At 45.2% G+C, this 72,089-nt stretch overlaps 1 protein-coding gene across 1 annotated transcript; it reads left to right on the top strand.

The window, feature by feature from the left end:
- Positions 1 to 24,570: 24,570 nt before the first annotated feature.
- CCDC28B (coiled-coil domain containing 28B) lies at positions 24,571 to 71,678 on the top strand. Its single transcript, XM_075334140.1, has 6 exons — positions 24,571 to 24,729; positions 49,290 to 49,460; positions 53,896 to 54,059; positions 60,661 to 60,806; positions 64,968 to 64,990; positions 71,250 to 71,678. The coding sequence occupies exons 2-6, from the start codon at positions 49,300 to 49,302 to the stop codon at positions 71,323 to 71,325; spliced, it is 570 nt and encodes a 189-aa protein (XP_075190255.1). The 5' UTR covers positions 24,571 to 24,729; positions 49,290 to 49,299; the 3' UTR covers positions 71,326 to 71,678.
- The last annotated feature ends 411 nt before the right edge of the window (positions 71,679 to 72,089 follow it).

Here is a 72,089-nt window from a genome sequence, read left to right as displayed (position 1 = left end):
GTATGGAGAAGGGGTGGCATGGAGGGGGCTCAGTTAGGTGGGAGTGCTCGGTATGCAGAATGTGAAGTATAAGGCTCATTATAGAGTGGGGACAACATGAGAGGGACAGTGAAGAGGGGCTGCATGGAGCGATGGGGACAGTGGAGATCATAGTTCATAAGTGAGGAAGGTCTGGAGGGTACAATTCATAGGGTGGAGGATAGTGTGGGGGTTTTCATTTGAGGGGGCAGTATGGCTGTCATATTTAACTAGGAACAGTGTAGTGGGAATATGTTATAGGAGAGAATAATGTGGAGGCTGGATACTATAAGTGAGACAGTGTGGGGTCATTTTTTGTGCAGGGAGGACAGTGATGGGCGCTAGGGTCACGAAATTCGTGACGCACATCCAGCCTCGTTAGCAACGTCGTTGCGTGTGACACTTACGAGCGATTGCTAACGATCCCAAATACCCACAAAATTGTTGATTGTTGACACGTTGTTCATTTTCCAAATATCGTGGCTCGTTCTGGACACAGGTTGTTCGTCGTTCCTGAGGTAGCACACATCACTACGTGTGACACCCCGGGAACGACGAACGACAGCATTCCTGCATCCTCCGGCAACGAGGTGGGAGTGACGTTCATGCGGCTGCTCTCCGCCCCTCCGCTTCTATTGGTGGCCTGCTATGTGATGTCTCTGTGACACCGCACGAACCGCCTCCTTAAAAAAAGAGGTTGTTCGCCGGCCACAGCGACATTGTTAAGAAGGTAAGTTCGTGTGACACGTACCTGCGATATTGTTCACCACGGGCAGCGATTTGCCCGTGACGCACGAACGATGGGGCGGGTGCTATTGTTAGCGACATCGCTAGTGATGTAGCTGCGTGTAAAGCAGCCTTTAGGGTGGTTGCTCTTTAGTGAGGAGCATTACATTGACACTGTTTGTCTTAAAAGGAATCTGTCACAAGGTTTTTGCCACCTAATCTGAGAGAAACATAATGTAGGGGCAGAGACCCTGATTCCACTGATGTGTCACTTACTGGGCTGCTTATTGTAGTTTTGATAAACTCACTGTGTACTCAGCAGTAAATTATCATTACAGGACTACTTGGCGTACTGCAGGTAGTCCAACATATTTATAAGCTCTGTATAACTGCTAGATCTGCAGCAGAGAAAACATTGATTTTATCAAAATTACAGCAAGCAGCTCAGTAAGTGACACAACGCTGGAATCAGGATCTCTGCCCCTACATTATGCTGCTCTCAGATTAGGTGGCAAAAACCTTGTGACAGATACCTTTTAAGACAAACAGTGTCAATGTAATGCTCCATCACACAATGTTTTGTAGTTGTCTGTGAACCCCCTGAATTATTCAGACAGAAGACGCTTCAGGTCACAGTCGTCATTTTTTTTCTTTTGTAAATTCTTTATTTAGAATGTTTCTCAGTATTACAAAAATGGAATAATAACAGTAATCATGAATAAAACATATATTTTTAACAAGTACAAGGAAAGGAAGAAGAAGAAAAGAGAAGACGGAGAGGGGGGCGGAGAGGTGGAATTAGAAAGAGTAAAGGTATGATGAAAGATAGGGTAGAGGGGAGATATGAGAGGGGATAAAGGATTCCCACCCATTGTTGAATGAAAAAAAAACAAAAAATATATTATATACTAAGAGTTAGCACATCAAAGGTGTAAAAGGGTTTTATTTTTTTAGGTGAGCATTAACAATATGCTTGTCTTATTTATTTATCTAATCGGTTTTGGAGCAAAGGTAATTTCTTAATGTGTATAGGGTTATCTTGAGATTTTGGCTAGCACTTGGTATCTGGCCCATTTGTCCCTGTATTCCCACAGTTTTGCGTTTTTCTTGGGATAATGTAATCGGGTTTTTTCTTGTATGTTTATAAGGTTCAATTCATTGAACCATTCAGTTATACTCGGAGGTTGACTCTCTTTCCAATGTCTGGCTATTAAAAGGTTTGCTGCACAGTTGTCATTTTATCCTGAAGCAAATTTATTTTTTGATGTTGCTTCTTGGTTGTTTTTTTTCCAACATCCTTAGCTATTGTTTTTTATTTAATTTTTTAATAAACAAGTATGCGGCATCCAAGCAGCAGCCGCCCATATAATGGACCGGTCACGTTTAGCCGCTTCATGTCTGAGGAAACATGACAGGTTAAAAAACCCCTCAAAAGACTGAACACATGAACAGCAAGTTGCTTTTACATGGCAGTATATGAGTTCATTCCTTTTAGAATTTATTGACTTTTTTGGGCGGGTTACAGAGTGGATCTATCTGCTGCGTGCACATAACCTTAAGGCCACTTTATACGCTGCGACATCGCTAGCATCGGCTAGCGATATCGCGTGCGATTGCACCCGCCCCCGTCGGTGGCACGATATGTGGTGATCGCTGCCGTAGCGAACATTATCACTACGGCAGCGTCACATGCACATACCTGTGCAGCGACGTCGCTGTGACCGGCGAACCGCCTCCTTTCTAAGGGGGCGGTTCGTTTAGCGTCACAGCGACGTCACAGCAGCGTCACTGAACCGCCGCCCAATAGAAAAGGAGGGGAGGAGATGAGCGGCCAAAACATGCCACCCACCTCCTTCCTTCTTCCTTTTCTGGTGGACGCAGGTAAGGAGATGTTTGTCGTTCCAGCGGCGTCACACAGGAACGACGAACAACATTGTTACTGCAGCAGCAACAATAATTGGGAAGAGGAGGGAATGTCACCGATGAGCGATTTTGAACGTTTTTGCGACGATTCAAAATCGCGCAAAGGTGTCACACGCAAAGACATCGCTAAAGCGGCCTGATGTGCGTCACAAATTCCATGACTTCAACGAGATCGCTTTAGCGATATCATAGCGTGTAAAGCCACCTTTAGTCTGACTGATCAGAAGGGGGCACCACCACTGAAAATGCCTAGGGTAGCCTGAACTACAAATGCGGCCCTGCTCCACCTGTGGGGAGCTGTACCATCATTGCTGTATCACCATCTGCCCCAGTGGTCCCATCCAGCAGCGTCGGCCATACGTTGCCGAATACCACAGGTCGCGTCACGACTAATCCCCTGTAAATATCCCTCATTTAAACGACACCACCAGGGTCACAGAGTCGGGCCCTGCCGCTGTGACCTCCCAACAGAACCGGCCCGGTTACGAGTGCCCCACGGCCCTGGTGGGCGTGTCATAATCTCTTTTGTTTCCAGTGGTTTGCACATTAATGGCTGTGTGTTCAGTTATTTAGAGGACACACCAAATTTACACCGTTATACAAGCTGTACACTGACTACTTTATATTGTGTCAAAGTGTCACATCTTCAGTGTTGTCCCATGAAAAAATATATTAAAAAATTTACAAAAATGTGAGAGGTGTACTGATTTTTGTGATAAACTGTATTTTATTAGTAAGTGCCACAAAATCTTGTGTCACATTTGTTAAGGTAAAGATTAGGGGTGGGCGAACCTGAACTGTAAAGTTTGGGGTCCGTACCGAACACATGGTGTTCGTGCACATGATCCCGAGCACAAGCTTTCTGGGACGTTCGTGTTACAGTTCGGGTCCAGGGGCTGTTAAAAATATAAGCACGTTATGGAAAAAACATTATTATCATACTTACAGGTCCCGCTACGCGTCCTGTAGACTCTATCTCCCAGCGCTTCTGCTTCCGCGTCCGTCCGATCATTGATGTTCCCCCCGGTAAGCACCTCTGGCTAGAAGGACCTGCCGTGACCTTGACGTCATACCCATGTGACCCAATCATACCCATGTGACCAGTCACGTGTCCACAGTGGTGTAGCAGACCTGACATGGCTTTCTGTGCTTCTCACTATGTTTAGACACTGTTTGTACACAGTGATGTAGCACAGTTGACATTGCGCTTTGCTTCTCACTGTGTATAGACTGTTTGTACACAGTGATGATGCAGAGTTGACATTGCACTTTGTGTATAGACTGTCTGTGCACAGTGATGTAGCATAGCTGACATTGCGCTTTGCTTCTCACTGTGTATAGACTGTGTCTGTGCACAGTGATGAAGCTGATATGTCTGTCCCTGTGGATTACGTAGGACTAAGGATTTTTTTTATAATAAAGATGGAGTTTCTAAATATTTTTTGTTTTATTTCTAATAAAAAAAATTTCGTTGTGTTTTTTTTCACTGTTTCCTAGAAATTCATGGTGGCCATGTCTATTTTGGCGTGACACCATGAATTTCGGGCTTAGTACCATCTGAGAATACAAAGCTGGTATTAACCCCTTTATTACCCTGCAAGCCACCACCATCAGGGCCGCTGCACGAGCCGGGTAAAGCACCTGGAAATGGCGATAAAAAACAATGCGCCATTTCCAGGGACGGCAGCGGGCTGCCAAGAATCCCAGCCCACAGCTGCCTGGCTTTACATGACTGGCGATCAAAATACGGCGGGAACCCACACATGTTTTTAATTATTTTTTTAAATAAAAAAAATGAATGGGCTTCCCTATATTTTGATTGCCAACCAAGGTAAATCAGGCAGCTGGGGGTGTCAGCCCTGGGAGCCCTGGGTGTCTTCACTGAGATTCAAAAACACAGCGGAGTGCTAAGTCATTTTTTTTAATGATTTATTTATTTATTTAAAAAAAATAAAAATGCATTTTTGTATTGCCAGCTAAGGGTAACTTGGTGCTTGGTGTTACCTTCACTGGCAATGGAAAATCCAGGGAAGCTTTTTTTAAGTTTTTTGCCAAAAAACTAAAAAACAATTACATGGGCTTTGCCATATTTTTGTATGCTAGCCAGGTACAGCAGGCAGGTACGGGCTGCCACCAGCTGCCTATTTGTACCTAACTGGGAACCAAAAATATAGGGAAGCCCTTTTTTTAATTATTTCATGAATTTCAAGAAATAATTAAAAAAAAAACTACATGGGCTTCACCCAATTTTTATGTCCAGCCAGGTACAACTAGGCAGCTGGGGATTGGAATCTTCAGCGCAGGTTGGCCCAAGCTTTCTGGCCCCCCCCCGCTGCAAATTGCAGTCCGCAGCTGCCCCAAAAAATAGCATGTTCATAGAAGTGCCATCTTCTGGCGCTGTATCCAACTCTTCCAGCGGCCCTGATGCCGGGTGGCAAGCTGGGTAATAAGGGGTTAATACCAGCTTTGTTTTACCAGCTAGTATTAAGCCACAGATTTTTAATGTCAGGCACGTTTTATCCGGCCATTAAGAATCTCCAATAAAGGGTTAAAAAAAAGACACCACACAGAGAAAAAATACTTTATTATAAATAAATAAACAGACACTTTATTATAAATAAATTCACAGACTCCATGTTTATTACTCCCTCTCACCCCTCCACAAGCCTGTTTTTCTGTCTTCTTTCTTCTTCAACCCATGCAGCTCTGCTATATCAGACAGCACAGGGGAGGAAGAATGCTTCTGCTCTCCCGTGCTGTGTAATCACTCAATGAGTGAGTGTGGCACCCCTGACCTGGTCAGGCGCCACTAAGTACTGCACCCATGCTGGGGCAGTACCTCCAGGTAATCCTGAAAACTGGAATAGGGTGTGTCCGCACAGACACATAGCAACCAGGTCTCCCACACCTTAGAGAGGACCCTTGGGCAGACCCAAGAGGGGGCTTTCCTCCACATCTCATCTAGGGTTGTAGGGAAGGTGCTGGAAGCTAAGGTGGCAGTGGCTGTAAGGAAAGTAGGAGGAGCTAGCTAGTCTAAAGCAGAAGGCGCAGAAAGAGAGAGAAACGGAGACGTGTGCTGACATGCTAGTCAGACCCTGCACTTGTAGTAGCCGTTAGCGGGGGAGAACGGTTACCAGCAAGTCGGTCAGAAAGACGCTGAGGAAGTCAGCTGGTCGAGTATGGAGACTCCTGGTGACTAGGCATGCACGGGGAACAGGTCCCTAGAGTAGACGTCCATTTACTGATATGCTAAACCTGCCGGTGGGGGGAATCACAAGTCCCACATCAACCAACTAGAGTTCGAGCCTCAGCAGCAACGAGGGGGCCCATAGGAAGGATCGAGCCTGGAGCCATCTTCCTTGGTCCACGCTGCCGGCAAATGGGCCAAAAGGGAAGAAAAGGCAGTAGCGACTTCCCTGGATGAATCCCACGGTACTTCAAGTCAAGTTATCCGGAATAAGAAGTGCTAGGAAGGCGAGTTAACGGTTACCCTTAGACCGGCCTAAAGGATGCCTGGTTTCTCCTGGTTTAATCTCAGCATTGCCTGGGTACCTCACAGAATAACTGAAAGTGAGTAAAACAAGTTAAAAGACTTTACGGACTGAGTTATTCTGGAACCTGTTGTTCTACACACCTGAGCCCCTGGGGCCAGCCTCACTCACGGGAGGCCACACCACCAGACTGCAGACTCCATCAGCCCCAGATGCTCGTAAACCCTGCAGTGGCGGTCACCCATAACCCTGACCGCAAACCGTGAGTGGCGTCACGACTCCCATGTAAATAAACCTGACACACCTGTGGCCAGAAATACCAACAAGTGGAGAACCTGTGGCGTCCCTGAAGGTGGAGTGGTGTCCCTGGGGCGACCGCTGCAGGTGGGCGACATATGAGCAGATTCTGCGGGTTGCTAAGTGGTGATGTCATCGCTGCCACCGTTGCCATAGTAACCTGACGGGCGGGTTACTATAGCAATGGTGATCTCCAATCACCTGATTCCCAGCGCCGCGATTCACTGGCTGTGGCAGCCAATCTCTGCATGTGGGCTGACTCTGTAAAGAGCGCCGACATACAGGGATGGGGAGCCGACCATGTGCCTGAGCATCTCACCGGTACACGGCTCTCGCTGAGTATGCCGAGTACTGAGATGTTTGGCCCAGCACCGCGTACCAGCGAGATGCACTGACAGGACCTAGCATGACGTCATAGCCATGTGACCAGTCTAGAAAAAAAACAAAGAGAAAAATTGTATGAAAAATACCCTGACTATAAATAAATAAATTGCAAGTGCTTAATAACAGGGTACTTAGTATATACTTTTTTGCAAAAAGGTAAGAAGCTGTCCCACCTCGTCACGGTGTACCCATCTGGGACAGTCTCTAACCAACTAAAGTTAAAAACATTTTCTATACCTGACTTGTGTCATATCAAAACTCCAATGTGAATGGTAACAAGTGGTCAGCTAGGTCCCAGATTAAATACACAGCAAAGCAGTCTCAGTATAAGGAGGGCTGCACCCCCATCTTGCACTAAAGCAAGAAAACAGACAAAAAAATACCGAAAAAAACTGAGCTGTAACAAATGTTCGGTAAACATACAACATTACAAGCATGTGAATGGCAGCCTGAAGACTAGAAAATTTCTAGTCTTGAGGCTGCCATTCACATGCTTGTAATGTCACACGGACAGCACATGGACCATCCTAGTGACATCCGTTTTTCTAAATACAATTCTATCATGTAGCACAGAACACTGTAAATGCTCCTGTACATGACTGTAAATGACTAACAGCTGCTGAGGAAAAAAACGGATTGCACACTGACAGCACACTGATAGCACACTGACAGCACACTGATGAAAAGTGAAAAAAAATTCGTCCTACTCTCGCAAACAAGAATGGGACCGTTTTTCCATACGTTCGTGTGAGTCCAGCCTTTCTCGTGCGAGTCTCTCCAATGCAAGTCTATGGGTGCGAGAAAAAAAAACAAATGTCACACGGACAGCACACGGACCATCCTAGTGACATCCGTTTTTCTAAATACAATTCTATCATGTAGCAGAGAACACTGTAAATGTTTCTGTACTTGACTGTAATGACTAATAGCTGCTGAGAAAAAAACAGATCACATACGGATTGCTCACGGACTACTATCATGAGAAAAATCACAGACTCGCATTGCAATTGCATTGCACACGGATCAACACTCGGATAGAGCTCATCCTACTCTCAGGCATGAGAATCGGAACGATTTTGCAATCGCAAGTGTGACGCCGGCCTTAGAAAAAGATCCAGCATTTATCTCACACAATGCTTAGAGCTTGGAATGTGTAAACCACCCTGCTGATGGATGTCTCTAGTGTCTCCGAAAGAGAAAACACGCTGTGCCCAGAACACGAGGAAACTAATCGAGAGCACGTACACTTGGTTTTTAGAATAAATGTTGGATTCTCTGTTTCTTTAAAGGGGGCTATACACGCAACGACTTTGCCAACGAGATGTCGTTGGGGTCACGGAATTTGTAACGCATATCCGGCCTCGTTAGCAACATCGTTGCATGTGAAACATACGAGCGACCGCTAACGATCAAAACTACTCACCTAATCGTTGATCGTTGACACGTCGTTCAAATCCCCAATATCGTTGCTGTTGAAGGACGCAGGTTGTTCGTCGTTCCTGAGGCAGCATACATCGCTACGTGTGACACCCCAGGAAAGACGAACAACACTGTACCTGCGTCCTCCGGCAACGAGGTGGGCGTGACTTTCATTCGGCTGCTCTCCGCCCCTCCGCTTCTATTGGAAGCCTGCAATGTGACGTTGCTGTGACGCCACACAAACCGCCCTCTTAGAAAAGAGAATCATGAATGGATAGGAAGGTCGGGTTTAACACTGCGCTAAAACCATGGAGCCAGACGATGTGATGGATTCTTTGCTATATTTTCTTTATTTAGGACAAGTCAACGCGTTTCAAAGGCATGTCCGCCTTCTTCATCAGGACAAAGGAAAAAACAGCATGATACCAATTGCCACTTGGGGATACATATATATTGCTGAAAAAGAGGCTCCACGTATACACAAATGACGTCAGCCAGGGAGTGACTCAACGTCACGTGTAAAGAAAATAGAAGGAAGTGGAGAAAAAAATGGAAAAGTGAAAAAAAGAGAAACGGAAAAAGAGAAAAAGAGAATAAAAAGGGGTTAGAAGGGGTTAAAACAGAGAGGGTGTGAAACATATGTTTGTAAAAAAATTTTCTTTAATAAAACAAATATAAGAAAAATGTGCTTTATTTATATACTTGCGCCTAAAAACACATAAAAATGTAGTGTCAGGGCGCTGACAACATAATCTGCAAAAAGGTGCAGGAAAACTAAATCTGGAGATGATCCAACAGTGGGAAAAAAGGGGGTTTTGTGAGGTCCAAAACATGTAAAAGAAAAATGGAACACACGGGCATAGGGAAAAAATTCCACTGTGCTGTGAGAAGTGCTGAAAGGGGTGAAGTGAGTTCAAAGCGTGGGAAAAAGTTATCTGCGCATGCGTGCGCCTGAAGGAGCCGTCAGAGCGGGGTGAAAGGAGTTCATGTCGGCATAGAAAACGAGCCGGAACAAAATGCAGTGAGTAAAAAGGAATAGATCAAATATGAAAGGAATAGAAGAGGTAGTTTCTAGAAAGAGAATCAAATGAAAGGATCAAGTTTTATATTCATCAAACCAAGAGCAAAAACCAGTGTCTGATGGTATTACATTTGAATAAAAAGATACATACAGTAAACATGATAAAAATATAAAGAATTAAAAGCCATCAAGAGAAACACGCTGAAGCCAAATTAATTAATTAACACAACCAACAAATGAAAGAATATATATAAAAAGATATGTATAAAAACACCACATACAAACCCACCTTATAATAAAAGGCTGGGGAAGGGGGAAGGAATTTTTGGGGTATCTTAATAAAATGGAGAGAAATATAAAAATATAAAAATGTCATTATTACATTAGGATAAAACCGGGTGAATAAATACTTCATATTGTGCAGACCACATTGGATAATATGGAAAAAATTATATATAATATATATCTAAAAATTATTTGTTGGGGATTTATTCCATATAAAAACACTGAAAAAATCAAATAATTTAGGATGGTAAGTAGGGATCAATAAAAAAGGTCAGTCAATTCATTGAGCCCATGCGGTTTTAGAGTGTTGAGCTTATGGATCCAAAAAGTCTCTTTCTTGCTTAATAATTCTAATCTGTTTGGTATGTCTAAAGGAATATGTTCAATAGGGGTAATCATACAGGACATCATCTTATTGTGAAACATGGCACAATGTCTAGATAAACTGTGCAACATATACCCAATCTTGACGTTATGCCGATGAGAATTTAACCTATTGTGCAATGCCTGGCAAGTCCTCCCCACATACTGCTTGCCGCAGATACAATCCAATAAGTAAACGACATGGTCTGTCTGGCAAGTCATATATTCCTTAATAGGAAAAATCTCAGCACCCACATGCGAACAAAAAGATGTCTTATTATGGCCAATGATCTTGCAGCAGAGACAGTTTTTTGCATTGCATCTAAACGACCCTGTTATAGGGGTTGTAGTATTAAAACCCCTAGTATCTTTGAGTCTACTGGGGGCTAAAATATTCTTAATGGTGGGAGCTCTCCTGAAAGTAAAATCCGGTTGAGAGGGTAAAATACCCATTAAAATGGGGTCATTTAAAAGTATATCCCAGTGTTTTAAAAAAAATTTTTTAATCCTAAAGTTGTCACTGCTGTAAGTCGTAATAAAATTGAGGGCGAAATTATTGGCAATCGAGCTCTCGCCGTCTGCTTTATTTCTAGGTTGGCAAATTCTTTTAGAAACAAGCAGATCCTTTTGTTCTAAAAATCTTGTGGTAGCGAAGGCTTTTTTAATTAAATTACGGGGATATTCTTTCTCTAAGAAACGCTCTTTTAAAATGGCAACCTGATCAGAGAAATCCTCATCTGTTGTGCAATTTCTCCTTATCCTTTTGTATTGATTTACCGGTATGTTGAGCAACCATTTATCATAGTGTTCGCTATTAAAATTTATGTAGCTATTGGTGTCCACCTGTTTAAAATAAGTCTTAGTGAAAATACGGCTGTTTTGGTGATAAAGTGTCAGATCTAGAAAATGAATTGTCTTATCCTGAACAATTGATGTAAAATTCAAACCCCAAGTATTTTCATTTAACAAAGCAAGAAAGGAATCAATATTATTTTGTTCATTATCCCATATGAAAAACAGATCGTCTATAAATCTTTTGTAAACAACAATACTGTTTACATGACTACCATCAAGTATATGGAGGTTTTCGAATAGTCCCATAAATAAATTTGCATATGAACAAGCTGCTTTTGATCCCATCGCTGTACCCAGACATTGATGGTAAAGTTTATCTAGGAAAGTGAAGAAATTGTTATGTAAAATGAAGCTCATAGCCTCCAGAAGGAATTTCTTTTGGATTGCAGGAAACCTGCTATCTTTAGTGAGAAAATACCATAGACTGAAAAGACCCAAATCATGGGCAATATTTGAATATAACGCGGAAACATCAACAGTTACAAAGAGATACGATTGTTTCCAAGGAATATCCTTGATTATGTTTATGAGATGGGAGGAATCTCTCAGGTAACTCCCTAGATCCATCACATACGGTTGCAGCAATTGGTCCACATATGCCGCTAAATTTGCTGTGAGTGAATTGATGCCTGAGATGATAGGGCGTCCTGGAGGGTTTAGCGGATTTTTATGCAATTTAGGCAGATGATAAAAAAATGCTACATTAAAATTATCAATCTGTAAAAATTTCTTTTCAGAAAGATTCAAAATATTATTATCAACGGCTTTTTGTATTAAACCTTTATAGGCAATGACAGCAGAATCATATTTCCCCCATTCTACTGTCTGATAGTATAAGGGATCGGAAAGTATCCTTAAAGCCTCATTAATATAGTCGCCCCTGTTCTGGACAACAATGCCACCCCCTTTATCGGCCGATCTGATGACGATTTCTCGATTAATTTTGAGGTTTTTGAGTGCCAATCTCTCTCTATAGGAGAGATTATGCTGCAGATTTCTTTTAGTATTCATGAATACCTTGAGGTCTGTCAAAACTAAGTCGCTAAAAGTCTTGATATGATGACCTTTGCTCCCTGTGGGGTAGAATTTGGATTTAGGTTTAACCATAGTGTGGACAAAAGGGAGATCTGTTGGAAGAGTCAGGGCATTTGTATCACTGATGGGGGGAGTATTACTGTTTAATAAAAAATGCCTCTTTAAAGTCAATTTTCTTATGTAATTTTGAACATCTAAAAACACATCAAAGTCCTTAGATTGATATGAAGGACAATAGGAGAGGCCTTTTTGAAGCACTGAAATTTCCCATTTATTCAACTCATAACTGGAAAGGTTAAATATGTTCTTGGTATTATTAGCTGGTTTCAAATCTAAATTAGTCTGATTTCTTTTTTGCTGGAGCTGGCGACCTGCTCGGACTCCTCTAAAGTGTTTTTTCTTTTTTTCGTGGATCCCCTCGGGATGAGGAAATCCGTTATCAGATTTTCTTTGTTGGCACGAACTGGGGGCAAAAAAGGAACCAGTGGGGTGGCTTTAAGAGTATTATCAATTGTTATGACCTTATGGGTCATAAGATTATCATTAGAAGATGTACCAGCAGGCTGTGAAACAGATATCACCTGCGTCCCTGACGATGGAGGGGAATCCTCATGAGTAGATAGATTGAGCAAATCAATGAAATCAAAGTCCTGTGTATACTCAGTATTGAATGCTGAAATTTTTGACCTTTGGGACTCAGAGAGGTCCCTCTCCTTTCTGATTTTCTCAATCTGGAGCCTAATATTTGCTAAATGTTCCCGTATCTCATTTTGATCCCTGGGGTTGGGTTCCAAAAGGGGAGCATTGGTGTCTTTAGTGACCAGAGGTTTGGCAGGTGTATTGGAATTTTGTGCAGTGCCCACTCGTGAAAAAACCTCACTCGCTAAATGATCTATAGTATCAGGAATTTTCTTATAAGTTATTTTGGGGAGGGATGAAATTGTGGAAACTGATGGATTTACTGCAGTTTTCGCCAGATCACGGTCCTTGGAAGGATCTGATCTCAACGGTTTATGGAATTTACTATTGACAAAGTTTCTACTATTAGTAGAACTGTGCCTCCTAGATTTGGGTATTCTAATTGGGCTGGAATTCATTGTAGTGCTGGTGTGAGCCTTAGAGATGTGGTCTTGCCTGTCCCTCTGGATCTTTTTGGATTTGCGAATGATAGTATCATGCTCCAACTGGGCTAGGCGAGTATTTATGCCAGAATTAAGGTACTTATATTCTGGATGTGAATTGTAACGGATTAAATCTTTATATAAGGCAGAAATTTTATCAATGCATGCCGTGGCTATGCTATCCCTTTTTTTATATAAACAAAGGAGCATACCTTGCATGCAGTCCATTAGGAGTTTATCCCATTCAGTAGTGAATGATAAGTCCTGGGGGAAAGGTGAGGTATCTTAGGCTTAAGGATCCAACATACCTCACCTTTCCCCCAGGACTTATCATTCACTACTGAATGGGATAAACTCCTTTTTTTCTACAATTTTCTCCTTGTTTTTTTTTCTAGTCTTGAGGCTGCAATTCACATGCTTGTAATGTTGCATGTTTATTGAACAATTGTCACAGCTCAGTTTTTTGGTGTTTTTTTGTCTGTTATCTTGCTTTAATGCAAGTTGGGGGTGCAGCCCTCCTGATACTGAGGCTGAACAATTACCTGCTTCTCACTTTTTGCTGTGTATTTAATCTGGGACCCAGCTAACCACTTTACCATCCATATTGAAGTTTTGACATGACACTAGTCAGGTACAGAATATGTTTTTAACTTTAGTAGGTTATGGACTGTCTCAGATGGGTACACCGTGACGAGGTGAGACAGCTTCTTACCTTTTTGCAAAAATGTATATACTAAGTACCCTGTTTATTAAGCACTTGCAATTTATTTATTTATAGTCAGGGTATTTTTTCTACAATTTTGTCCTTGTTTTTTTTTCTAGTCTTGAGGCTGCAATTCACATGCATGTAATGTTGCATGTTTATTGAACAATTGTCACAGCTCAGTTTTTTGTTTTTTTTGTCTGTTATCTTGCTTTAATGCAAGTTGGGGGTGCAGCCCTCCTGATACTGAGGCTGAACAATTACCTGCTTCTCACTTTTTGCTGTGTATTTAATCTGGGACCCAGCTAACCACTTTACCATCCATATTGAAGTTTTGACATGACACTAGTCAGGTACAGAATATTAGGCTCCAGATTGAGAAAATCAGAAAGGAGAGGGACCTCTCTGAGTCCCAAAGGTCAAAAATTTCAGCATTCAATACTGAGTATACACAGGACTTTGATTTCATTGATTTGCTCAATCTATCTACTCATGAGGATTCCCCTCCATCGTCAGGGACGCAGGTGGTATCTGTTTCACAGCCTGCTGGTACATCTTCTAATGATAATCTTATGACCCATAAGGTCATAACAATTGATAATACTCTTAAAGCCACCCCACTGGTTCCTTTTTTGCCCCCAGTTCGTGCCAACAAAGAGAATCTGATAACGGATTTCCTCATCCCGAGGGGATCCACGAAAAAAAGAAAAAACACTTTAGAGGAGTCCGAGCAGGTCGCCAGCTCCAGCAAAAAAGAAATCAGACTAATTTAGATTTGAAACCAGCTAATAATACCAAGAACATATTTAACCTTTCCAGTTATGAGTTGAATAAATGGGAAATTTCAGTGCTTCAAAAAGGCCTCTCCTATTGTCCTTCATATCAATCTAAGGACTTTGATGTGTTTTTATGTTCAATCTATTTTTATTGGAAGTTATCAGGATTACAAAAAAAACCCAACATAGAGTCATATAACAAGTTATGCAAAGAAAGCAATCTGCAGAGAGCAGCCTGCCGGTGTCCCGTACAAGCAGCATATCGATTCTTAGGCATTTTCAAAACCTTTGAAGCGTATGTAATGATGAACACAACAAGTTCGTGGATTTGCAGTACCAAAATTGAAATTCAGAGAATATAGGCAAAGAACGTATTCTTATTCAAAACTTCAAAAATTTAAAGATTATGCCGATGTTCAGACTGCTAGTATTAAGAAAAGCAAGCTCAGGAGTAGAAATGTCAAGTTTCAAATTTAGAAGCGGGGATCAAGCAAGCCTAGTAAGTTAATACTTTAGTATTCCCTCGCTCAATGGAAAAAACTTGCTGACCGGAGCCATTAAAGTTATGAATGAAGCAACAAAAATATTTATAAAATAATATATACATATCTCTCATTATTCCAATATAAGATCAGGAGAAAATACCATAGGCATAAAGAGTTTGAAAGAATAAGAAAGGAAAAGGATATGGAGGAGAAAGCAGAAGGAGAGAAGAGGAAAGTGGGGAAGAGATGGGGAGAAAGAGAGGAGATGGAGAGGGGGAGGAAGGGGGGAAGGGGGTTCCTCTGAGGTCTACATCTTCAAAACAGTTTATGGAAGTCAGGTGAATCCCTAAACATTATCCAATCGTTCCAGGTCCTGTAAAATTTATCTCTGGTGTCCGCGCCCTTGGCAGCAAGCTCCTCCATCCTACAAATATTTGCCATCTCCATGTACCACTCGGAAATAGGAGGGATTGTGGAAGTTTTCCAGTATCTAGGAATGGTGGAGCGTGCCGCCGCAAGGCAGAACCGCAGAATATCTCGCTTATGATATGTGATAGCGTGAGGTAAGACGGAGAGGAGTGTTATCTTGGGACAGTTCTCAACTGTTTTCCCAGTTATGAGATGGTAGTTCGAGAGTACTTTTTGCTGATGTGTTTTTAGATGTTCAAAATTACATAAGAAAATTGACTTTAAAGAGGCATTTTTTATTAAACAGTAATACTCCCCCCATCAGTGATACAAATGCCCTGACTCTTCCAACAGATCTCCCTTTTGTCCACACTATGGTTAAACCTAAATCCAAATTCTACCCCACAGGGAGCAAAGGTCATCATATCAAGACTTTTAGCGACTTAGTTTTGACAGACCTCAAGGTATTCATGAATACTAAAAGAAATCTGCAGCATAATCTCTCCTATAGAGAGAGATTGGCACTCAAAAACCTCAAAATTAATCGAGAAATCGTCATCAGATCGGCCGATAAAGGGGGTGGCATTGTTGTCCAGAACAGGGGCGACTATATTAATGAGGCTTTAAGGATACTTTCCGATCCCTTATACTATCAGACAGTAGAATGGGGGAAATATGATTCTGCTGTCATTGCCTATAAAGGTTTAATACAAAAAGCCGTTGATAATAATATTTTGAATCTTTCTGAAAAGAAATTTTTACAGATTGATAATTTTAATGTAGCATTTTTTTATCATCTGCCTAAATTGCATAAAAATCCGCTAAACCCTCCAGGACGCCCTATCATCTCAGGCATCAATTCACTCACAGCAAATTTAGCGGCATATGTGGACCAATTGCTGCAACCGTATGTGATGGATCTAGGGAGTTACCTGAGAGATTCCTCCCATCTCATAAACATAATCAAGGATATTCCTTGGAAACAATCGTATCTCTTTGTAACTGTTGATGTTTCCGCGTTATATTCAAATATTGCCCATGATTTGGGTCTTTTCAGTCTATGGTATTTTCTCACTAAAGATAGCAGGTTTCCTGCAATCCAAAAGAAATTCCTTCTGGAGGCTATGAGCTTCATTTTACATAACAATTTCTTCACTTTCCTAGATAAACTTTACCATCAATGTCTGGGTACAGCGATGGGATCAAAAGCAGCTTGTTCATATGCAAATTTATTTATGGGACTATTCGAAAACCTCCATATACTTGATGGTAGTCATGTAAACAGTATTGTTGTTTACAAAAGATTTATAGACGATCTGTTTTTCATATGGGATAATGAACAAAATAATATTGATTCCTTTCTTGCTTTGTTAAATGAAAATACTTGGGGTTTGAATTTTACATCAATTGTTCAGGATAAGACAATTCATTTTCTAGATCTGACACTTTATCACCAAAACAGCCGTATTTTCACTAAGACTTATTTTAAACAGGTGGACACCAATAGCTACATAAATTTTAATAGCGAACACTATGATAAATGGTTGCTCAACATACCGGTAAATCAATACAAAAGGATAAGGAGAAATTGCACAACAGATGAGGATTTCTCTGATCAGGTTGCCATTTTAAAAGAGCGTTTCTTAGAGAAAGAATATCCCCGTAATTTAATTAAAAAAGCCTTCGCTACCACAAGATTTTTAGAACAAAAGGATCTGCTTGTTTCTAAAAGAATTTGCCAACCTAGAAATAAAGCAGACGGCGAGAGCTCGATTGCCAATAATTTCGCCCTCAATTTTATTACGACTTACAGCAGTGACAACTTTAGGATTAAAAATTTTTTTTTAAAACACTGGGATATACTTTTAAATGACCCCATTTTAATGGGTATTTTACCCTCTCAACCGGATTTTACTTTCAGGAGAGCTCCCACCATTAAGAATATTTTAGCCCCCAGTAGACTCAAAGATACTAGGGGTTTTAATACTACAACCCCTATAACAGGGTCGTTTAGATGCAATGCAAAAAACTGTCTCTGCTGCAAGATCATTGGCCATAATAAGACATCTTTTTGTTCGCATGTGGGTGCTGAGATTTTTCCTATTAAGGAATATATGACTTGCCAGACAGACCATGTCGTTTACTTATTGGATTGTATCTGCGGCAAGCAGTATGTGGGGAGGACTTGCCAGGCATTGCACAATAGGTTAAATTCTCATCGGCATAACGTCAAGATTGGGTATATGTTGCACAGTTTATCTAGACATTGTGCCATGTTTCACAATAAGATGATGTCCTGTATGATTACCCCTATTGAACATATTCCTTTAGACATACCAAACAGATTAGAATTATTAAGCAAGAAAGAGACTTTTTGGATCCATAAGCTCAACACTCTAAAACCGCATGGGCTCAATGAATTGACTGACCTTTTTTATTGATCCCTACTTACCATCCTAAATTATTTGATTTTTTCAGTGTTTTTATATGGAATAAATCCCCAACAAATAATTTTTAGATATATATTATATATAATTTTTTCCATATTATCCAATGTGGTCTGCACAATATGAAGTATTTATTCACCCGGTTTTATCCTAATGTAATAATGACATTTTTATATTTTTATATTTCTCTCCATTTTATTAAGATACCCCAAAAATTCCTTCCCCCTTCCCCAGCCTTTTATTATAAGGTGGGTTTGTATGTGGTGTTTTTATACATATCTTTTTATATATATTCTTTCATTTGTTGGTTGTGTTAATTAATTAATTTGGCTTCAGCGTGTTTCTCTTGATGGCTTTTAATTCTTTATATTTTTATCATGTTTACTGTATGTATCTTTTTATTCAAATGTAATACCATCAGACACTGGTTTTTGCTCTTGGTTTGATGAATATAAAACTTGATCCTTTCATTTGATTCTCTTTCTAGAAACTACCTCTTCTATTCCTTTCATATTTGATCTATTCCTTTTTACTCACTGCATTTTGTTCCGGCTCGTTTTCTATGCCGACATGAACTCCTTTCACCCCGCTCTGACGGCTCCTTCAGGCGCACGCATGCGCAGATAACTTTTTCCCACGCTTTGAACTCACTTCACCCCTTTCAGCACTTCTCACAGCACAGTGGAATTTTTTCCCTATGCCCGTGTGTTCCATTTTTCTTTTACATGTTTTGGACCTCACAAAACCCCCTTTTTTCCCACTGTTGGATCATCTCCAGATTTAGTTTTCCTGCACCTTTTTGCAGATTATGTTGTCAGCGCCCTGACACTACATTTTTATGTGTTTTTAGGCGCAAGTATATAAATAAAGCACATTTTTCTTATATTTGTTTTATTAAAGAAAATTTTTTTACAAACATATGTTTCACACCCTCTCTGTTTTAACCCCTTCTAACCCCTTTTTATTCTCTTTTTCTCTTTTTCCGTTTCTCTTTTTTTCACTTTTCCATTTTTTTCTCCACTTCCTTCTATTTTCTTTACACGTGACGTTGAGTCACTCCCTGGCCGACGTCATTTGTGTATACGTGGAGCCTCTTTTTCAGCAATATATATGTATCCCCAAGTGGCAATTGGTATCATGCTGTTTTTTCCTTTGTCCTGATGAAGAAGGCGGACATGCCTTTGAAACGCGTTGACTTGTCCTAAATAAAGAAAATATAGCAAAGAATCCATCACATCGTCTGACTCCATGGTTTTAGCGCAGTGTTAAACCCGACCTTCCTATCCATTCATGATTCCCTATTGTATCATCGGGGCTGCTGCTTGACCAAATCTCTGCCTTCATAGGAGTTGTGCCTGTCACAACTTCCACAGGTGAGCACCTGTTTTATCTTCTAAGCCTGCATTGTTTGCCAGATAAGACCCTATGTGCGCTTTTCTCTCCACAGTTTTTTGATCTCTTAGAAAAGAGGCAGTTCGCCGGCCACAGCGACGTTGTTAGGCAGGTAAGTTTGTGTGATGGGTACTAGCGATATTGTGCGCCACGGGCAGCAATTTGCCCGTGACACACAAACGACGGGGGCGGGTGCTTTCACTAGCGACATCGCTAGCGATGTCGCTGCATGTAAAGCAGCCTTAAGGCTAGGGCCACACGGGGATTACTGCGATCCCATCGCATGACACTCAGCCCATGGTGGCAGTACAGCAGAGCCGAGTTTCATGCGAGCGTCCCTGCGACTGAGGTCCGATCATGCGATTGGACCTCAGCTGAGGGGGGCAGGCCGGTGCTGAGGAGGGGAGGGAAGGATTTATCTCCCTCCCTCCTCCGTAGCACGCTATTGCCATTCTTGCTCTGCACTCGCATTACACCGGTGTACTGCGAGTGCAGTGCAATTTTTCTCTCGCCCCATAGACTAGAATGGGTGCGAAAAAAATAATGATCGCATTACAATCACAGCATGCTGCGATTGTTTTCTTGGTCCGATTAGAGCTGAGAAAATAATAGCTCATGTGTGCTGACACATAGGCTAATATTGGTCCGAGTGGAATGCGATTTTTTTTATTGCACTCCACTCGCACTGTTTTTCTCGCCGTGTGTCTTAGGCCTAAGGCTGGGGCCACACGGGGACTACTGCGATCCACTTGCATGACACGGCTCGTGCTGGCAGTACAGCAGAGCCGAGTGTCATGCGTGTGTGTGACGCCCTGGGCAAGCCAGGGGTCACAGGTCATCACACCACCACACCCTACATCCCAGTTAGGAACACCAAAGCTACCAAAATCCTTGTTGCCTTCCTCCAGGGGCTGATGTTCACACCAGGGGGTGGGCCAGGCGGTTGGCTCCGCCCACCGAGGAGTACACAGCTATGGAGGCGGGAAGAACCAGGCAGTCCAGCTAGGGACAGAAAGGAGTAAACAAGCAGTTTAGTGAGGGAAGTGAAAGGAGAAGGAAGTGGTAGAGGAGCTAAGTGAAAGCGAAGTGGTAGTGGAGCAAGGAAGAAAAGGAACAAAAGTGCACGTAGAAAGACCTGAAGTTAGTCCAGCTAAGTGCAGGACAGGTCAGCAAGGTCAGCAACAGCGGTGATCGTCTGGAGGGGGACTGCTCGGAGGTTGCTGGAAGGACCGCGGTCGAGTAGTGGTCCGGCGGTCTGGAGCAGTATACGAAGGACAGTCAACACCAGGGCAGGGGCCTCTCGGACCCCGGCAAGGCTAGGAGTCGCCATAATTTGCCGAATCCGTCAGTGAAGGGGACGTCGATCCCCCAACAACCAAGTCCCGATTGAAGACAACCGTCCAACCATTAGTGAGGAACACCGCCACCGCCAGGGCACCAGCTCCTCAGGGCCAGCGTCTGCGGGCAAAGTAGGGCTCCTCCGGCCCATATCCAAGCCGGGGAGCGGGTTACCGGTGGGAACCCATCGCTACCAACTTAGAAACATCAGGTGCAGGTCAGAGGGACATCACCGTTACCTGCTGGGAGAGCAAGTGCAGCCGTCCATGGGAACCGTCTTTCCAGCCGTGTGGTTTACCGTAAAACTGTGTCAACGTCTCAGGCTGAGTGAGTACCACAGTGCCGCAAGGCACAGCGCTGCCCCCGCGTCCCTGCGCCCACCAGGCCCTGCACCCTTCCACACCATCACCGGGCCCCGGGATCACCAACCCCTACCCACGGAGGGGCAACACAACACCTGGCTGCTCCGCATCACCACTCCCGGGATCCCCATATTGAGCAGCAGTGGTGCTACAAATCACCACAACCGTGGGTGGCGTCACGGACAATCTCCCCAACAAAAACCCCCTTTCACTCACGGGCGAGGAGTGCCGCTCGAGAACCCCCGGGATCCAGCCCACCGCTCGAGCCACCACTGAGCAGCAGCAGCCGGACCCGAGCAGAGGGGTGAGCGCGGTGCCGGCACCCTCCTCCCCGCCCGCGACAACTTGGCATCACGAACAGGATCTTACCGCTCTGCCGTTGGGTAGAGGTGCGCCTTGTAACCGCCGGAGGTATCCTGCTGAAAATTTCCAGAAGTCTCCATCTTTGGCGCGAAAAGTTTCCGCTCGAGCGTCTTCTCGAGTAGCAGAGGCGCGAAGGCCAAAACTCCGCCCCAATAGAGGAGTGGCCGGAAAGAAGCTAAGGGGGACGCGATGGCGGCTGGATGTATGTAGCGCGCGGCTGTACGAGCCAAGCCGCTGGGACCCTGTGATTTGCCGAGCCTTACAAAGAGATGTCTGTCCCGCCCAGCTACGCGGAGGCTACTGAGCCGGTGCCCGGAACAGCGGCATGGCTGAGGGCCCGAACGGCAGCGATCTGCCGACACTACTGGAGCCAGATCTGCAGGCTGATGGAGCAGTGGACCGCGGAGGTGGAAGATATAGCTGCGGTTGCACGGGTATATGGAATGGAGGCCATGATGGAGGAGCTGGTGAGTGACCCACGCCCCTGTGTCCCCGAGGGACCGGCCGCTGCGGCTGAGGGACCCGGTCTGCCCCTGGCTCCCATGCCACCTCCGTCCTCCTTGCCCGTGCACCGTACTGTGCCTGGCCCGTCGGGCGTACACCCCTCCGTGACTGTGGCCAAGAGAGTAGCCAGCCTAGAGGCTACGGTAGCTGGTAGCCACCCGTCTGGTGCAGAGGCCGTCGATAGTGATTCCGGGCCTGACACCGAGCCCATGTCGGAAGAGGATGGGTCTGCCGCAGCCGAAGAACCGGAGTAGGGCAGCGGAGCACCGTTGTCCAGTCCCTGTTGGGACCACCTTTGTGTTTGTTGAAAAAGTTTGAAAAGTTTTGAGAATGATAAGAAAAATGATGATTACCGAGTACTTCACCTGATTCTTTGTGATTGAACCGGCCGGAGCCGGCACCGTTGTCCCCGTGGGGACCGTTTAAAAAGTAGCATGGGAACTATCCATGGACAAGCCCGTGAACTTGCAGGGCAACCACAAACGTTAAGTGGCTTGTAAATATGTTGTTTTACCGTACCGTTTCCGCATTGCCGCCTCCGGAGAGGCAGGTTGGAGGGAGGGCCCTCAGCAGAGCAGGCTGGGGCCCAGCCACCAAAGGAACCGGTGGCTACCCTCTGGAGGGGAAGGACAGATCCCGCTCGGGTAACTGGTGCTGGACTGTGGGTCAAGGGGTGCTGCCTGGGCTTTAGGGGCAGCATCAGGGCCAGGTTGCTTGGGTGGGAGAGAGCGGAAACCGTACCCGTAAAACCGTTTAGTAACGTTTAAGAAATGTGCCTCCCGTTGTGGGAAGATGTTATGCTTTATATGTTATCTTTTTACATTTACAGAAAATAAAACCGGTGTTGGACGGGCAGCCCGCGGACGGTCTGCATTTTGCTAAGGGGGAATGTGACGCCCTGGGCAAGCCAGGGGTCACAGGTCATCACACCACCACACCCTACATCCCAGTTAGGAACACCAAAGCTACCAAAATCCTTGTTGCCTTCCTCCAGGGGCTGATGTTCACACCAGGGGGTGGGCCAGGCGGTTGGCTCCGCCCACCGAGGAGTACACAGCTCTGGAGGCGGGAAGAACCAGGCAGTCCAGCTAGGGACAGAAAGGAGTAAACAAGCAGTTTAGTGAGGGAAGTGAAAGGAGAAGGAAGTGGTAGAGGAGCTAAGTGAAAGCGAAGTGGTAGTGGAGGAAGGAAGAAAAGGAACAAAAGTGCACGTAGAAAGACCTGAAGTTAGTCCAGCTAAGTGCAGGACAGGTCAGCAAGGTCAGCAACAGCGGTGATCATCTGGAGGGGGACTGCTCGGAGGTTGCTGGAAGGACCGCGGTCGAGTAGTGGCCCGGCGGTCTGGAGCAGTATACGAAGGACAGTCAGTACCAGGGCAGGGGCCTCTCGGACCCCGGCAAGGCTAGGAGTCGCCATAATTTGCCGAATCCGTCAGTGAAGGGGACGTCGATCCCCCAACAACCAAGTCCCGATTGAAGACAACCGTCCAACCATTAGTGAGGAACACCGCCACCGCCAGGGCACCAGCTCCTCAGGGCCAGCGTCTGCGGGCAAAGTAGGGCTCCTCCGGCCCATATCCAAGCCGGGGAGCGGGTTACCGGTGGGAACCCATCGCTACCAACTTAGAAACATCAGGTGCAGGTCAGAGGGACATCACCGTTACCTGCTGGGAGAGCAAGTGCAGCCGTCCGTGGGAACCGTCTTTCCAGCCGTGTGGTTTACCGTAAAACTGTGTCAACGTCTCAGGCTGAGTGAGTACCACAGTGCCGCAAGGCACAGCGCTGCCCCCGCGTCCCTGCGCCCACCAGGCCCTGCACCCTTCCACACCATCACCGGGCCCCGGGATCACCAACCCCTACCCACGGAGGGGCAACACAACACCTGGCTGCTCCGCATCACCACTCCCGGGATCCCCATATTGAGCAGCGGTGGTGCTACAAATCACCACAACCGAGGGTGGCGTCACGGACAATCTCCCCAACAAAAAACCCCTTTCACTCACGGGCGAGGAGTGCCGCTCGAGAACCCCCGGGATCCGGCCCACCGCTCGAGCCACCACTGAGCAGCAGCAGCCGGACCCGAGCAGAGGGGTGAGCGCGGTGCCGGCACCCTCCTCCCCACCCGCGACATGTGTCCTTGCAACTGAGGACCGTTCGTGCGAGCAGACCTCAGCTGCGGGGGGGCGGGCTGCCACTCAGAAGGGGAGGGAGGGATTTCTCTCCCTCTCTCCTGCGTAGCTGGCTATTGCCATTCTCGCACTGCACTAGCGGTACACCGGTGTACTGCGAGTGCAGTGCGATTTTTCTCTCGCCCCATTCACTTGAATGGGTGCGAGAGAAAGAGTCTCGCATTACAATTGCAGCATGCTGCGATTGTTTTCTCAGTCCGATTATGGCTGAGAAAATAATCGCTCATGTGTGCTGACACACAGGCTAGAATTGGTCCGAGGGGAATGCGATGTTTTATCGCACTCCACTCGCACTGTTTTTCTCGCCATGTGGCTTAGGCCTAATTGTTGTACTGGGAACTGTCCTGAGTTAAACCTTCTGATTGTTTTTCACTTTTGTTTCCAGTTGTAAAGGACTCCAGGAGAGGTTTTGTGGTGCGAGACGAGTAAAGATTCCTATTGTACGCTGGTCTCTTTCCATAGCATGTAGTGTGATGCTGTAGGTCACCGCACACTATGTGGTGGTTGGTAAGAAACCTATTTGTAGTGGATTAGATGTAAGATCTGTGAAGAGGAGGAATAATATATCTGTGAACAAGGCGTTAACACACAGGGATGCCCACCAGTGTAGGGGATGTGGAGGATAGATGAAGAGGAGGGAGCTTTGTGAGGGTTTCACATATTGGAGGAGGAGGAGACACAGAGGAGGGACGAGGTGACAGCAGTGTAGTGGTACTGGGATAATGGAGGCGTGATTAGTACACAAAGTACATAGAGATCAGTGTGAGGAGAAGGGATCATCCGTCTTCAGCTAACTTCCTCCAGCTCAGCTTTGGTCACTGCCAGGTAACGTCCACTCTCACTTATCTGGGTCGGTTTGGGATTTGAACACTGGGCTTCCTTTTATCGTAATGGGATTATTAATGCCTCCTGTGTTCTCCCGTCATGTCTTCTTTCTGCTTGTTGTGTTCTGTCATGGAGCCCTAAACCATCTGCTCCTTGTTGTGTTATGTACAACCACTCCCTGTATCCTGCCTGCCCTATGTATGTGGGAACAGGTTTCTCTCCTCACCGTATAGTATTACTGTAATATTCGTCACTAATATCTTCGGATGTGTGTGTATGTTATAGAGTTATTATGTTTGCTGATACTCCACATCTTTCCGTTACACATTCATCTTGGCAAACTTACAGTCAGGAACTCTGGGTTTCACGAATCAATAATGTTGCTGAGGACGATTCAGAATAAGAACTGTAATTAACGTAAGTGATTCCTGAGATCTAATCCAGAGTCATAGCTAAGCGCTCCCTCAACTTGGCAATTATTTCGTTTTTTAATCTGGTCCTTTACGTAATCCAGCAGGTAAAAGGATCCAGTCATGTTGTACATACAGTCCGATCTACGGAGAGCATGGTGATGGGAAGGAGAAACTGAGCAGAAAGCTATACTGAATATTTTCCAATAAACCTACATAACTGGTATTTTATTTGTTGAAATCCCTAGTGTTTGTATACATATCAGTCCAGTGGGTGGCCCTACTCCGTGATTGACAGTTATTTCAGCATCCACAGTCCTACAAGGAAAATTTTTAATTTTGCAATAGGCCCATCCACTGGACTCGAACATATAAACAGCCACAAGTTATTGCATGGTTTCATCGTTTTTAAGGTTGAAAGTAGACTTAAGTCCATCGAGTTCAACCCATAGCATGTTGATCAAGAGGAAAGCAAAAACACCAAAAGGCAGACAGTAAGCTCCATAGTAAGTGAAAAATTATATTCCGACTCCACATACAGCAATCAGACTAGTTCCCTGGATCAACACCCGATCACAGAATCTAGTGCACATAACCAGTCATATACATATTTTTAAAAAAGTTGTCCAATCCTCTCTTAAATTTCAATAATGAATCAACCATTACAACATTATGTGGCAGAGAGTTCCATAGTCTCACTACTCTTACAGTAACAATTCTGTGTCCGTGATCATGATTAAACCTTCTTTCCTTTAGGCCTCTTTCACATGTTCGTGAAAAACCACACGCGTTTTTCACAGATGTGTCAGAGGTGCGTTTTGCCCTCCGTGTGCCGTGTTTATGGCCTACGTGTGTTCTCCGTGTGTTATCCGTGATAACACACGGAGAACGGGAACTTTCTACTCACCTGTCCCTGGCGTCGCTGTCCGTGGTGCTGATCTTCGGTCTCCGGTCCTGCCGACTCCCCGCTGCTGCTGCTTCCGGCCGCAGTGAAGTGAATATTCAATGAGCATAATGAGCGGCGGTCGGAAGCAAGTGACAGCAGCGGCAGAAACAGGAGGGCTGGAGAAGGTGAGTAAAGTTTTTTTTTATTTTCTCAAACACGTGTGTTTTCTCTGGCGCGTGTCACACGGAACACCTCCGTGTGGTCTGTTTGCGTTCCGTGTGACACCCGTGATGCTGGAGAAAAACAGACATGTTGACGTGTGGAGCACACGGGCATATGTATGCTCCACACGTACACAAAGTCCATGGCAGAACAGGCACATGAGTACAGCCCCATTTATTTTAATGGGTCTACGTGTGCCCGTGTCTCCGGTACGTGAGAAAAATGACCAAACACGTACCGGAGACATGGACGTGTGAAAGTGGCCTTAGCCATAGTGGATACCCCCTTATCCCTGTTGCAGGCCTAGGTGTAAAAAGATGGTTAGAAAGGTGTCTGTACTGTTCCCTCATATATTTGTACATTGTAATAAGATTACTCCAAAGCCTTCATTTTTCCAAGCTGAATAACTTCAAGTTTAATAACCTGTCTTGGTATTGCAGTCCACCCATTCCTTTAATACCCTTGGTTGCTCTTCTCTGCACCCACTCTAGTTCAGCTGTGTCCTTCTTATACACCGGAGACCAAATTGTATATAGCATTCTAAAGGCGACTTTACACGCAGAGACATCGCTAACGAGATGTCGTTGGGGTCACGGAATTCGTGACGCACATCCGGCCTCGTTAGCGACGTCGTTGCGTGTGCAACGCAGGAACGACCGTTAACGATCAAAAATACTCACCATATCGTTGATCGTTGACACGTCGTTCTAATCCCAATTATCGTTGCTGTTGCAGGACGGAGGTTGTTTGTCGTTCCTGCAGATGCACACATCGCTATGTGTGACACCGTAGGAACGAGGAACATCACCTTACCTGCGTCCTCCAGCAATGAGGAAGGAAGGAAGTGGGCGGGATGTTACGGCCGCTCATCTCCGCCCCTCCGCTTCAATTGGGCGGCTGCTTAGTGACGCCGCTATGACGCCGCACGGACTGTCCCCTTAGAAAGGAGGCGGTTCGCCGGCAACAGCGACGTCGCTAGGAAGGTAAGTCCGTGAGACCGTTCTTAGCGATGTTGTGCGCCACGGGCAGCGATTTGCCCGTGACGCACAACCGACGGGGGCGGGTGCTTTCACCAGCGACATCGCTAGCGATGTCGCTGTGTGTAAAGTGCCCTTATGTGTGGTCACACTAGTGACTTGTATAGGGGTAAAACTATGTTTTTCTCATGAGAATCTATGCCTCTTTTAATGCATCCCATTATTTTAGTAGCCTTGGCAGCAGCTGCCTGACACTGGTCAGTAGAGTTGAGTTTGCCATCCACCCATACACCAGTGTTTTTCAGTGACAGTTTTACCCAGTGTTTTCTAATTGAGTACTTAAGCGGGCTTTACACGCTACGAGATCGCTAGAGCGATCTCGTTGGGGTCACGGATTTTGTGACGCACATCCGGCCGCTGTAGCGATCTCGTGACTCCTAGGAGCGATTTTGGATCGTTGCAAAAACGTCCAAAATCGCTCCTTGTTGACATGGGGGTCCATTCTCAAATATCGCTGCTGTCGCGTGGGCGAAGTTGTTCCTCGTTCCTGCGGCAGCACACATCACTACGTGTGATGCCGCAGGAACGAGGAACCTCTCCTTACCTGCCACACGCCAGCAATGAGGAAGGAAGGAGGTGGTCGGGAGGGATTGTTCGGCAGTCACAACAACGCCGCCGACCAGGTAAGTTCGTGTGACGCTGCCGTAGCGATAATGTTCGCTGCGGCAGCGATCACAAAATATCGGCATAACAATAGGGGCGGGTGCTATCACGCTCGCCATGGCTAGCATCGGCTAGTGATGTCGCAGCGTGTAAAGCACCCTTTAGTTATACATGTTATTTCCTCTGCCCAAGTGCATGAACTTACATTTATCCAGATTATACTTCAGTTGCCATTTCTCAGTTCAGCTTACATAAATCCTTCTGCAATATTAAATTATTACAAATTAAATTTCAAAGAATAAAATGCAGGTTTTACTGAAACTGTTCGCACATAAAGGTCTATCAATCTGACCACCCTGTTCTAAAACATATTGCGTATACTGTATATCAGATGTCATTTTCACCATGACAGGTTCTCTTTAAGGCCGGGATCAAACTAGCGTGTAACATCCCATGCGAGAAAATCGGATGCTATATGCTAATGACACTCGGCTTAAACTCTATTACAAGCGTGAGTGTCAATTTACTGTGATCCGATTCTCTCGCATGGAAGAATTGGATCACAGGTGTGGAGAAGATGGAGATCTTAATTTCTCCATCTTCTCCACTGCCTGTCTCTACGTATATCGGACTGCACTTGTATGACATCCGCGTACAAGTTTCGTGTCAGCATAATCGTACTGACCGGAAAATCCCTGGAAATTTATGACCATGACCCGTGGTAAAGACCATAAAAATTAGCACAAAATAAAAGAAGCTCAAACCCTGGAACTGAGTAGCATACTTGAATAAAACAAAAATGGAATAGTCAGGGAATCGCAGCAAGGAAATTGGAGCAAAAAGTATCTACTTTTGAGCTGGTGACAGGTCCTTTTAATTGAATTTCCAACAATACACTTCCAGACAATAAAATGAGATATTAAAATATGACTACAATCTTAATAGCAGATAATTGTTACAAATTTTTGTCAGGTTTTGAGACAATGAGTAGTCTGGAAAATATTGAGGAGTTGGAGCCAACATCAGAACTTTGACTTACCAACTTTATAGTCCTCTTGGCCCTGTGCTATGCACAGGCCAACCACTTTGTGTGACTCTCACCTTAGGCCTCATTCAGATGTGGCGCCCTTGCTTAGTCAGGTCGTCACAGATAACATACAAACACCCCCACCCCCATTAGACAGGGACACCAGCCAAACAAAAATCCTTGTTGCCTCCCTCCAGTGTCTGATGTCCACACCAGGTGGGGCGAAGCCAAGCGGTTGGCCCCACCCACCGAGGAGTTCACAGGCCTGGAGGCGGGAAAAGTGACAGTTTAGTGGAGGAGTTTGAAGTGAGAGGATTGAGCACTTGGGTGTCTGGGTTTGTGGCCCAGGCACTGACAGCAAGGTTGGCAGACGGTGGTGGCCATCTGCAGGAGTGGTGGAGCTACGCGGAACCGTAGGACCGGGGATGGGCAACGGCCCGCCGGTACCGACCGGGGAGCGAAGTGAAGCCAGCACACACAGGCAGGGCCATCGGACCCCGACCAGGCTTGGAGCCGCCGACAATAGTCAGATCCGAATGTAACTGGAACCCCAGGGGTTTCACAACAGCAAAAGTCCCGATTGAAGGCAACAGCCCACACCGTGAGGGTATACAGCTACTGCCTAAGGCTAGAGACCCAAGGGCCAGCGCCTGCGGGCAAACGGGCTCCTCCAGTATCCATACACCGGGGAGCGGACTACCGTTGGGAATCCATAGTAGTCAGCAGAAGAACATCAAGGCGCAGGGAAAGAAAGCCGCCATCACCTGTCCGGGGAGAAACACTGCAGCCGGCTGCGGGACCCGTCCATCCAGCCGTTTGGTTTACCGAGGACTTTGTACCTTTCTTGCTGAGTGAGTACACCCGTGCCATCCGGCACCGCGCCGCGCTGTCCCTGCAACCCTGCACCTCGCCAGCCCTGCCTCCCCGTCGCAACATCATCGGGCCCCGGGACCACCGACCCCTACCCATGGAGGGGGAAAACAACATCCCAGCTGCTCCTTACCATCGCTCCCGGGATCCCCGTCGTCAGCAGCGGTGGTGCCTATCTTCACCACGACCCGTGGGTGGCGTCACGGACTAAATTCCCCAAACCAACCACCCCTTTCACTCACGGGTGAGGAGCGCCGCTCGAGTCCCCGGATCCGGCCCACCTCTCGAGCCACCGAGCAGCCATCGCAGCAGCGCGGACCCGAGCGTTAGCGAGCGCAGCGCAGTGGCGTCCTCCCCGCCCGCGACACAGACGTCAGTGATTTTCTTGTATGTAAAAAAATATACATATATATTGGCAAAGCTTTACCTACGCATTGCAATGGGCAGTCATCATTATGCTTCCTACGAATTTCATAGACTAATTGACTTGTATGGGTGATGGTGACCCATGTTCAAAGTCAAACATTTCTCCATGTTTTTTTTGTAGATACAGGAAATGGTTATTATGTTCTACAGAAGCGTATTTAGGTGGGGCTGGTGGGGCCTATGCCCCGGTCGCAACTGTCAGGAGGGCGCTGTCGGGTCATTTGATGCGGCGATCTGAGAGTGTCCCTGGCGGTTTTGCCACCCTCCGTGGTGGGAACCCGCTGTTCTCTGAGTCCAGCTGTCATGCTACCAGCGACTCAGGGAAAGTGCAGCACCGGCTACCTGTGATAAATTGTACTCTTGTCTTTCAGAAGTGTGTACAACTTAAGCCATGACTAACGGCATTTCCGGGTCAGGGTGACATCAGTAGCGTGATCAAGTCAGCTGATCACACTGCTGATATCACTCGCTGGTGCTGCAGAGGTGGCAAACAGTGCTGGTGGTAAGTGTTCCAGTGGAGCTGCAGACACCGAAGAGGAATACATATGGGGTGAGGGGGGAAGTATATACGGAAACAATATGGGGAGAGGGTGAGGGGAGGAATGTATATATGGACAAAGCATTTAGACGGGGATCTATATTTGGCCACAGTATGGGGAGAGAGGGTGGGGAGGGGGAATATATATGGCCACACTATGGGGAGAGAGAGTGGGGAGGGGGAATATAGATATGACCACAGTATGAGGAGAGAGGGGTGGGGAGGGGCAATGTATATTTGTAGACATTATGGAGAGAGAGTTTGGGAAGGGGGGAAGTATATATGGCCACAGTATGGCGAGAGGGTGGGGAGGGGGAATGTATTTATTTATAGAGACAGTATGAGAAGAGAGGGTGGGGAGGTGGAATGTATATACAGTCACACTATGAGGAAAGAGGGTGGGAAGGAGGGATGTAAATATAAAGACAGTATGTGGACAGGGTCAAGAGGGGGAATATATATATGACTACATTATGGGGAGAAATTGTGGGGAGGAGGAATGTATATATTACCACAGTAAGGAGAGAGAAAGAGAGTCAGACGGGGGAATGAATATATGGTCACAGTATGGGGAAAGAGGATATGGAGGGGGAATGTATGTATGGCCGCAGTATTGGGAGAGAGAGTGGGGAGGGGGATGTATATATGGAGACACTATGGGGAAAGAGGGTGGGGAGAGGGGATGTATTTAGACACAGTATGGGGAGCGAGGGGGAATGTATACAGACAGCATTGGGAGAGAGGGTGAAGGGGGGAGTATGGGGAGCAAGCGGGGAGAACATACAAACACAGTATGGGGAGCAAAGTGGGAAAGAAACTTTGAGAACACAGTATGGGGAATTTCAGGACTGTATGTGAGCGAGGTGGTAATTTTGAGGACACAGTATGGAGAGCAAGGAGGAATTATATGCCAACACAGTATGAGGAGTGAAGGGTAATGAAAGTGGAGGTAGTGAGGAGACAGTATGGGATGAAAAAAAATGTGAGGGGGCACAGAATTCAGACTGGGTAATGGGGAGAAGGGTATGGAGAGGGCAGTATGGGGGTACTGTGTGAGGCCATAGCTAGGAGGAGTGTCAGATGAGGGAGTACAGTATAAAGACTGGGCAGTATAGCGGGACACAGTGTAGAGAACAGTTTGAAGAGGGGGCTCAGTATGGAAAGGGCTCAGTATGGAGCAATGTGGAGGGCATGTACCATCAGAGGGACAGTGTGTATGTCATATTTTGTGCAGAGAACACAGTGAGGTGCAATTATTTACTTAGGGGCAAAGCTAAGGGCAGATATTTTTTTATAGGAGTATTACAATCATCCTGCTTTTTTTAGGGGTATTGTTCCAGGATGTGCTGCAGACGACTGAAGAAGATGCACGTCTACAGAGACAATCTGTGGATGTGAAATGTCATCATGGTATCTGGACAAAATGAAAAGAAAGAGAGAACTCAGTTCAGAGACATTATCATCTATGAATGTAAATGTTTATTTCTGATACTAACCAATTCACATCAATATTGTGGTTCCTGTATGCCTGATGATGACTGATAACTCCCAGTATACCATTGTTAACTATGTACTGAAAGTTGTAGGTTCATGCACTACAAATGTACCGTATTTTTTCGCTTTATAAGACGCACCGGATTATAAGACGCACCCCAAATTTAGACATAAAAAAGTAAAAAAATAAAAATGAGGTCCGTTTTATACTCCAGTGTTCTCTTACCGGAGGGGGGCAGCAGTGGTGCTGAAGCGGGGTCACAGGAGTCAGAGGTTGTGTGTTCCCTCTTGCTACTGGCATGGGAGAATCCTAAAAGTGTGCAGTGCACAATGTGAGAATTCAGACGTTTGTAGTCACGTAGAGTGACTGCAGACTTTCATCACAATCCTGGACAAGTCCTTTAATTATGAAATTAAGCTCTGTAGTATGCACAATCCTAACAGCCTGTAATATACTCACTGTCAGGATTCAACTCTGCATTCTGGTTCCAGCAGTCATCACATGGCTGCTCCACTTGATTTTTATACTTAGTCATGTGACAATTAGCTTCTCTTTCTACTTCTCTGTTTTTCATTGATCATTTAGAGAATTAGGAAGGGCAGCCCATCTGCACGTGACTAAAGGCTGCTTTACACACAACGATATCGCTAGCGATCTGGTTAGCGATGTGACACGCCCAGATCGTTGTTACGATTTGCCGAGATCGCTCATAGGTCATTTTGTAGCGGTCACACGTACACATCTCACAAACAACGCTACATTGTTCAGCGATATATTATTTGACCAAGGCGGTCGTGTGGATGTTGTTCGTCGTAGGCAGGGTGTCAAACGTAGCAATATGTCTGCTGCGTTCCAAATGACGAACAATATTTTGAAACTGAACGACGTGTCAACGATCAACGATTTTCACACTCTTTGCGATCCTTCAGAGTCGCACGTAGGTGTCACACGCAACGACGTCGCTAATGTTGACGGAAGTGCGTCACGAAAACCGTGAACCTGAAGACATATCGTCAGATAAATCGTAGTGTGTAAAGCGGCCTTAAGTGTGCAAATCATATATGAATGAGCGGTTACATAATGACTACCCAAACCTCTTGGAGGAGGCGGGGGAGGGGTGCTAAACATAATTTTTGCCCCAGGGGCCACAAAGCCTAGATACACCTCTGTGTTCTATACGTGAAAATCACAGACATAAAAATGAACGTCTGCGTGAAGCCTAAGTAATTAGCAGTAGCCCTTTTTCTCATTATACTATACCATATGTCACGCTCCCCGGGTCCTCACCCCCGTTCCCCGGCTCACCTGCCACGCTCTCCGCTTCCCAGTCACCGGATTCCGTCCGTCCCAGGGCTCCGGGCCCCCGATCCCGGCGCCCGACAGCTTCCCTGGACCTGGCCGGCTCCCCTGCGTCCTCCTCGCAGCCTCCTTCCCTGGCTTCTGGCACCCGGGCGGCGCGCATGCGCATTAGGGCGCGCGCGCGGTCACTGACCCTTTCTTAAAGGGCCAGCGTCCATTAACAGGAAATGAGGTTGCACAGGTACAGGGTATATAGGGGGTCATTGTCCAAGGGGGCGGGGCCTGATCTTCGTGTTCCCTGAGCTAGGAGTCAGGTCTCTTGGTGTTTATGTGCCTGTACTCACCTATCTGTCTTTGTAGAGCCGTACCTGCCTCGCCATCCAGTCTGCCGTGTCCTGATCCCCGCACGCTGTCCGTCTGCCATCTGACAGTCCGTACCATCCCGGATCCCTGCGGTGACCCGTCATCTTGCTCCAGAGGTTCCGGACCCCGCCTGATATCACCTCGGCCTCCGAACCTGAGCTACGTCACCAAGACCACCTTCTGTGACTCCGTGGTCCCTGGGACTCCTCCGCTGCCTTCACTTGCACGGACTGTTCTACTGCCCATCAGTGCTTCAGCTGCCGGACTCCCTACCACCATCTCAGAGAGTTCGGTCCAGTGGATCCACCTCCTGGGTCTGCCCGACCGCCCGGCCGTGACAGTAAGATCAGGCCATGGATCCCGCTGCAGCACTATCGGTCCTGCAAGAGGAACTCCAGCGTCAGCATGAAGTCCAGACCCGCATGCTGCAATTCATGACCTCCGTGGACACCCGCCTGTACACATTACAAGCATCAATGACGCCTGCGGCACCCAGGTCCCCCGCCAGGCAAGCCATGGCCCCCGCACCAGTGGCAACCTCGTCAGATGCTTCCCGACTCCGTTTGGCGTCACCTCCTCGTTATGCTGGAGATCCCAAGACCTGCAGGGGCTTCATAAATCAATGTTCCCTTCATTTCACGCAGCTGCCACATCTGTTCGCCTCCGACCAAGCCAAGGTCGCCTTTATAATGTCCCACCTAGAGGGCGAGGCGCTGGCGTGGATGAACCCCTTGTGGGAGAAGGAGGACCCCATGACCAAGGATCTTCAACAGTTCCTGCAGGCATTCCGCAGCACCTTTGACGAGCCGGGACGCGCTTCTGCCTCTGCTTCATCACTCCTCCGCCTACGTCAAGGAACACTGACGGTGGGCCAATACGCCATCCGTTTTCGCACTTTGGCTTCAGAACTCGGGTGGAATAATGAGGCCCTAACAGCCGCCTTCTGGGAGGGACTCTCGAGTCGCATCAAGGATGAGTTGGCGGGTCGGGACGTGCCCTCCACCCTAGATGCCCTGATTGCCCTAGCAACTCGTGTGGACATACGTTTTCAGGAGCGCTCCAAAGAGCTATCTCGTGAGAGACGCCCGTTACGGCATTCATCTCCTCCTCAGAAGCCCTCCGTACCTCAGTCATCAACAGCTGGGAGTCCCGTCCACGAGCCCATGCAGATTGACCGAGTGCGTCAGTCTGCACAGCGTAGAGCAGAGCGGCTTGCCAAGGGTCTCTGCTTTTACTGCGGTGAGGGCACACACCTCCTCCGTTCCTGTCCGGAAAGGCCGGGAAACTCCAAAGCCTAGGGTTGGTAGGAGAGGCCACCCTAGGTGCTGGGACTCTCTCTGATCCGGTCACATGGACCGTGCAAGTGACAACGGGAGAGACGCGGTTCACGGCTGAGGCCTATCTTGATTCCGGGGCAGCAGGCAATTTCATCCAGCAAGCCACCGTGGACAAATACCAGGTGCCTGTTATCCCACTCAACAAGCCCCTGGTGATTGCCTCTGTGGATGGGAGACCCCTTTCTGACACCATCTCCTGGACCACCAGGCCGGTTGAACTGCGCATCGGTGCTCTTCACACCGAGAACATCGCCTTCTACGTCCTTCCGCACATGTCCCATCAGATCCTGCTGGGCCTTCCATGGTTACGGACTCACGAACCATCAGTCAGCTGGGGCACTGGCGAAATCACCCGCTGGGGTGCTTCGTGTCATGAGAGATGCCTAAAATCCACACAACCCATCCGACGACCTCCGGTTCCTGAGAACCTACCGGGGCTGCCCTCGGCTTATTGGTCCTTTGCTGATGTCTTTGATAAAAAAGAATCCGAGGTACTGCCGCCACATCGCCCCTACGATTGTGCCATCGACCTGCTCCCTGGAACAACGCCACCACGAGGACGGATATATCCTTTGTCTCCAGCCGAAACAAGGGCTATGTCTACTTACATCTCAGAGAGCCTGGCTAGGGGATTCATTCGGAGATCCTCCTCTCCTGCTGGAGCAGGTTTCTTCTTTGTCAAGAAAAAAGAGGGCGATTTACGTCCCTGCATCGACTACCGGGGTCTGAATCAGATCACTGTTAAGAACAAGTACCCTCTGCCGCTCATCCCCGAATTGTTTGACCGGCTTAGAGGAGCTCGTCTGTTCACCAAGCTGGATCTTCGGGGTGCTTACAATCTGGTGCGCATCCGCTCTGGTGACGAATGGAAGACCGCGTTTAATACGCGCGATGGACATTATGAGTACTGCGTGATGCCCTTCGGCCTGTGTAACGCTCCTGCCGTCTTCCAAGAACTGGTGAACGACGTGTTCCGAGACCTCCTCTACACCTGTGTGGTAGTATATCTAGATGACATCCTTGTCTTCTCTCCGGACCTCCCAACCCACAGAGAGCACGTACAGCTGGTTCTACGACGACTAAGAGAGAACCGTCTGTACGCAAAGTATGAGAAGTGTGTCTTTGAGCAGTCTTCTCTCCCCTTTCTGGGGTACATCATCTCTGAGACTGGACTGCAGATGGATCCCAAGAAGGTCTCCGCCATTCTCAACTGGCCTCCCCCTTCTGGACTGAAGGCAATCCAACGCTTCCTGGGATTCGCCAACTACTACCGCCAATTCGTCCCTCACTTCTCTGCTCTGACTGCTCCACTTTCCGCTTTGACTAAGAAAGAGGCAAATCCAAAGGACTGGTCGCCTGCGGCCGACGCCGCGTTTGGCTCTTTGAAGCGGGCTTTTGCTTCCTCGCCTGTACTTCACCGTCCGGAGCTAAACCGCCAGTTCACCTTGGAGGTGGATGCCTCCTCCTCAGGAGCCGGAGCAGTGCTCATGCAGAAGTCCTCCTCCGGGAAGATGGTGACTTGCGGATTCTTCTCCAAGGGCTTCTCAGCGCCTGAACGCAACTATACCATCGGGGACCGAGAGCTCTTGGCAGTCAAACTGGCACTGGAGGAATGGCGCTACCTCCTGGAAGGTGCAGTGTATCCCGTGATCATCTACACGGACCACAAGAACCTAGAATACCTGCGGTCCGCTCAGCGACTGAACCCACGGCAAGCCAGGTGGTCCTTATTCTTTGCCAGGTTCGACTTTCAGCTTCACTTCCGACCCGCGGACAAGAATGTACGCGCTGATGCCTTGTCCAGGTCTTTCATGCCCATGGAGCAGGAGGAAGAGACTACCCAACCCATCATCTGTCCTAGCAACATCATTCCGGTGGCCCCTGTCACCCTAGCCCAGATACCGCCCGGGAAGACCTATGTCTCCGATACCGACAGGCAAAAAGTGTTACACTGGGGTCATGCCTCAAAAACAGCCGGGCATGCTGGTCAGAAGAGAACATGGGGTGCGATTGTACGCCATTACTGGTGGCCATCCCTTCGCACGGACGTCGCTGCTTTTGTCTCTGCCTGCTCCTCCTGTGCCAGGAACAAGACGCCCAAACACTTGCCCCATGGCCGTCTTCTGCCTTTACCGATACCCTCAGTCCCGTGGCAACACATAGCAATGGACTTTATTACGGACTTGCCATTATCCTCCGGGCACACAGTCATATGGGTCGTGGTTGATCGATTCTCCAAAATGGCCCACTTCGTTCCTATGGCCGGACTGCCCTCTGCTCAGGAACTCGCGGAAGCCTATATACATCACATCTTCCGCTTGCATGGCTTTCCATCCCACATAGTGTCCGACAGAGGAACTCAGTTCACCTCCCGCTTCTGGAGGGCTCTATGCAAACATCTGGGAGTGACTCTGGACTTTTCTTCTTCTTACCATCCTCAGTCTAACGGCCAAGTGGAGAGGGTCAATCAAATCGTGACCTCATACCTACGTCACTATGTCAACGCCCATCACGACGACTGGTCCTCGCTTCTGCCTTGGGCTGAATTCTCCCATAACCACCACGTCAGTGAGTCATCCTCCGAATCTCCCTTCCATGTTGTTTACGGACTCCAGCCCGCCATCCCATTGCCTATATCCCCTTCATCGGATGTCCCGGCTGCTGATACTGCAGTTCGTGACTTTGCTACCATTTGGGACTCTGTCAAGGCGTCCCTTGGGCGCGCTTCCCAGCGGATGAAGAAACACGCTGACAAGAGACGTCTGGATCCTCCGTGTTTCTCTCCTGGAGATCTCGTCTGGCTTGCTTCCCAGTACGTCCGCCTGAAGATACCATCCTACAAGCTGGGTCCTCGCTACATCGGGCCGTTTAAAGTCCTCAACAAGATCAATGAGGTCTCCTACAAGCTACAGCTCCCGGCCACGATGAGGATACCCAACTCATTCCACGTCTCCCTGCTCAAGCCGGTTGTCCTTGGTCCCTTCTCCGCTGCTGCCAGTCCGGCTCCTCCACCTATTGCCGATGACGACATCTATGCGGTAAGGGATATCGTGGCCATGAAGACCGTACGAGGTCGACAGTTCTTCCTGGTGGACTGGGAAGGGTATGGTCCTGAGGATAGGTCCTGGGAGCCCAGGGAGAACGTGGGCACTCCTCTTATCCGTGCCTTCATGTCCCGGTTGCGGGGAGGGGGGCGTGGGGGGGGGGGGTACTGTCACGCTCCCCGGGTCCTCACCCCCGTTCCCCGGCTCACCTGCCACGCTCTCCGCTTCCCAGTCACCGGATTCCGTCCGTCCCAGGGCTCCGGGCCCCCGATCCCGGCGCCCGACAGCTTCCCTGGACCTGGCCGGCTCCCCTGCGTCCTCCTCGCAGCCTCCTTCCCTGGCTTCTGGCACCCGGGCGGCGCGCATGCGCATTAGGGCGCGCGCGCGGTCACTGACCCTTTCTTAAAGGGCCAGCGTCCATTAACAGGAAATGAGGTTGCACAGGTACAGGGTATATAGGGGGTCATTGTCCAAGGGGGCGGGGCCTGATCTTCGTGTTCCCTGAGCTAGGAGTCAGGTCTCTTGGTGTTTATGTGCCTGTACTCACCTATCTGTCTTTGTAGAGCCGTACCTGCCTCGCCATCCAGTCTGCCGTGTCCTGATCCCCGCACGCTGTCCGTCTGCCATCTGACAGTCCGTACCATCCCGGATCCCTGCGGTGACCCGTCATCTTGCTCCAGAGGTTCCGGACCCCGCCTGATATCACCTCGGCCTCCGAACCTGAGCTACGTCACCAAGACCACCTTCTGTGACTCCGTGGTCCCTGGGACTCCTCCGCTGCCTTCACTTGCACGGACTGTTCTACTGCCCATCAGTGCTTCAGCTGCCGGACTCCCTACCACCATCTCAGAGAGTTCGGTCCAGTGGATCCACCTCCTGGGTCTGCCCGACCGCCCGGCCGTGACACCATAATTGTGCCTAAATACTGCAGTCTTCTCTGAAAGTTCAATTATGGACTATTTTATTTGCCTGTGGACCCAAGTGGACACATGCAGAAGAGGTCCCCTGTGCAAGAACAATTTATGGCCCCTTTGCAAATCAGTAGCTCATCATAATTGGATCGCTTACCTTTTGGGCCCTGTGTGGTTGCACATATTGCATCAATGATACAGTATGTCTGCCTGCCTGTGGCTGCCTTCTCATGTTACCCACATCACTGGTCCATCCTCAGTCAATAACTCTACAAATCAGCTGGAGAGAAGAAATCTCTGGATACCGAGGCTGAACCCTGGGTACCTCATCTGCTATTCGGTTGACAAAATATGGAGATCTTCAAAAAGAAAGTGTCCAATGCAGTTTTTCATATGTATCCTTGGGGCCTAGATTGGGTTTTCCTGGAAGACAACCATAGCAAACGCTGTCACACTTACAGCATATATGGTGGAGTTGTAGTGATCGCCCAGGACGGGGAAACGATTCGATTAGAAGGGAGAAGAGCTACTTATTTATGATGAGTGAATTATAGTTTGGAGTGTACAGTGTGGAGGGTCGAAGTCGATGAAGAATTAATGCAGTAGAATAGGACACCTTTTGATGTCTGGCTGATGATATCACATTAAAAAATAGTACCATGTGTCACCGTGAGCCCTGTGCTGAACGATGCCAGGATACTTTCTAGTGCCACCAGCCAGGAAGATCTCATGTCACTAAATCATTCATCCAGTAGATTATATTAGCGAGAATGAAACATTGAACAAAATATTCACCTGTTTGGATAAGAAGTGACTGTAAAACAGAAATGTGGTGACAAGAATAAATTCTAAAAGTAAAACATAAGGAGGTAGATATATTTCTGTCAGTGGGAACGCTGTAATAAGCTTCATACTGAACATCTATGTAGCCCCAATATGACAAGACAAATCATAGCATGCTCCATCTAGTGTTATATGACATTCTTCCCTCGATTCAATGCACTCAGGCACTCTATAGCGGCACACAGACTCTGTAACATGAGAATCTGTGCCGCCACACATGGTCTGTGCTTGTATCTATTCTGTATATATGTAGGCTTTAAAATGGTTTGTTCCGCTCATATGTTTTAATACTAAATACAACGTTAAAACAGTCACAAATTTCAACAATCAATTTAAAGAGTAAGGCCGGGGGCCACACTCAGCACTAGTGCGATCCTCACATGACACTCGGCTTATGCTGGCAGCAAAGTGGGAGCTGAGTGTCATGCGAGTGTCACTGCGACTGAGATGCGATCGGACCTCTGCTGCGGGAGGTGGGCCGGCACTCAAAAGGGGCAGGCCGGCACTGAGGAGGGGCGAGCCAGCTCTGAAGAGGGGCGGGCCAGCGCTGAGAAGGGGTGGGCCGCCACGGAGGAGGAGAGGCAGGGATTTATATCCCTCTCTCCTCTGTAGCCGGCTATTGCCATTCTCACACTGCACTCCGTGGTGGAATGGTCCGAGTGGAACGCGATGTTTTATCGCATTCCACTCACACTGATTTTCATGCCGTGTGTTTTAGGCCTAACCGTTGTTTTAATTTTATTCCATAAATCAGTAGTACACAATAAGAAGTTTTCTAATACAGTCATGGCCAAAAGTGTTCGCACCCTTGAAAAATTTCCAGAAAATTAAGTATTTCTACCCAAAAATTATTGCAATTCTACGTGTTGTTTTATACACATTGATTCCTTTGTGTATTCGTACAACACATATAAAAAAATAGAAAAAAAGGCCAATTTGATGTAATTTCATATTAAACTCCAAAAAATGGGCCAGACAAAATTTTGCTACTTTTCCAAAATTGCGGGCAAACGATGTGGGCAATAGGAAAATCACACCTGAAACCAGATGAAAAGGGGACAAGTTGACTAAATTTTTGCATTGTATGCTTATGTGTGCCACATTAAGAATGGAGATCAGTAAGAGGAGAAAAGAACTGTCTGAGGACTTGAGAACCAAAATTGTTAAAAAATATCAACAGTCTTAAGGTCCATCTCCGGAAATTTTGATGTACCTTTGTCAATTGTGCGCAACATAATCAAGAAGTTTGGACCCCATGGTACAATAGCTAATCTCCCTGGACGTGAACGACAAAGAAAAATTGATGAAAAGGTTGCAATGCGAGATAGTCCGGATAGTGGATAAGCAGCCCCAATCAAGTTCCAAAGAAATTGAAGCCTTCCAGCGAGCCCAGGGACCATCAGTGTCAGTGCGAATTATCTGTCAACATTTGAATGAAATGAAATGCTATAGCAGAAGACCCAGGAGGACCCTACTGCTGACACAGAAATATTAAAAAGGATAGACGGCAGTTTGCCAAAATATAAGTGATAAATCCAAAATCCTTTGGGGAAAGTGTCTTGTTGACAGATGATGAGACCAAGATAGAGCTTTTGGTAAAGCACATCATTCTACTGTTTACCGAAAATGGAATCAGGCCTACAAAGAAAAGAATACAGTACATACAGTCAGATATGTTTTGAGGTTGTTTTGCAGTCTCTGGCATCGGATGCTTTGACTGTGTGCAATGGATTACCAAAACGATTTTGAGTTGCAATGTCAGAAAGCTTGATCTGGGTCCTAAGTCATGGGTTTTCCAGCAGGACTATGACCCCAAACATTATTCAAGAAGTCCCTAGAAATGGATAAAAAAAAAAGCGCTGCAGAGTTCTGAAGTGGCAGCAATGAGTCTGGATCTAAATCCCATTGAACACCTGTGGAGAGATCTAATAATTGCTGTTGGGAGAAGGCGCCTTCAAATATGAGACACCTGGGGCAGTTTGCAAAAGAAGAGTCCAAAATACCAGTTGAGAGGTGTAAGAAGCTTGTTGATGGTTATAGGATGCGATTGATTGCAGTTATTTATTCCAAAGGGTGTGCAACCAAATATTAAAGTGAGGGTACCAATAATTTTGTCTGGCCCATCTTTGGAGTTTTGTGTGAAATTATGTCCAGGTTGAGTTTTTTCTCTATTTTTTTTTGTGTGTTGTTCTAATACACCAAAAAAATAAAACAAAACATGTAATTGTAATACTTTTGTGGGAGAAATACTTAATTTTCCAGAACAATTTCAAGAGTGCCAAAGCACTTTGAGCCACGACTAAACATAGTATTAGAGAAATCTGCTTCTGTTTCCTCCTACACTGATCTTTTACTCTCAATTTATGGATAAAATCTCTAAATCTGTAGCCAGTGACGACAGATTTTCCCATCACCGAGACAAGGAGATGATGGTTGGTGCTTTTAAAATCCTATGAAGATGGGTGGGGGTAGCAGGAGCTAAAGGGAGACATAGACATCCTTTTGCAAGTTCGTTTGAAACAACGGTTACAGTTCTCCATAGTACTATTTGAGCACCAACTGTCATGTCTCAGAAACAGGAAAATCTGTATTCCCTAAAGAAATTAATTGAGAACTTTGAAAGTGAAATATCAATTCAGTAAAAGAAAGAAGTATATGTCTCTAATAAGGTTTCTTATTTTCATGTATAGTATACAATTGACTTATGAAAAAAAAAAATAAAATAACTGTTATTCTTTAAGCCAACACAAATTAATTTTTAATTTAATTATTAATTTTATTCATTTATATAGCGCTATTAATTCCACAGCGCTTTACATACATTGGCAACACTGTCCCCATTGGGGCTCACAATCTAGAGTCCCTATCTGTATGTCTTTGGAGTGTGGGAGGAAACCGGAGTACCCGGAGGAAACCCACGCAAACACGGGGAGAACATAAAAACTCCTTGCAGATAGTGTCTTTGTTGGGATTTTAACCCAGGACCCCAGCGCTGCAAGACTGCAGTGCTAACCACTGAGCCACCGTGCCGCCCATCTTTAAGAACCCATTTATCCTGTTTATAGACTACAAGACGTCTTGAAAGTGGCCACCATCATTTATACTATGTTTTATAGCTACACGACACTGAGAATTGTCATATATTCATATATCAAATAACCATCCATTGTGTAAAGGGGTGTCCTGACTCTCCGCCAATGACAAAAGATAAACCACTGCCAAAAGTGACTGCTTATTTTCCTCTCCCCTTTGACAACACATGCAATCTTGGCTGAGTTTAGACTGCATATATAATTGGCATATGTATGAAGGAGTGGTTTGAAGGAATGAGTTTATCTCTCTGATCACATTAGAACTGCAAGACATTATAGAAAATCTCAGCGGAAAGATGCGTTTTTGCTGCAAAAAATAGGCAGCAACTGCAATGCGTGAACGCAGCCTAATACAGTTTCTTAGGCCCCCTTCACACATCCATGAAAATCATGCACGTTTTTCACGGACGTGTCAAAGGTGCGTATTGCCCTCTGTGTGCCGTAAACACATGGCACAACGTGTGTTCTCCGTGTGCTATCCGTGATAACACATGGAGATCGGGAACTTTCTGCTCACCTGTCCCTGGCGTTGCTGTCCGTGGTGCTGATATGCGGTCTCCGATCCTGCCGACTCCCCACTGCAAATTTACAATTTTAATTGACTTGGAAACTCCATTTTTCTTTGTTGCTCATGCTGCTGCTTCCGGCCCGCAGTGGAGTGAATATTTAATGATCATAATGAGCCTGGATCGAAAGCAAGTGACAGCAGCAGCAGAGACTGCAACACTGGGGACAGGTGAGCATAGAAATTTTTTTTTTTACCAACATGTGTGTTTTCTCTGGTGTGTGTCACATGGATCACATCCGTGTGCAGGCTGTGTGACCCGTGGTACCGGAGAAAAACGGACATGTCTACGTGTGGAGCACACGGGCACACGTATGCTCCACACGTACACACGGTCCATACCAAAGCACGCACGTGTGCGCAGACCCATTGATTTTAATGGGTCTACGTGTGCCCGTGTCTCCGGCACGTGAGGAAACGGACCAAACACGTACCAGACACGGACTTGTGAAGGGGGCCTTAAAGGGACTCTGTCAGCACAGAATGACTGTTGAAAACAAATACAGGCGCCCCATGCATTTTAGCGTGGCCAAACATCTAACTAGACCATCGCACCTGTTTGTTGTCCCTCTATTCCCACCCCCATCTTCTTTGATTCACAGCTCTGTTTCATATTGCCAGACAAGGACGGACATAGATGGAAAATAGGTAGGTTGAAACACAGGATAATTCAAACAGAAATACATTCTCAGAACCATGTTACCCCTTGAAGTAGACTTTGGGGGGCTGTATACCACTCTACATATATACTGTATTTCATAGTTAGTAGACCTGTGAAATCCTTGTGATCCACTGTTCATCACTTCTGCACAATATTTACAAACTATGTATGTGAAATTGTTCTCCTATAGGCTTTATCCTTCAGAACATCATTACATCAGAAGGTTTTTATGACATTCTATAAGACGTGCATTTCACAAGTCTGCACTAGTGGTTTAGCTAAACTTTGAGCTTAGATAATGTTTAAGTAGCTATCAATTTCTATAAAGGTCTTTGGGATTCTTTCTCTCAGACTATAAAAACACAATTGGTGGGCAACATGATTTCAACCACCCAAAAAAGCACTTGAATATCATTAATAACAGAAATGACAGATAACATTGATAATCATTCGTTATATAAGTGTGGACCGTTTCATTTTAATTGGCGATATCTATCAAAGGGGCTGTCTAATTAGCGCATTTTCACTTTGTACTGAGGCAACAATGAAGTCACTGGACAAGATCTCCAAATCGAGGAACATTGCACTGGTGACGAAGCCACGGCTCCTACATAGTCTGGTCTTTTTTGTAGTAAAAGATGGCTGTAAAACCTGGACGAAACAAGACAGAAGGAGAATCACTGCCTTCAGAATATAGTCCTGGAAAAGGATGTTATCAATACCATGATTGGAAAAAAAGTTGATGGTCAAATCAATTTTGGAACAAATCAAGCCAGTCATGTCACTGGAAGCAAGGATCACCAACCTACGACTTGCCTACTTTGGACGCATTATGCAAAGAGAGCAATCACTGGAGAAGGACATCATGGTCGGAAGAATAGAAAGAACAATGCGAAGAGGAAGACCAGCACCTGATGGCTTGATACTATTAAGATAATGGTAGAGAAGACCCTGGTGGATCTATGTAGGCTTGCACAAGATTAATCTTCCTACAGAGCATTCAGCCATCAAGTCTCCATGGCTCAAAATTGAGCTGAATGCCATTAAATAATAATAATAATAATTAATAATAACAATAATGAAGGTATGCCACTAAGGTCCATTTCAGACCGCCAATGTAAATATTAGGAAAGTCACATCACAAATTGTGGAAATTACAAGGTCCGTGTGCAGTTTCCATATGGATGCAGGGTTTCCTGCTAATAACATGCCAAAAAAGTGCATGGTATGATTTTACTTCTGTGCACTTGCAGATAGGTTATTATTAATCATTGTGCTATCCTTTGCACACAAGGACAACACACTGGCCTATAACATAGCGCTACACAGAGTGGCCATGGTTGTCACATGTTTGATGCGTGACAGTACAGTTTTTACAATTACACTGATTATTACGACAGGTGCTGCAGCGACAACAGCTAATCCCCAAGGGTTGCTACTTGCCAGGTAGCCATTAATCTGAAAAGATTGTCATTGTGTTACATAAGCAAGAAGTATTTACTGATGCTTTGAATGTAATCTGTCAGCAGATTTTTGCTATGTAATATGAGAGCAGCATGATGTATTGGTAGAGACTCTGTTTCCAGGGATCTGTCACTTACTGGGCTGCTTAATTTCATTTAAACACAACCCCTGTTTTCTCTGCTGCACATCTAGCGGTGCTCAGAACGCTAAGCTCTTTATAACCTCACCCACACCACTGTGCATATGTAGAAAGATGACAATCAGTGGATGGAGCTGGGTTGAAACAGGAGGTACGCGACCTAGACACATAGCCGAAATTAGTCTCTCATCCCCTACATATAATTTCTACAAAAAAAACATGAGTCCTAAGTTCACCATCTAAAAATAACAAGTTTTTAGAGCTGGTGGTTAGAGGTCTTACACAGGGAGAAATGGGTAGGTGACTAATCTATGCACATACACTACAGACCAAAAGTTTGGACACAACTTCTCATTCAAAGAGTTTTCTTTATTTTCATGACTCTGAAAATTGTAGATTCACATTGAAGGTATCAAAACTATGAATTAACACATGTGGAATGAAATACTTAACAAAAAAGTGTAAAACAACTGAAAATATGTCTTATATTCTAGGTTCTTCATGGTAGCTACCTTTTGCTTTGATTACTGCTTTGCACACTCTCGGCATTCTCTTGATGAGCTTCAAGAGGTAGTCACCGGAAATGGTCTTCCAACAGTCTTAAAGGCGTTCCCAGAGATGCTTAGCACTTGTTGGCCCTTTTGCCTTTACTCGGCGGTCCAGCTCACCCCAATGACCTTCAATGTGACTCTACAATTTTCAGAGCCAAGAAAATAAAGAAAACTCTTTGAATGAGACGTTGTGTCCAAACTTTTGGTCTGTACTGTATATTTACTACATAATGACTTGCTATTATAGATGGGAGGACCTGGACTGTAAAAGTCCGGATCCGCGCAGTTTCAAAGTTTCCCTGGCGGCGGGCCTGGGATTTTGGCTGTTTGATCCGGATTTGGCACTCGAGAAAGGGGAAAAAAAAAAGGAAAAATAAAGAAAGTAAGAATGAAGTGAGCGCTTCATACTTACTGAGGCTCCGTCACAGCTGTACTCTGCCCCCGCACGACTGTACGCTGCTACTGCTGCTTCCCTGTGCCGCACATCATTGCACGTCCATATGCACTCAGCACTACTTCCCCCCCACTGGCCGGCCTGGCGTATGTGATTGGTTGCAGTCAGATGTGCCCCAAGCCTGTGTGACCGCGTCTAACTGCAATCAGTCGTCACTTATTGTGACTCATTCTCTCCATGGAGCACACAGGGAGGAGTCATGCTCTATGGCCGCTCGCTCTGACAAAGATGTAGCAGAGCTGGAATCGTTATGGAATCTTGTGTGGATTACGTTGGACCTGCAGGGGTGTGTTTGGGTTAATAAAGTGGTAAAAGAGGGTGGTTTTTGTATTTTATTCCAAATAAAGGATTTTTAGGTGTCTTTGTTTATTACCTTTAACTTACAGATTATTGATGAGGTGTCATACAAACTGCCATTACTAATCCAGGACTTAGTGGCTGTTGTGGGTTGCCATTAACCCCTCATTACACCAACAGCGAGGTAAAGCTGTGCGATTGTCACATCTAATGGATGCGACAATACCGGGTGACTGGAGGCTGATATTTTTAGGCTGGACCTCCCCAGCCTGAGAATACCAGCCCCAGCTGTCGGGTTTTTATCTTGGCTTGGTATCAAAATTGGGGGGGGCACACGTTGTTTTTTTAAATTATTTATAAAAATAATAATATAATAAAATAAAGCCGCATGCGGTTCCTCTTAGGCCGGAGTCACACTTGCGAGGGACTCTCACAAGTCTCGCATCTCATCACCCGGTACGACCGCACATTCTCCTGACAGGAACGGGTCAGCTGCATGTAGTTCTATGCAGCGGGACACTCGTGTCCGGAGAGCGTCAGGCCGTGCTGGGTGATGCGATGCGAGACTCGTGAGAATCCTTCACAAGTGTGACTCCATCCTTATTTTCATACACAGTCATGATAAAGCCCGACAGCTGGGAACTGTAGCCTGTAACTGTAGGCTTTATCTGTGCTGGGTATCATATGGGGGCCCTACGCTGATTGTTTTATTTATTTATAGACTTATATAGGTACCAGATTCCGGATCGGATGCAGGTTTTTTTTAAAAAAAAAAAAATTTAGCAGGGACCGGTTATCTGCGAGTCCACCTAGCTCTACTTGCTATCTATTACTTGCATTTATACTTGTTACACAGTAAAATCTTTACACTATGCCTGATAGGAGTCTTAAAAGTTGCATATTTCTAACCAATGTATGTGCCTCGTTTTATTGATACTACCCCTGCTGACATTAATATGTGTATATACCTCACTCATTTATCACCTGAATATTTACATCTTTTTTTTTAATATTATCAGTGTATGCTTTATTCCATGGCTTTATATATTTCAATAAAACGTGTCATTTTTTGGTAGTGAACCTAGGACTCCATGTTTTTTGTAGCAATTATATATAGTTGTAGAAGTGGTGCCCTCTCATAGAGATAGGCCATATAGTAGCTTATGTATTTTTCCTCTTGATATTTTATCTGTTCTGATGATATTTATTATATAGTATATGTTAGCCCCTACTTTATGCTGCTCTCAGATGCCATAGCAAAAAACAGGTGACAGATTCCCTTTAAAAGGATTGTGTTCACATTAGTATTTGTTGTAAACTGAGACCGCTCTCACATCAGCGGTATTTTGCCGGAAACCCGGATCCGGCACAAATGCGTTTCAGTTCCATTCAATTCCTATCGCGGCAAGATGCGGTCACGTGATGTGGTCATCTTGCCGCGATACCATTGTACATGAATGGAACCGAAATGCATTTGTGCCGGATCCGGATTTCCGGCAAAATACCGCTGATGTGAGAGCGGCCTGAGTCACCAATTTTTTTAAATTGATATTTCTCTAATCAAGTATTCTCAGTAGCAGATCCAAACACATTCATAGGCTGTAATTAGATGGCAACTTGTATCGTGGATTTCAAAGTCTGCATTTTGGAATGATTACGGGGGTTCTGTCGGCTTCACCCTCAGCACTGTCAGCAGTCAATGCTTATGATGTACCGCATTGATAGATCATGAAACATTACTGCTGGGAATTCCCTGTGGATTTCTGGTGGTTACAGAAAAGCACTTTAGTGTGGTTGATTCTCTGCCACGTCTCGTGTCTTCCAGGAATATATGCTGAGCATAGATCCTTGGTTGAAGACAAAATAAAAAAGTGATCATCCTCATTAGATACTAAGTTTTGTTTAAGCTATCCAAAGCAAACTAGCACTGATTTAAATAATCTTTAATGGTCAGTATATCGTATCACAATCGGCAAAGACTTTATGTTGTGTTAACAATGTAACTATGATTTCATACATTTTCCAGAATACAGTAAATGGAGGATAAAAGGAAAAAGAAAAGTCCAAAACTGAGTGTAACCCAAACCCTTCCACCAGCTCCTGTGAGAAGAGTGTCTGCTCCTCCAAGTAAGAGTGCCACCTTCAGCTTAGGCCTCCCACATCCACCATCACCAAAGCAAAGGAATAAGATTAAGAGGTAAATTCTGTATCCTTTGATCATAGCAAAGGTGTACATTGATATTAAAAGTGGAGGTCATATATCTGTCTTCATGTTATTTTGTCCATTTCAGACCTTTTACTGAATGACTTTTTTGGCCTATACCTATTGGATAAATTCTAAAGCCTGCGTTACACGGGTCGACCGATCGTGCAATTTCACGATCGATCGTACCCGCCCCCGTCGTTTGTGTGTCACGGGCAATTAGTTGCCCGTGGCGCACAAAGTCGTTAACCCCCGTCACACGTACTTACCTGCTGAGCGACCTCGCTGTGGGCGGCGAACGTCCACTTCCTGAATGGGGAGGGACGTTCAGCGTCACAGCGACGTCACACAGCCGCCGCCCAATAGAAGCGGAGGGGCGGAGATGAGCGGGATGTAAACATCCCGCCCTCCTCCTTCCTTCCACATTGCCGGCGGGTGCCGCGGGACGGAGGTAAGCTGCAGTTCATCGTTCCCGGGGTGTCACACGGAGCGGCGTGTGCTACCCCGGGAACAATGAGCAACCGGCGCTATTGTAATTAAACGAGATTATGAAACTGAGCGACGAGTACACGACTCACGATTTGTGAGCCATAGTGCGTCGCTCGGAGGTGTCACACAGCCCGACGTCGCAAGCGATGCCGGATGTGCGTCACAAAACCCGTGACCCCGATGATCTATCGCACGATAGATCGTCTCGTGTAAAGCACCCTTTAGGCTTCATTTTACCATTGAAAAGGCCAAAAAATATCTCCTCTCCTAACTATCATACACTCCAGAACATTAAAATTACAACACCAAGAAGAAAGAATTGTGGAATTATAATAAAAATCACAGGATTAATATACATGTTAATAATTTGCAAATGATGAATAAATGGAGCAATTAACATCTCTATTTATTCAGAACAGAGTATGAGGGCCACGTGCGGAAATGTACGCACTTACACTTCTTGGCATGATATTAATATAGTTTTAAATAGTTCTACCCCCCTGAATGCACTTGGGCATGCAAGTCATCAAGATCCTTTGCTGGCAGCGACCTTTGCAATTGACGACTAATGATGTCCCAGTTGTGCTCAATGAAAAAAAAAAAAGTCCAGAGATGCTGCAGGTCATGGTTGCACATTTAGTTCATGGTTGCAGGTTGCTCACAGTAGCCTGACTAATGTGGGCCATTATAGTCATGTTGGAAAACAGATATTGTAACACTTATAGAAATGACCGGACCACTAGTCCCACGATTAATCCATTCTGTACTGTAAGTCAAATTAGGCATCGCATACCCTGTATAGGGCATCAAACAATGTCTGCACTAACCATCAGAAGACGTTTACACGACACTAGGCTAAGAACGAGACATCCAGCTAGAAGCACGCTGGGTAATAAACAGGTTAATACCAGTTTTGTATTCTCAGCTGGTACTAAGCCCGAAATTCATGGTGTCACACCAAATTAGACATGGCCACCATGAATTTCTAGTAAACAGTAAAAAAAACACAACACAGAATTTTTTTTTTATTACAAATAAAACAAAAAAAAATGTATAGACTCCATCTTTATTATAAAAAAATCCTTAGTCCGACGTAGTCCACAGGGAGAGCAATGTCAGCTCTGCTTCATCGCTCTGTACAGACAAGCATCTCTACAGAGCAAGAAGCAGGCTGACACTGACAGTGACAGTCAAAGTTCAAATGAGTCCATGGCTAAGTCATGGACTCGGGTGAACCCTGACGTCACCGCGAACACGGCCGAAAAAAGCCGGACTGCCGAGTGACGAGCAGTGCAGTGAATATCACCGGAAGTTAATGATCGAACCCGGAAGCAGAAGCGGCCGGGAGACAGCGGGTCTGCAGGACGCTGCGCGGGACCGTTAACTATAATGACAATGTTTAATTTTAACTATATTCTTTATTTTACAGCCTCCCCCGACCCATCCCATAACTGTAAAGTCCAAGCTTGGGGTTCAAACACAAGTTCGCGTTATCTCCGACCCCGAACTTGGACTTTACAAAAAGCTCAGGCGAGGCTCCCGATCCCAAACATCAGGGGGTTCACCCATCACTGCAGAATCCCCATTCTGTCGTGGAAACATCAAACTTGCCTTGCCGAGAAAAAAACATTTCAGCATGTCTTGAACTCCATGTATTTTTTATGCTACATGTCGATGGGGTTTCAAACATATAATTTACTGTTAGATTGTCTTATCTTAGTTAAAGAACATTCAGACAGTTTTACATACATTCATGGCCGAAAGTGCAGACAACCTTGAAATTATTCCAGAAAGTGAAGTATTTCTCCCAGAAAATTATTGCAATTACACATTTTGTCTTGCACATGTTTATTTTCTTTATATGGTGCGAAACAACACACAAAAACACAGAGTAAAAAGATGCAAATTGGACATAATTTTACACAAAACTCCAAATATGGCCCTGACAAAATTGTTGGCACCCTCAAATTAATATTAGGTTGCGCACCCTTTGGAATAAATAACTGCAATCAATCACTTCCGATAACCATCAACAAACTTCTTACACTTCTCAACTGGAATTTTGGATTCTTCTTTTGCAAACTGCTCCAGGTTTCTCATAATTGAAGGCGCCTTCCGTACTATCCTGCATTGCAATCTTTCATCAATTTTTCCCTGCCGTTCACATCGAGGGAGATTAATTACAGTACCATGAGTACCATGAGTTATAAGCTTTTTGATTATGTTGCGAACTGTGGACAAAAAACCATCAAAATCTCTGAAGATGGACTTGTAACCTTAAAACTGCTAATATTTTTGAACAATTTTGTTTCTCAAGTCCTGACAGTTCTCTTCTCCGTTTTCTGTTCTCCATGCTCACTGTAGCACACACATAAACACAATGTAAGATTAAAGGGAACCTGTCACCACTTTTTGGCCTATAAGCTGAGGCCACCACCACCGGGCTCTTATATACAGCATTCTAACATGCTGTATATAAGAGCCCAGGCCGCTGTGAGAACATAAAAAACTCTTTATAATACTTACCTAACGGTCGCGCTGTGGGCCTAATGGGCATCTCCGTTGTCCGCCCGGTGCCGGCGCCTCCTCTTTCAGCCATCTTCGTCCTGTTTCTGAAGCCTGTGTGCATGACGCGTCCTCTGTCATCCACCCTCGCCGGTCCTGCGCAGGCGCACTACAATACTTTGATCTGCCCTGCTCAGGGGAGATCAAAGTGCGCCTGCTCAGGACCTGAATGCCGGCGAGTGTGGATGACGTCGGACCAGTCATGCACCGTGGCTAGAGAAGAAGGAGAACAAAGATGACCAAAAGAGACGGCACCGGACAACGGAGATGCCCATTAGGCCCACTGCGCGAATGTTAGCTAAGTATTATAAAGTGTTTTTTATGTTATACCCCCGGCCTGGGCTCTTATATACAGCATGTTAGAATGCTGTATATAAGAGCCCGGTGGTGGTGGCCGCAGCTTATAGGCCAAAAAAGTGGTGACAGGTTCCCTTTAAGTCAACATTTCCCCTTTTTATCTGGTTTCAGGTGTGATTTTCATATTGCCCCACCTGTTACTTACTATAGGTAAATTTGAATGAGCATTACATGTATGAAACAAAGATGTTTACCCACAGTTTAGGAAAGGTGCCACAATTGTGTCCAACCCAACTTTGAGTTCTGTGTGAAATTATTATGTTTGCCTTTTTTTACTCTTTTTGTTTGTGTTGTCCCAATGCAAACAAAGGAAATAAACATATATAACAAAACATATCTAATTGCAATGATCTTCTGGGAGAAAAACTTCATTTTCTGGAACAATTTCAAAGGTGCCAACACTTTCGGCTATGACTATATATCACTCAGGCTTCAAAATTATTTTTTTTAAACACTGTTTTTATTTGGTTTTTCAAATAAACATACAGAAAAAAAACGTATAATACATACACAAGTCAGACAGCTGTAAACTTTGCTCAATGCAGACTATCTTGACATGGAAAATTAAATTGTAAAACATATATTCCAAGTAGAGCAACAATTATGCATGGAGGGGAAAGATGGGGGGAGGGTGTGTGTGTGAGGTGGGGGGTTGGAGGGGGTAACATGTTTACAATAGGTATGACTCATATTTCAAACATCCAATATGGGTGTACAGACTCTGCTGTAGGTTGTGTGAGACCCACCGACACCAGAATAGAGCTCCAACATTTTGGTTAGGTCTCATGATACATCAGTTCACTTCAAGGTGTTTCTATATAGGTGCTTCTCCCAAAAACAGTTGCTCCTGATACCACACTATTGGTTGAAAGCAGGTTCTAATATTTTCCCTGATACGTTGTGGTAGCAGAAAGGCAAAAAGGCTTAATTTATATTTAATTATGAGACTTTTATTAGTGAGTGATATTAGTGAAAGATCTCACTTTTTTTGTATTTGTTTGTTTTGTATTTTTCTTAGGAGTTTTAAGGAGCGCGCTCGTCCGGCCGCACCCTGTGAAGTGGCGACTCCTGGGCCTAGTCTTCAGCACTCCTTCCTTACTGATGTGTCTCATGTTTGTGAAATGGAAGGAGGTCTCCTGAGTCTTCTCAATGACTTTCACTCTGGAAAACTTCAAGCATTCGGTAGTTGAGATAGAGGAAGCAATGATCCATGAAAGGAAAAACAATGGGGCTTTATTATAAGGCTGCTTTCACACTTGCGTTGTTTTGCATCAGTCATAATCCGTCGCCTTGAGGAATTACGGTAATCGGCAAAATATTTTGCAGGAATCCGTTTTTTCCCCATAGACTTTTATTAGCGACAGATTGTGACTGATGGCCCTACGTTGCATCTGCTGCATGACGGATAAGTGGTTTACCGACTGACTGTCAGGAGGTAGGAACGCATACTGTAACGTTTTTTGTGTGCGGCGGATCGTTTTTTTACTGTGAGCATGTGCACAGTTAAAAACCATGATGGACTGTAAATTCAGTTCCAGCAGCAGGAATGATCAGCTGATCGCCTGGCGGGCGCCTTTTCTGAACAATCAGCTGATCGCCTGGCGGCTGGCTTTTCTGAACGATTACCTGATCGGCTGGCGGGTGCCTTTTGTGAACGATCAGCTGATCGCCTGGCGGGCGCCGGTCGATCAACTGATCGTTCAGAAAAGCCGGCCGCCAGTAAAATAGTAAGAAAAACAAAAACAATGGTCGTTTTTTTGCATCATCAGTCACATCAGTTGTGCCACTATCTGCAACACATATGTTGCATCAGTCACACAACTGATTGTGATGGATGCAAAACAATGCAAGTGTGAAAGCAGCCTTACTAATGTAACTCAAAGTGGAGATGTACAGTATTTATTACAATATATATTTCACTTTTTTTAAAGGAAGGCACAACTGTGAGAAGGAAAACCCTGGATGTTAGCCAACTGTCCTCAGTCACAAGGCTGAAGAGATTACTCCTTAATATTCTGATTTTATGGGAGCATTTAATTCCAAATGCCCTTTTAGCTGGATGACAGGCATAAAATAGAGCTTTATAAGTCTGTATCCAATGAATGACATGGGTACTTAAAAGCGAACCTGTCAGCAGATTTGGTGACTATAAGCTGCGGCCACCACCAGTGGACTCTTATATACAGCATTCTAACGTGATGTATATAAGAGCCCAGGCTGCTGTGTAAAACATAAAAATCACTTTATAATACTTAGCTAAACGGTTGCTGTGGTGGAGTTGGGTCATATGGGCGTCTCCATTCTACGGTGTCGGCGCCTCTTCTTTTGACCATCTTCGTCCTCCTTCTGAAGTCTGTGTGCATGACACGTCCTACGTCATACACACTCGTCGGTCCCGCGCAGGAGCACTACAATACTTTGCTCTGCCCTGCTTAGAGCAGATCAAAGTGCACCTGCGCAGGACCTCAATGCCGGCGAGTGTGGATGACGTTGGACGCGTTATGCACGTCGGCTTCAGAAGATGGACTACAAAGATGGCCGAAAGAGGAGGCGCCGGCACCGGAGAACAGAGACGCCCATATGACCCAACTCCACCGAAGCGACTTTTTAAGTAAGTATTAAAAAAGTGATTTTTACATTCTACACAGCGGCCTGGGCTCTTATATATAGCATGTTAGACTGCTGTATATAAGAGCCCACTGGTGGTGGCCGCAGCTTATAGGCCCCAAATCTGGTGACAGGTTCCCTTTAAGGTGGACCCGTCACCAAGTCTGAAGTGCCAGGTTTATACCTTTAATACAGTCATATGAAAAAGTTTCGGTACCCCTATTAATGTTAACCTTTTTTCTTTATAACAATTTGGGTTTTTGCAACAGCTATTTCAGTTTCATATATCTAATAACTGATGGACTCAGTAATATTTCTGGATTGAAATTAGGTTTATTGTACTAACAGAAAATGTGCAATCCGCATTTAAACAAAATTTGACCGGTGCAAAAGTATGGGCACCTCAACATAAAGGTGACATGAATAGTTTGTAGATCCTCCTTTTGCAAAAATAACAGCCTCTAGTCGCTTCCTGTAGCTTTTAATGAGTTCCTGGATCCTGGATGAAGGTATATTTGACCATTACTGTTTACAAAACAATTCCAGTTCAGTTAAGTTTGATGGTCGCCAAGCATGGACAGCATGCTTCAAATCATCCCACAGATGTTCAATGATATTCAGGTCTGGGGACTGGGATGGCCATTCCAGAACATTGTAATTGTCCCTCTGCATGAATGCCTGAGTAGATTTGGAGCGGTGTTTTGGATCATTGTCTTGCTGAAATATCCATCCCCTGCGTAACTCCAACTTCGTCACTGATTCTTGCACATTATTGTCAAGAATTTGCTGATACTGAGTTGAATCCATGCGACCCTCAACTTTAACAAGATTCCCGGTGCCGGCATCGGCCACACAGCCCCAAAGCATGATGGAACCTCCACCAAATTTTACTGAGGGTAGCAAGTGCTTTTCTTGGAATGCCATGTTTTTTTGCCTCCATGCATAACGCCTTTTTGTATGACCAAACAACTCAATCTTTGTTTCATCAGTCCACGGGACCTTCTTCCAAAATGTAACTGGGTTGTCCAAATGTGCTTTTGCATACCTCAGGCGACTCTGTTTGTGGCGTGCTTGCAGAAACGGCTTCTTTCGCATCAATCTCCCATACAGCTTCTCCTTGTGCAAAGTGCGCTGTATAGTTGACCGATGCACATTGACACCATCTGCAGCAAGATGATGCTGCAGGTCTTTGGAGGTGGTCTGTGGATTGTCCTTGACTGTTCTCACCATTCTTCTTCTCTGCCTTTCTGATATTTTTCTTGGCCTGCCACTTCTGGGCTTAACAAAAACTGTACCTGTGTTCTTCCATTTCCTTACTATGTTCCTCACAGTGAAAACTAACAGTTTAAATCTTTCAGACAACTTTTTATATCCTTCCCCTAAACAACTATGTTGAATAATCTTTGTTTTCAAATAATTTGAGAGTTATTTTGAGGAGCCCATGATGCCACTCTTCATAGGAGATTCAAATAGGAGAACTACTTGCAAGTGGCCACCTTAAATACCTTTTCTCATGATTGGATACACCTGCCTATGAAGTTCAAAGCTCAATGAGGTTACAAAACCAATTTAGTGCTTTAGTAAGTCAGTAAAAAGTAGTTAGGAGTGTTCAAATCAAGAAATTGATAAGGGTGCCCATACTTTTGCACCGGTCAAATTTTGTTTAAATGCGGATTGCACATTTTCTGTTAGTACAATAAACCTCATTTCAATCCAGAAATATTACTCAGTCCATCAGTTATTAGATATATGAAACTGAAATAGCTGTTGTAAAAACCCAAATTGTTATAAAGAAAAAAGGTTAACATTAATAGGGGTGCCCAAACTTTTTCATATGTCTGTATATAAGATATGAACATTCTTATTTAGTGCTATTTTATGGTCTTAACCAATGGGGTATGGTTCACAGGATACTCTGAGGCATATGGTTAAGCTGCTCTGTAATATTACCCAATGATCCATGTCCTTTTGTAAGGATCATAAAATGAGCACTAAGTAACATGGCCCATAGCTCTGGAACACTATGGCGGATTTAAAAAAAAAAACAACAAAAAAACTCCCTCTACACTAAGGGGAGCGGAGTGAATAAAATGAGAGCTAAAACATCCCACTTTTGACCTGGTGAAAGGTCGTCTTTAAAGTTCTATTGCCCCAGTTCATCAAAACAATTTTGCCAGAATTCTAGTGTAAATTACTTTGAAAAGTTGCAAATTTATGCAAATTATAGGAATTTTTTATTGTCTTTTACTGTTTTCACGCCAGTTTCCAAAATAGGCACAGCCGAGGTGGGAGAGGGACACATCAAGGGTGATGCCACAGCTTGGCTAAATCATGGCATTTCATACACCTAGAAATCTTACTCCAGTTAGTGACCATCCTTGCATAATGTTACTCACTTAATTCAATGTTTTAAAAAAGTATTTATAAGCTCCGCTTTTCCTATGATAATTACGGCCTGTGACTAGTCGAAGGGGTGTTAGTTCCCCAGAATAGACGACCCTCTTTCCATGTTATCACACCCCTGTAGGCTTAATAACATGATTTCCACGAGCAGGTGTCATCACAGCTCCTGGAAATCTCGAGCATGTGTGCGGCTCATCTTGGCAGCGTCACTGCGCTTCTAAAGCCGTGTGTATGCGTCCTGGTTTCAGAGAGGCACAGTGTATATGACTGGAGAAACAGCATCCGCACTTCTGATCATCCGCACTTCTGATTATCCGCAGTGTGCCTCTCTGAAGCCGGGACGCCTACAGTGCTGGCCAAAAGTATTGGCACCCCTGCAATTCTGTCAAAGAATACTCAGTTTCTTCCTGAAAATGATTGCAATCACAAATTCTTTGGTATTATTATCTTCATTTATTTTGTTTGCAATGAAAAAACACAAAAGAGAATGAAACAAAAATCAAATCATTAATCATTTCACACAAAACTCCAAAAATAGGCCAGACAAAAGTATTGGCACCCTTAGCTTAAGGGGTACTTTGCACGCTGCGACATCACAAGCCGATGCTGCGATGTCGAGCGCGATAGTCCCCGCCCCCGTCGGAGCAGCGATATCTTGTGATAGCTGCCGTAGCGAACATTATTGCTACGGCAGCTTCACACGCACTCACCTGTCCTGCGACGTCGCTCTGGCCGGCGATCCACCTCCTTCCTAAGGGGGCGGGTCGTGTGGCGTCACAGCGACTTCACAGGGTAGGCGGCCAATAGCAGCCGAGGGGCGGAGATGAGCAGGATGTAAACATCCCGCCCACCTCCTTCCTTCTCATATCAGCCGGGACGCAGGTAAGGTGATGATCCTCACTCCTGCGGCTTTACACACAGTGATGTGTGCTGCCGCAGGAACGAGGAACAACATCGTATCTGTCGCTGCACCGGCATTATGGAAATGTCGGAGACGACACCGATGATACAATAATGACGCTTTTGCGCTCGTTCATCGTATCAAAAAGGTTTTACACACTACGACATCGCAAGTGCGTCACTTTCGATTTGACCCCACCGACATCGCACCTGCGATGTCGTAGTGTGCAAAGCCGGCCTAATACTTGGTTGCACAACCTTCAGCCAAAATAACTGCGAACAACCGCTTCCGGTAACCATCAATGAGTTTCTTACAATGCTCTGCTGGAATTTTAGACCATTCTTCTTTGGCAAACTGCTCCAGGTCCCTGAGATTTGAAGGGCGCCTTCTCCAAACTGCCATTTTGAGATCTCTCCACAGGTGTTCTATGGGATTCAGGTCTGGACTCATTGCTGGCCACTTTAGTAGTCTCCAGTGCTTTCTATCAAACCATTTTCTAGTGCTTTTTGAAGTGTGTTTTGGGTCATTGTCCTGCTGGAAGACTCATGACCTCTGAGGAAGACCCAGCTTTCTCACACTGGGCCCTACATTATGCTGCAAAATTTGTTGGTAGTCTTTAGGCTTTATAATGCCATGCACACGGTCAAGCAGTCCAGTGCCAGAGGCAGCAAAGCAACCCCAAAAAATCAGGGAACCTCCGCCATGTTTGACTGTAGGGACCGTGTTCTTTTCTTTGAATGCCTTTTTTTTTTCCTGTAAACTCTATGTTGATGGCTTTTCTCAAAAAGCTCTACTTTTGTCTCATCTGACCAGAGAACATTCTTCCAAAACGTTTTAGGCTTTCTCAGGTATGTTTTGGCAAACTCCAGCCTGGCTTTTTTATGTCTCGGGGTAAGAAGTGGGGTCTTCCTGGATATCCTACCATACAGACCCTTTTCATTCAGACGCCGACGGATAGTCCGGGTTGACACTGTTGTACCCTCGGACTGCAGTGCAGCTTGAACTTGTTTGGATGTTAGTCAAGGTTCTTTATCCACCATCCGCACAATCTTGCGCTGAAATCTCTCGTCAATTTTTCTTTTCCGTCCACATGTAGGGAGGTTAGCCACAGTGCAATGGGCTTTAAACCTCTTGATGACACTGCGCACCGTAGACACAGGAACTTTCAGGTCTTTGGAGATGGACTTGTAGCCTTGAGATTGCTCATGCTTCTTCACAATTTGGATTCTCAAGTCCTCAGACAGTTCTTTGGTCTTCTTTCTTTTCTCCATGCTCAATGTGGTACACACAAGGACACAGGACAGAGGTTGAGTCAACTTTAATCCATGTCAACTGGCTTCAAGTGTGATTTAGTTATTGCCAACACCTGTTAGGTGCCACAGGTAAGTTAGGTGCTGTTAATTACACAAATTAGAGAAGCATCACATGATTTTTCAAACAGTGCCAATACTTTTGTCCACCCCCTTTTTTATGTTTGGTGTGGAAATATATCCAATTTGGCTTTATGACAATTTTTTTTTTTCATTGAAGACAAATTAAATGAAGATAATAATACCAAAGAATTTGTGATTGCAATCATTTTCAAGAAGAAACTGAGTATTATTTGACAGAATTGCAGAGGTGCCATTACTTTTGGCCGGCACTGTACAACCGGCTTCAGAGCTGGTTAGGCAGAGAATTTAGTCATACTAATGTGAATGTTGCTGAGTTAGGGGGCACAGGTTCCCTTTAATGAATGAAGAGTATCTGACTCCAACACGCCGCAGCAATACCAGAGAGAAAGTCGCCGGTCTTGCCTATGTGTATATTTCTCATCTATCCAGTCGATACTTTGTTTCAGTGAGCCTCTTCTATGTTATCTATTTTCTGTAGGGAGAGTATGCTCATTTGATCAGTTGGAAAAAGTGAGAGAGATGCAAGAACAATTAGCACGTCTTCACTTCAGCCTCGATGTGTGTGCAGAGGAAATAAGAGATGAGACCCACGCTGAGAGAAACCTGGAGCAATTACTAAATAATGTAAGACTGAAATCAATTTATTAAGGAATATACAGTATATCACAAGAAACACCTGATCTATGTTTAAGACTAGGTTCACATCTGCAGACATATGGCATATGTGTTGGCGCATACTTTAAAAATGTAAGCAAACGTGTTCCAAATTTAGAACTTCGCCTGCCTATATTTTGCCGTATAGCTTTAATAGATGCAATACATCTGTATATGTTTTTTTTTATTTTTTCATAACAGTATGCTTTTTTCCCCAACTAGTTTCTGCTAGTTTAGACAGATGCAACCCTATGGATTTTAGTGCAAACTCTTTGGGGAGGTGCAGAGGGTGTGTATAGGGGAGCATACATTTTTGTATCACCAAATTTATTAAAAGTTTATATGTTGTAGACATAATAAAGAGTAATGGTTTACATTTTAATCGTTTTTCATTAAATTAATGCAGATAAAAAAAGCATATGAAATTATAATTGTAGTGCTGCCGTCTCTGCACCACCCCAGCTGGGTTGCACCTTCCTCCGCTGCTGCGCGGCCATCCACGTGCTCTGCTGCCTCCTTCTCCTCCCGGGCCCTGTACATGCCGCACAGAATTCCCAGGAGTGTTCCTAAGTGGAAGGAAGGAGGTGGGCGGGATGTTCGTCCCGCTCATCTCCGCCCCTCCGCTTCTATTGGACGGCTGCTGTGTGACGTTGCTGTGACGCCACACGAACCGCCCCCTTAGAAAGGAGGCGGTTTGCTGGCCACAGCGACGTCGCAGAGAAGGTAAGTCCGTGTGACGGGTGTAAGCGATGTTGTGCGCCACGGGCAGCAATTTGCCCGTGACACACAACCGATGGGGGCGGGTACGCTCGCTAGAATCTCGCTAGCGAGATCGCAGCGTGTAAAGTACCTTTAAGGCGAGTCCATTGTTTTTTAAATTTTTATTATTATTATTATTATTATTATTATTATTATTATTTACCACAGTTACCTGAGTCCAGTCTGTGTCCAGTTCCTTGTTTTTGGATTTGCTGTACTATTCTGTGAACTGGCATCAATAAATCTCTTTTTAATCAGGAACAATAAAACTTCCTCTCTACTTATCTCTTAACTGCTCCATCTGTTTACTTCCCTACTCTTATTGATTGCATTATTCCTTTCTGTCTAAAAACATAACCCACATATTTCGTTTTATTAATTTAAAGCCTTTTATTATAGGAGAAGTAACAATATGGGTGCTAGGTCCCAGTCTTTACAATTCACATTGCGTTTTTACTTATGTTCACTGGTCCCGTCGGGACATCCGTCCGAACTCTCCCTCTCCCCCCTCCCGCAAAACAGGTTTCAGACACATACGACGATGGTGCCATTAAATATAATGGAGCAGACGGAGTCAGCGTGTACTGCCTTGCACCATTTTCGGGCATATACGTTTCTGCAGGCGGACACCCAGACGTAGTATATGCCTGAAAATGGTGCAAGACAGTACACGCTGACTCCGTCTGCTCCATTATAGTCAATAGCACCATCGGCGTATGCGTCCAAAACACGTTTGAGGGGAAAGGGGGGGTTCGGATGGATGCCCCGACGGGACCAGTGAATGGAAGTAAAAAAACAATGTGAAAGTGGCCTAAACTCCCTCTATAAACTGTAAAATTCCTTTTATTTCAGGGCTGCACTGTTTCCTGACAGTAGAAAATCTCTGTAATCTCTTATGTCTCTGTGGTTTACTGAGATAAACCACATAATGTGTATGTCTATGCCACTTTGTAGATAGGACACTGGTTCCAGTGGAAAGGGTGCCAAATATTGATTCCAATCAACTACTTCTAAACTCCTAGCACTCTCATGCATCATTTATCATTACTACTTATTTTTCATAATGCCCATAATATCATCATAAATCCATCTTTTAAAAGCAGACTGTTTCCGAGTAACCATTCCTAGTAGCGGTATACTTTTACATTCACCCAAGAACCATCAGAATTACAAAGTAATGCTTCTACTAATAACATTATAGTAATATCATTAGTTTATCAATGATATACATCTTTATCTATTTATCTATCTATCTATTATTTATCCATCTATATCTAACTATCTATCCATCTACCTATCTATCTATCTATCTATCATGTATCTATCTATCTATCTATCTACTGTATCTATTTATCTATCCATCTATCTATCTATCTACTGTATCTATCTGAGTCACAATAAATTGTAAAAGGATCACTAGAAAAGAAATGGCATATCAGTTACATATATATTTTGGATATCTTATACACCTATCATTAGTTATCAATTTTATACAACTGGAGTCAGTATACAGTAGTAACAGTCAGTCTTCAGTGAATTAATCTATGGGTATACTCTCTTCAATAGGCACATGGGACCTTCCCCCATATTCATGCTGTGTTTGCAGCGAAGGTGCCAGGGATATGTTGGAAGAATTTCCCAACGTATGCTTTAAAAACGCTTCACTGTATAGCATGGTTGGGGAACCTTATTTCCGTCAAGGGCTATTTGGAAATTTATACTATCATTCGGGGGCCGTACAAAATTATCAACTTGAAAATGACCCTGCTATATTTAGTCAAATAATTAATTAACTCACCCCTAATGTGATGGCTGGAGCTGGTTTTCTTTGGTACCTATATGATGTTCGGTGATATTGATCATGTTGCTTCTCACAACTGCCTTTCCAGGTTTATCTTGGTCTGGAACGCAGTGAACTCTTTGTCATAAGTTTTGTAAATCATATACATGACATAGGAGATGCTGGGACTGCTGTATATACACATCACAGGAGACATTGGGGCTGCAGTATATACATCACAGAAGGGGCTAAGCATATATGGCACTGGGGGGTAAATACATCACTGAGGAGCACAGACAATACTAGACAGTATACACATCAGTGGGGGGCACATGCAGCACTGGGAATATCTACATCACTAGGGGCACATACAGCACTAGGGGGTATAAACTTCAGTGGGGGAGCACATACAGCACTGGAAGGCATGTACAGTACTGGGGTTATATAAATCAGTGAAGGGCACATACAGCACTGGGAGGCATGTACAGTGCTGGAGGGTATATTTATCAGGGGGGCCACATACAGCACTGGGAGGCATGTACAGTGCTGGAGGGTATATTCATCAGGGGGGCCACATACAGCACTGGGAGGCATGTACAGTGCTGGAGGGTATATTCATCAGGGGGGCCACATACAGCACTGGGAGGCATGTATAGTACTGGGGGTATATACATCAGTGATGGGCACATACAGTACTGGGAGGCATGTACAGTGCTGGAGGGAATATTCATGGGGGGAACAGAGTACTGGGAGGCATATACATTACTAAGAGGTATATACTTCAGTGGGAGGCATTTATAGCACTGGGGACGCTGGGGCTGCTGCTCCTCTTCTAAGTTCTGTGGGATGGGAGCACATCACACACAATCCCTGTCCACCAAGCACATCCTCAGCATGCAGGATAATATCTTTTTGTGTATGCGCACGCAGCGTTCAGTAGTAAACACTGTGTGCAAGTGCTGGCAGCGCACATGGGACTTTAAAGGGACGGCAGCCAGCAAGATGTGGCTGCTACCCAAGCACTGCAGTCCCAAGGAATGTGCCCAGGGGCTGCAGAAAAGGTCATCATACAGTAGGTCAGAGGTTCCCCACCCCTGCTGTAAAGTGTTGCCTCTAAGATCCTATGTTTATTAAAGGAAAACTGTCATGTGGAAAAATACTATTAACCTGCATATATGGGGCTAGCATTCTGAACTTGCCCGGTGCCTGCACATTGAACCCAGCTGCTGGGAGGAAATTAACTTTAATCCTCCCAGCAGCTTCCAGATTCAGTCATGGAGGCAGTGCCAGCGTGGGTTCAGTCACCGCTGTGTGTATGGAGAGCAGAGGCTGTAGCCAATCCCCCCACACTGACTAACAGCTCGCTCAGCATTAGAGAAGGCTGTCAGGGGGCTGAGGGGCAGACTATAGATTCAGTTATTGTATACACCAGGACATTTATCGCATACAGTATGTATACCCTGCAAGCGCAGTGAGAGCATTCCTTTTTTTACTGTATAGGAAATAAAGGTCAAAGTATTGTTATATTGATTATGTGCATGTACTTTATCTGAAAATCAAGTGTCTAACACACTAAACATATTATATTTCAGCTGGAAGAACTGAGTAACTCCATGTATCCTTTTCAGTAAAATATGCTTAAGAGGAATTAGTCACAAGATAAGACCTGGATGAGGGATTTAACAAAGTCAGAAGATATGCCACAGTTGCTGTTACCACAATACCCCTTTAAGGCCATGATTGCAGTATTTTGGTCAGTAGGTCACATCAGTACTTGTCAGCCAAATCTAGGAGTGGGTAAGAAATCCAGAAGTGGTGCTCGTGTTTCTATTATACTTTCCTCTGATTGCTCCACTCCTGATGTAAGTTACTGAATTTACATACTTTCCTATTGTTGGTGGAACTACATGACAGTCGGGCAAGGACACTGATTGTTTTCTACTTTCCTATTCTGGTTATTAAAATAAGTGAAACATTAACAGTTAACAATTGTATGTGACGTTAGAAACACTAAAAATGTGCCCTTTATGGTGGTGGTCTTACCAATAGTTTGGCTGGTCTGACCGAGTAGTAGGAGTATTGACTAGAATCTCTATGAGATAAAAGGATCAATATTGGATGACATTTTTGTGCTCTTAACATTTTCATAAAATCAAGAAAAAGGTCATGAGAATAAAAACTAGACATGGGGAAATAAACTTGTATGTCCATGGCAAATCATCTCTAACCAGAGGCAGAAAGCAAGGTCCATTCTTAAGCGGGCTTTACACGCTACGATATCGCTAGCAATTTCTAGCGATATCGAGCGTGTAAGCACCCGCCCCCGTCGTGTGTGCGATATCGTGTGATCGCTGCAGCAGCGAACATTATCGCTACGGCAGCGTCACACGCACTTACCTGGTCGGCGGCGTCGCTGTGACTGCTGAACAATCCCTCCCTCAAGGGGGAGGTGCGTTCGGCATCACAGCGACGTCACCGCAACGTCACTAAGCGGCCGGCCAATCAAAGCGGAGGGGCGGAGATGAGCGGGACGTAACATCCCGCCCACTTCCTTCCTTCCGCATTGCGGCCAGCGGCAGATAAGGAGACTTTCCTCGCTCCTGCGGTGTCACACATAGCGATGTGTGCTGCCGCAGGAGCGACGAACCACATCGATAATCAACCATTACCGATTTTTGGTTTTGGGACGACCTCTCCATGGTGAACGATTTTCACCATTTTTGAGGTCGCTTAAGGTCGCTGGCAAGTGTCACAAGCTGCGATACCGTTAATGACGCCGGATGTGCGTCACTAACAACGTGACCCCGACGATAAAACATTAACGATATCGTAGCGTGTAAAGCCCCATTTACAACTGCTGTACTCGCCACATAAATAACTCTTTAGAACCCTTGTAATGGTATTTTACCACGCTTTTTCATATTTCTATAGTTACAGCCAATTACAAATCCTATAATAGGGAGATAGCACCATCTAGTGTTAAATGTGCAGACTTTCCGCTGTTACATTTAATCCGTGAGGAAACACTTAGTGACAACACTGATGTTAGTTTATTTATCTTTCTAACTACACAAAGAAGGGTGATAGAGAAGATGAAACAATTAAATGCCGTTCATATTGCCTTTACATTTGCCAATGCAGTGACTACCAATTAACAAACTTCTCTGATAAAAAAGCAAAGCGTTACATTTTACTAGCATCGTGCTCTGAGATGTCCCAGTTTAGGCTGTCCCCCAATATGGCACCCACTGGTAATATTGCATTGGTGCTTAAATTCATAAATGGCTCCATACATTGCAGGAACAGTGAGACTTTTGCTCTGCCCCAGCCATATATATCCAGTACTTTGCACAGACTTTGAAGCAGAGGTCCTATGTATGGAAGATGAGCACTGCTGCAACGTTGAAATTGGTCAGGTCAATGGACACCACTTTTTTTTTTTTTTTTTCTTAAACAAATATAGTTCTGTAACTTTCATTTTTAATTAAAGGACACCTGTCAGATAAAAAAAATGCTTTTAACCTGCAGATATGGGTTTAATCTGCAGGTTAATAGCATAAAGCTGCTCGGAACCAGCAACAAGAGACGTTGGGATGCTATGAAATGTAAGGAAAACAAAAATGCAATGGTTTAGAAATCTTTTAGAGCCATATTTTTTTCACAACACAACATAGAACACATCAGTAAGTGAAAGTGAAATTTCCCAGTGTTTTGTTACGCCTATACCAACTATTCTGAGATGCTTCATGTGTTGAGACTTCATTTTTTCAAATGGAAAATTTCTAACTTTCACCAACTGATGTGTTCTATGATGTTTCCTAAATAAAATATGGCTATTGTTACGCCATCAGCGGCGTCCCTGCACTGCCCCATTCCCTTCTCCTGGCAGGACCGCTGCTGATCTCACATTCCTGACTGTTCTGTATCCGCCACAGCTCCTGTTCCGCCCTTCACTTTTGCTCTTCCCAGGGATCCTGTCCCCACTGCAGCTCCTATTTCTGCCGCTGTCTTTTGCTCACGGGGCCTGCACACGCCACGCAGGTCCCCTGGGAACACACTTAGGGGTACTTTGCAGCGATATCTTGTGATTGCTGGCGTAGCGAATGCCCGACCTAAGGGGGCGGGTCGTGCGGCGTCACAGCGACGTCACACGGCAGGTGGCCAATAGCAGCGGAGGGGCGGAGATGAGCAGGATGTAAACATCCCGCCCACCTCCGTCCTTCCGCATTGCAGTCGGGACGCAGGTAGGAGATGTTCCTCGCTCCTGCGGCTTCACACACAGTGATGTGCGCTGCCGCAGGAACGAGGAACTACATCGTACCTGTCACTGCACCGGAAATGTCGGATCCTACACCGATCATACGATAACGACGCTTTTGCGCTCGTTAATCGTATCAAAAAGGATTTGCACACTACGATATCGACTGCGACGCCGGATGTGCGTCACTTTTGATTTGACTCCACCGACATCGCACCTGCGATGTCGTAGTGTGCAAAGCCCGCCTTAGGGTGTGCGCATACCCCGTCTATTAAAGGAGCACTGCGCTCAATTAGGTCACGCCTCCTGCCTTTCACTGGGAGGCATTAGGTATTTAGGGCACAGTCCGCCTTTGGGAGGTGCCTTTGCAACAAGGTTCCTGACATTGTACTACTGTGCATTTACCTATATGTGTATCCTATCCTGTATGCAGTACCCATGTCCTGCATCACACACATCTGTGTCCAGTATCCTGTAACCGTGCCCTGTGCCGGTGCCCAATACTAGTACCAGCATCCAATATCCCGTGTCCATGTCCTGAGGCCTAATCCTGTGCCAGACTGTCCTGCCTGTGCCTATACCCGAACCAGTTCTGTCCGTGACCCGGAACCTGACTAGCCTGCACCTTCCATACTGTTGGTACTAGTACCCAATTCCTCTCCAGCCTGTTGTCCTGCTCTGCAAGTCTCCTGGATCTGTATCAATGTCCCTGACCCTTCAGCTGCTACAGTGCCAAGTTCCCTTGGAGTGGCACCTGGCAGCTACCTACAACAAGAAAAACCAAAGCCACAGCAGATTAGGGCAGGGTATACACTGTGTGCAGAATTATTAGGCAAGTTGTATTTTAGAGGATTTTTTTATTATTGATCAACAACTGTGTTTTCAATCAACCCAAAAGACTCATAAATATCAAAGCTTAATATTTTTGGAAGTTGGAGTGGTTTTTTTTTTAGATTTGGCTATCTTAAGGCTGCTTTACACGCTACAACATATCTAACGATGTAAACCTACAACTTCCCTAAAAGGGAGGCCCCGCCCATCACCACCAGCCTGCCTGCTAAACAACCTTAACATGTCTCAAGGTAAACTTGCCATAACTTTATTACACGACATGTTACTGGCACCGTTTTAGGGAAAGCTTTCTATGGGTAACCTACCCCTTGATTCATTTGCTTTTCCTGTCGTTTTCCTGGCTATTTGGCCTTTTTGAAACTTGACCCATGTGTTTAGTTGCTGGTCTTCCATCTGCTGGTGATCTTTGTGCACTTTTTGTGTCTGGCGACTTTAAGATTCTGTTCGCCTTTACCGTCTGTCCTTATGTCACGCACATTTTATTATTAAAATTCTTTGTATTTCACCATATATTTTGTTTTTGGTCTCCTTTCTTTACCAGCGATCTTCCTTCTTATTCTACTTACTGGTATAATTGATCACTGGGCACTTTTTTGGTTTTGTATATCTAACGATGTGTCGGCGGGGTCACGTCGTAAGTGACGCACATCCGGCATCATTAGTGGTGTTGTAGTGTGGGACAGCAACGTGCGACTGCGATTGAACGTAAAACCATTCATCGCATACACGTCGTTCATTTCCTAATAATTGCACGTCGGGTTGTTCAATGTTCCAGAGGCAGCACACATCGCAGTGTGTTACACCCCGGGAACTATGAACAGATCTTACCTGCGTCCCGCGGCTCCCGCCGGTAATGCGGAAGGAAGGAGGTGGGCGAGATGTTTACGTCCCGCTCATCTCCGCCCCTCCGCTTCTATTGGCCGGCTGCCGCGTGACGTCGCTGTGACGCCGAACGTCCCCCCCACTCCAGGAAGTGGATGTTCGCCGCCCACATCGAGGTCGTATGGAAGGGTAAGTACGTGTGACAGCTTTTAATCGATTGTGCGACACGGTCAACAAATTGAACATGCCGCACATACGATGGGGGCGTGTCACATCGCATACAATATCGTATGCTTAATTGAAAGGTGTAAAGCAGGCTTAAGGAGGATATCTGTTTGTGCAGGTAACGATGACTGTGCAGAATTATTAGGCAACTTAATAAAAACCAAATATATTCCCATCTCACTTGTTTATTTTCACCAGGTAAACCAATATAACTGCACAAAATTTAGAAATAAACATTTCTGACATGCGAAAACAAAACCCCAAAAAATTAGTGACCAATATAGCCACCTTTCTTTATGATGACAATCAACAGCCTACCATCCATAGATTCTGTCAGTTGCTTGATCTGTTTACGATCAACATTGCGTGCAGCAGCCACCACAGCCTCCCAGACACTGTTCCGAGAGGTGTACTGTTTTCCCTCCCTGTAGATCTCACATTTTATGAGGGACCACAGGTTCTTTATGGGGTTCAGATCAGGTGAACAAGGGGGCAATGTAATTATTTTTTCATCTTTTAGACCTTTACTGTCCAGCCATGCTGTGGAGTAGTTGGATGCATGTGATGGAGCATTGTCCTGCATGAAAATCATGTTTTTCTTGAACGATACCGATTCTTCCTGTGCCACTGCTTGAAGAAGTTGTCTTTCAGAAACTGGCAGTAGGTCTGGGAATTGAGCTTCACTCCATCCTCAACCCGAAAAGGTCCCACAAGTTCATCTTTGATGATACCAGCCCATACCAGTACCCCACCTCCACCTTGATGGCACCTGATGTCATTAGACCACACCCCTCCTCATTACAGAGATGCACATCACCTGATTTACTTAATTGGTAGTTGGCTCTCAAGCCTATACACTTTGGAGTAGGACAACATGTATAAAAATTATCATGTGATCAAAATACTAATTGCCTAATAATTGTGCACACAGTGTGTATAAAATTTAGACCTCAAGAAGAAAAAACCCTGTTAAAAATATTTCATTACAAGTTATTTTTTAACAGTGTTTTTTCATCTTGAGGTCTAAATTTTATACACACTGTGTGCACAATTATTAGGCAAATGAGTATTTTGATCACATGATAATTTTTATACATTTATACCTACAACAGCAAGTCTAACCTCTCCATCAGAGGCTCTAGTGAAGAACCAGGTAGTCCCTTAGTTACGCCCCTCCAGAGCAAGCCAGTTCTCATGGCGCAGTGGGTCCACACCCACATGCATGACAGCCATAACATTTTCACATTATTCCATTCTTATTTTCTTTACATTTCACACAGCATCCCAACTTTTTAGGAATTGGAGTTGTAGATGCCAAATATCAGCTGGTCAGTTGTTAACCAGTGACGTGGCATGGGGTCTTTGCTGTAAAGTTTCCCTAACCCATTATAAAATGTGCTTTCAAAATGTCAGACGTGAGGACATCTACAGCCGTTACTAAAAAGCAAGCAGTGAGACCAGGTCACTTCAGGGGCTAAGAAATGACCAGCAGACACTTGGTATCTCATTTTTGGTATGCTCCAGGCAGTATATCAATAAGATCAGATGGCGGCAGAACAGAGCAGATTTCTGCATGTATTACAAAGCCATCAAGACATGGGTGATGTTTACAGGTTTGAATAAATTAAAAAAAGAGAGCTGCAAATTACATCACATGGAAGGAAAATGTACTAACTTTACAAACTCAATTTCTTATACTTCCTTAATAAGTCCTTAGACAAAAACTCAACCTTGCAGAAAACCAGAATGCACCGGCATCTCCTAATGAAGACATGACAGAGAATATCCAATAAGGAGGACTACCAGTAGATATCAACTTCTACAAGACAATGTAGACTCACCACACAGGAGTACACAAGTCCAAAAAAGGTCCTCACTGCTCTGAAACCGTTTGGAAACTCTAAGGAGAAGAATGAGTCGTCAAGAGCCTACTGTCCTACAGGAGATACAAGCACAATTCAAGAAATGCATGGATTTAGGTTCCAACAGATCTAGCTGGCATCAAGCAATATAGAAAATTCTGTAATTTTAAGGACTATACTATTAGATTAATTTTTTTTAGTCTACAAAGGAATATTGTTTTAATATCTGCAATATAGCAATGAACCTCACCACTTCCTAATAAAAAGGTCTAATATATAATGAACAGATTGTTCAGTTATTTATTTGGATCCAAATTATTTAAAGTAGTAATCTTCAATAGCTGTGAAACTACCACCCCCAACATGCTTTAGACACTTGAAGAAAACAGCAAAGTTAGGGAGGCTTTGCACGTTGCGACATCGCAAGCCGATGCTGCGATGTCGCACGCGATAGTCCCCGCCCCCGTCGCAGGTACGATATCGTGTGATAGCTGGCGTAGCGAAAATTATCGCTACACCAGCTTCACATGCACTCACCTGCCCTGCGACCGTCGCTCTGGCCGGTGAACCGCCTCCTTCCTAAGGGGGCGGGTCGTGCGGCGTCATAGCGACGTCACACGGCAGGCGGCCAATAGCGGCGCAGGGGCGGAGATGAGCAGGATGTAAACATCCCGCCCACCTCCTTCCTTCCGCAT

The sequence above is a fragment of the Anomaloglossus baeobatrachus genome, chromosome 2, assembly GCF_048569485.1.
Source record: "Anomaloglossus baeobatrachus isolate aAnoBae1 chromosome 2, aAnoBae1.hap1, whole genome shotgun sequence".
NCBI classification, from domain to species: Eukaryota; Metazoa; Chordata; class Amphibia; order Anura; family Aromobatidae; genus Anomaloglossus; species Anomaloglossus baeobatrachus.
This window is presented reverse-complemented; position numbering and strand designations above follow the sequence as displayed.

Coding starts and splice junctions, on each gene's coding strand:
- CCDC28B (XM_075334140.1), top strand. CDS start 49,300: ATGGAGGATAAAAGGAAAAAGAAAAGTCCAAAACTGAGTGTAACCCAA. Junction 60,807..64,967: donor TGGAGCAATTACTAAATAAT/GTAAGACTGAAA, acceptor ATTATATTTCAG/CTGGAAGAACTGAGTAACTC. Junction 64,991..71,249: donor GAAGAACTGAGTAACTCCAT/GTATCCTTTTCA, acceptor ATAAGTCCTTAG/ACAAAAACTCAACCTTGCAG.